Raw genomic sequence first — 60,948 nt, 5'->3', positions numbered from 1 at the left:
TGAAGGTGCTTTTCAGTATTTTAAGTTTGTCTTTGTCTGTTACGGTATGTAAGATGCAGAATAAGCATAATTATTTTAAATGTGTGGTATCTACAATCAATCAAGTGACAGTTGAGGGATTAAAAGAAGGCCGTGTGCCAAGTCAGTCTTGAGCAGCAGTTTTTATAGGATGTCAAGCATTCTTTTAATCATAGATATGAATAGAATCATAGAGATTTTGAACACAAGGAAACAACAGCCAATCGCCAGCCATCAAACACACCAATCAACCAATAGAAAGGCACTACATAAATATAATGCCTAGAATAGCGCAAAGCACACATTCTGGTAGAGAGAAGTTCCCTGAGGACGGGCTGCAGCAGAAGTCTGAAAACTTCGGTGATCGACCCAGAATGGATCTTGCATAAAGATTTGAATTGGGGATCATCTGCATGCAATGCTACTGATTTTTGGACCATCTCATAAAGATTTAATTTAATTGCTAATTAAAATATGAATTCATAATTGGACACCATAATGATGAAAAATCTTTACTGCAAGGGTGGTAGCTGCCATTGGCCCTCAACGGCTCTCAGCCCCTCTGAAGGACAAGTCCAGTTGGCCATAGATGGAAAGAGGAAGAATTTAATGATTAATTGTTTATATATATAGTTTCTTTCTCTCACAAGAAGTGCTAAATGTTAAGATCAGAGGACCATGGGCCTGAGCATAATTTTCAGATTTCCTAGAATCCGGCTTATAAAATCGAAGTCATGTGGATTTTGCCTCTTCATGGCAAATATTTGGCAAATTTATCCTGTAAAGCAGAGGTTCCAAATCCCCAATCCCCAGGCCACGGCCCATTCAGAACCAGGCTGCACACAAATGGGTTTAGATAATTCCAGCCTTTTCAGAATGTTTGAACCTCACATGACCTCCTGCCTTCTGATCCCTTGGAGGCATTATTAGGTTATTGCTACCATGCTTTGAATTTAGAGTAATCCCATGTAGCTGTTTCCATGGAGGTTTACTGTTTGGATAAAACTAACCCTGGCTGAAAATGTCTTCCAGTTTCCTGAAAGTGTTATCCCACCCACCCCGCCCCCCCCACAACAGTATTCCTGCGTTATTTTTAGGCTGGTTTATCATTTCTTTTGGTGGTGTTTTTGAGCTGGCATTAATATTGCAAAGTGGCAGAAGTTGCCATGATATCTCTTCTCCAGTCTTCTGACCTCCTGTTGGAGGAATGTCCTCCAGGTGTCTTCCCTTGGCTTTTATTGCATCAAGTGTAGGAAGTAAGACCGCTTAAGACGAAGAGTTGCAGAAGGATGGCAGGGAAGCTCACCCAACTATTTTGACCAGGATGATAAGAATCCTTGTTTCTTTTTCATCAAATTTAATGAGGAGGGAAATGCAGTAGAAATTTTCAGCATGACACTAGTTAGAAAGAAGGTCATCCAAGACCTTTGGGCATCTCCCATTATATGTGAACAAGGCTGAGATTTATGCACATTTAAGGAATTGCTAAAGTCTGAAAGAAGTTGTGTGATTGCCGAGGTTGATGGATGAAATGTTTGCTATTTTAGAATAATGAATTATTATTTTTTTGCGATATACATTAAATAAACATTAGTCATAGGATTGTGTGATGCAGGCATCATATTGCATCATAGAAAGAGAAATAAGAACCACAATAGCACTTGAAATGTAAAAGCTGTTATATAAATAATGATAAATAAATAGTTCTAGCCATCCGGTGGCCTCTGAATTTGGAAAGATGATATAAATTCTTTTTAAAAAGACATTCCAATGTACAGTTATATATATATATATATATACATCATATAGATTAAGATTCTAGATAATATTAGGAGTTATAAAGTGCTTTAGATTATTCCAAATGCTTCATATATATTATCTCGATATTTCTTGCATTAGAGATAAGAGTGATTATTCCTATTATGCCACTGAGGTGGGTAGCATTGAGCCAGAGCCAGCATCTTGTCTACTGAGCTTGGAATTCAGAGTCAAGGTTACATTTGAATCTGAGATGCCTCAGTTCTTCCATCATTACTGTCAACGCAGATTTGGATTCTATCCCTCGGATTCACATCCTTTACCAATTCCTGCTCCAGATCTCTTGGGATGCATTCCCGTGTCACAATCAGGAGGCTGTGAGTTCAATCCTAGGTAGAGGCAGATATTTCTCTCTCTGGGCAAAATGAGAATATATCTGTTGAACAAAACTCTGCATTGGCGACAGGAAGGGCATCCGGCCATTAAATATTCTGTTAGCGCCATTCCAGTTGCCCAGACTCCACCCCACAAGGGATTATGGGGTCGTTAAATGATGATAATGATCTCATGGGATGCATAATGCAAAGCTAATCCTTCCCCCAAAAAAGTGTAACCTGCCTTTTAGACAGTTTCCATGCAGGAATTCAGTTCCTAAATATGGTACAGTATGGGGTGGACTACAGTGTTTAGACCAATTGAGATCACTCTTCTAGATTCTTTTTCTTCCTAGTGTTTTCCCACAAGGGCAGGGTCTGCTTTAGTTTATGACCAAGTGTTCATCCAATTGACTGACCAGGTTGTCACTCAAATCTGACATCATAGGGTAAGAAAATCACCTGGCAGGCTTTTATGGCTAACGCGAGACTAGAACTCACAACCTCCTGAGCCTGGTGCCTTAACCACTAGATCAAACTGGCTCTCAGTCACTCTTCTGGATTGTGATTCTCTTGGTTATGAGACTACAAATAACCTACAGGTATAAGATGAAGGTAGCTGAAGCCCTATTTTTCACATTAATGTTGTGCTCCGTCAGCAGCCTACGGAGCTGGCAACTGAGTCGGACAGTGATGAGGCTGAGGTTCGGCCAGGGCCATCAGGAAGTGAGGTGCGGACTCCAGATCCTCCAGAGACTGATAGTAGTGAGGCAGAGGAACAGGGGGAGCCTGTTCCTAATGCATGCATGTGAAGAGCTGCCAGAATGCAAGAGCAGCTGAAGCAGAGAGGACAACTCGGGAGTAGGGCCAAGAGATGATTGGCCCCTCCCATAAGGCTTAAAACAGACCAGCACCAGCATTTGAGCTTTCTGGAAAACAACGTTGTAGCTGCGTCTTCTGCTTCGTATAAGTCTTTGTTTTTGTGGCTTCTGGATGTTTGCCAGAAAGGGCCTTTGGCAGTTTGCCTAATTGGACTAAGGTTTGTGAGATAACTGAGGAATTTGTGTTGGGAGGCATTTGTTTTACTTTGAGTTAAACGACGCTGGGAATGAAGTAATTCCCAGCTGTTCAAATAAAGTTTGTTTTTCCACGGACTAAGTTTATTACTACCTACTTGGGCCTGGGTCACAACAATTAAGGCCTTTTAGAAATCAGGCTGAATCAGAAATCAGAAGAGAAGTCCGTTCTGAATCAGGTCCACTCAACTAGAGATTACAGAATAATAAGAGTTGGAAGGGACCTTGGAGGTCTTCTAGTCCAACCCCCTGCTTAGGCAGGAAACCCTATACCATTTCAGACAAATGGTTATCCAACATCTTCTTAAAAACTTCCAGTGTTGGAGCATTCACAACTTCTGGAGGCAAGTTGTTCGTTTGGTTGATTTTTCTTACTGTTGGGAAATTTCTCCTTGTTCAGTTTCTATTCATTGCTTTTTGTTTTGCCTTCTGGTGCTTTGGAAAATAGGTTTTTTGTGGCAGCCCCTCAAATATTGGAACACTCGTTCTTTTCACTAGACTAGACATACCCAATTCCTGCAACTGTTCTTCGTATGTTTTAGCCTTCAGCCCCACCAAACATCTTTGTCACTGTTCTTTGCACTCTTTCCAGAATCTCAACATCTTTTTTTATATTGTGGTGACCAAAATTGGATAACTGCAAAACATTTTTTAAAAAAAACAAAAAACAGGTGGTGAGTCTGGCCATGACGTTTTCAGAGATCAGATAGCCAGACAGGGTTTTGCTGAGTGATGGCACTGAATTGTTTCTGAATTGCGAAGGGAAATGTATTTAAGGTGCTTATGGGTGTGTACATGTCAGTATTACCATTGACATCAAAGTTGTTGAAAGACATTGAAAACTTTAAAAAAAGATTGCGAAGGTTTTGAGGTTGCAGATCAGGGGTGGGATTCGGCCGGTTCGGACCGGTTCGGGTATACCAGTAGCTCCGACGATCAAGTGGGCCCGCCCACCCGCTCTTGCGCTATACCTACCTTTATTTCCTTTGTTTGAAGCTCAGCTGATCAGCACGGCAGCGCGGATTGCCGCCCCTCAGCTTTTTTGTTCACCAGAGCTGCAGTAGAAGGTGCAGTGTTGTGTCTGCTGCCGCCCCTGAGCCGGGTCTCCTGGCTGAGAGTGACTCAGAGAGTGAGGAGGAAGAGCCGACAGGGCTTCCCTCTGCGGGACCTTCCTCTCTGGCTCCGCTCCAGGTCCCAGAGGCAGGCTAGGTGGAGGAGGAGGAGCTGACACGGCCTCTTTCCCCCGACCCCTCCTCCTCCTCCCTGGCAGAGCTCCAAGAGCCAGCTGAGGAGAATCAATTGTGGCTAGATGCAAGGCAGCGACGCTGAGTGAAGCGTGCGCAGCAAAAGGAAGGAAGGGGCCGGCCCAGGGAGTGCTGAGTCACAGAGCCACACCCCACAGGGTATAAAAGTGGGTGGAGCTGCCTTTGGGCTCCGTGACGAGCAAAAACAAACTTTTAGGAGCTTTGGCTGTGATATTTTGTGATTAAGACTTTGGCTTCTGTTTAGTTCTGAACTGCAATATACGCTGGTCTGAGGAGAACTTGGCAGGCAATTGCAGGTTCGTTGCCAGTACTGTAATCTGTCGTCGGAGTAAATTGCTGGCAAAGATAGCCAGCTCGCGTGTCTTTTTGGTTGTGGTTGGGAGGGGACAGAACATGCTGTTTTCAAATGTACTGCGCACGCACAGATCGCCCATTTGGCAATCCGCAAAGCATGCACAGAACGAGAATTAGTTGTTACACCGGTTGAATCCCACCACTGTTGCAGATCATCACTTCTGCACTGTGTAGTTGTTTACCCGTATTCTTCTGGCAGGAGCTTATTAATTTAGAATCATTTAATTCTTAAATTCTTCCAAACCTTCTCCACCCTCTTCTGGTGCTTTATTTTTGTGGGGGGGAGGGGAGGGGTTAGGAAACAACATTTCGGGTCGCGCCCATTATTGCTGGAGAAGAATTTTGGAAGGGACAGGAAAGGTACTGATTGTTATCCCTTACATACTCCGTTCTCAAAAAAGGGTCTTCGTTGTGTTTCGTTGTTTTGTTTTTGTTTTGTGTTTTTGCTTTTCCCACGTCTGTATTCCCTTTACCAATTTTGTACTTTTTTAAAACACAAAAACAAAGGTTCTAGCTGATGTATGTAATGTATGTAAATATGTATAGCTCAGAGAGAAAGATACTTGTGCATGATTTTGGCATAGTCAATGTTCTCTTTTTAAAAAAAAAAAAAATCAAGGGAAGGGAAGGTGTTGACACTCTTGAACAGTACCCATTCTGTCCATAGTTATTGTATTAAAACACATTTCAGATGTAAATAAATAAATGTGGGGCTTTTTTTTTTTTGCTTTGCCCCTAAAAGAATATGAAAAAACTGTTATTTATTGATGAACTGCTTGACAACTTTAAACTCGAAGGATTAAAGAACTTCTTCCTCTGAGGTGAATCTTCCCCAACCTACGAATCTCCATGTGGGTTGAGGATTGAGGAAAGGAATTACGGATCGGGGTCTCCAACCTTGGCAACTTTAAGACTCGTGGACTTCAACTCCCAAAATTCCTCAGCCAGCTTAGCTGGCTGAGGAACTCTGGGAGTTGAAGTCCACGAGTCTTAACGTCCACAAGCTTTGCTGGCTGAGGAATTCTGGGAGTTGAAATCCACGAATCTTAACGTCCACAAGCTATGCTGGCTGAGGAATTCTGGGAGTTGAAGTCCACAAGTCTTAAAGTTGCCAAGGTTGGAGATCCCTGTTCTGGATATTTGGTAGAGAGAACTTCCAGCTTTTGACTTTAATGACTCTTGATTTCTCTGATCACCATTAAATGCTCATCGTAACTTCCCTCCATTTGTATTCACCAAGGGTTGGGCAGATCTGAAGAGCTTCTGGATTCTCAAAGCTGTAGTAAAGCTTGCAGACCCCTGTTACTCTTCTGTCAGTGATGTATAAAAGCTTATCACTGCCTTTTTTTAAGGGGGGGGGAGAAAGAACCCTGTGTACCTCTGAAAAGCCTCATGTTTGTTGATGTGCACTTTTCAACATAACAAAAGAGTTGTCGCCATGCGGTAATGATGGGGTGGGGTTTTTTTTGTACAGTGTGAATGAATAATAAAGTTACCTTTTTATTACAAGATATATATTTTTTTCTGGATCGGTTGTCATTTTCTGTGTACTTGCATGACCTTCTTGTGCTTGCAAGGTCAAATGCCAAAGCATTTGGTATCAAGCACATAGGCAATTTTAGAAAACACATCTTGCAATGTAGGGGCCTCTGGTGGCTCAGACTGGTAAGACAGTCTGTTATTAACAGCAGCTGCTTGCAATTACTGCAGGTTCAAGTCCCACCAGGCCCAAGGTTGACTCAGCCTTCCATCCTTTATAAGGTAGGTAAAATGAGGACCCAGATTGTTGGGGGCAATAAGTTGACTTTGTATATAATATACACATTTATTTATTTATTTATTTATTATTCATATTTGTATACCGCCCTATCTCCCGAAGGACTCAGGGCGGTTCACAGGCAAATAAAAACATTTATATATACATTAAAATAACCATTAAAAAACTTATTCTAATGCCAAATTTTAAAATATAAATATAAATATTAAAACCAATTTAAAACCCCTATAAATTTAAAATCTAGGCCAGTCCTGCACAGATGAATAAATGTGTCTTGAGCTCGCGACGGAAGGTTCGGAGGTCCGGAAGTTGACGGAGTCCTGGGGGGAGTTCGTTCCAGAGGGTGGGAGCCCCCACAGAGAAGGCCCTTCCCCTGGGCGTCGCCAGACGGCACTGCCTAGCTGACGGCACCCTGAGGAGTCCCTCTCTGTGAGAGCGCACGGGTCGGTGAGAGGTATTAGGTAGCAGTAGGCGGTCCCGTAGATAACCCGGCCCTATGCCATGGAGCGCTTTGAAGGTGGTTACCAAAACCTTGAAGCGCACCCGGAAGGCCACAGGTAGCCAGTGCAGTCTGCGCAGGATTGGTGTCATACGGGAGCCACGAGGGGCTCCCTCTATAACCCGCGCAGCTGCATTCTGAACTAACTGCAGCCTCCGGATGCCCTTCAAGGGGAGCCCCATGTAGAGAGCATTGCAGTAATCCAGGCGAGACGTCACGAGGGCGTGAGTGACCGTGCATAGGGCATCCCGGTCTAGAAAGGGGCGCAACTGGCGCACCAGGCAGACCTGGTAAAAAGCTCTCCTGGAGACGGCCGTCAAATGGTCTTCAAAAGACAGCCGTTCATCCAGGAGAACGCCCAAGTTGCGCACCCCTTCCATCGGGGCCAATGACTCGCCCCCAACAGTCAGCCGAGGACTCAGCTGACTGTACCGGGATGCCGGCATCCACAGCCACTCAGTCTTGGAGGGATGAAGACTATTGCTTGACATAGTGTAAGCCGCCCTGAGTCTTCAGAGAAGGGCGGGATAGAAATGCAAATAAATAAATAAATAAATAGTTGTCTCAAAATGGTCCTGAACTGGAGCTGGAATTGCAGTTTAACATTACTGTAGTCTCCTACTGGCTTTTTTTTCCACACATTAGTAAAGTTGTCTCATGCCAATTACAAATGAGAAGAAAAGATCTAGAACTGAGAATTTCTTACCCCTTTTTGGCATTGTTTTTGGAGCCATCTGAAATTATGATGCTATGCCGATAGTCCTCGACATGCGACCACAATTGAGCCCCAAAATTTTGTTGTTAAGCGAGACATTTGTCAGGTGAGTTTCGCCACATTTTACGACCTTTCTTGCCACAATTGAATCACTGCAGTTGATAAGTTAGTGACATGGTTGTTAAGTGAATCTGGCTTCCCAGATTGACTGCTTGTCAGAAGTTTGCAAAATGGGATCACATGACCCTGGGACGCTACAACTGTCATAAATGTAAACCTGTGGCCAAGCGGTTGAATTTTGATCACATGATCATGCTACAAAGGTGGTGAATATGAAAAATAGTCATAAGTAACTTTTTTCAGTGCTGTTGTAACTTTGAATGGTCACTAAATGAGCTTATAACTCGAGGACTACCTGTAATTGTTATTAGTAACGATACTTGATAATTTGTTCTTGGTCTTTGTCTAAGGCTATATTGTTAGGTTCCATAAGCATCTTTATGATGTTAGGATATCAGTCAGATATCCTAGCATCATAAGAACTTGATAGGTGGGTAAAAATGCCAGATCCAGGCTAAACATCTGGTAAAGGTAAAGGTTCCCCTCGCACATACGTGCTAGTCGTTGCCGACTCTAGGGGGCGGTGCTCATCTCCGTTTCAAAGCCGAAGAGCCAGCGCTGTCCGAAGACATCTCTGTGGTCATGTGGCCGGCATGACTAAACACCAAAGGCTCACGGAACGCTGTTACCTTCCCACCAAAGGTGGTCCCTATTTTTTCTACTTGCATTTTTACGTGCTTTCGAAACTGCTAGGTTGGCAGAAGCTGGGACAAGTAACGGGAGCTCACCCCGTTACAAGGCAGCACTAGGGATTCGAACCGCTGAGCTGCCGACCTTTCGATCGACAAGCTCAACCTCCTAGCCCCTGAGCCACCGCGTCCCCAAACATCTGGTACATGACCTTTATTTTAGAAAGTTGTCCTTTAGGTTTATTTCAAAAGCTCACTTTTAGAATAGAATAACAGAGTTGGAAGGGACCTTGAAGGTCTTCGAGTCCAACCTTCTGCTTAGGCAGAAAACCCTACACCACTTCAGACAAATGGTTATCCAACATCTTCCAACGTTGGGGCATTCACAACTTCCGGAGGCAAATTGTTCCACTAATTGTTCTAACTGTCAGGAAATTTCTCCTTAGTTGCTTCTCTCCTTGATTAGTTTCCACCCATTGCTTCTTGTTCTATCCTCGGGTGCTTTGGAGAATAGCTTGATTCCCTTTTCTTTGTGGCAGCCCCTGAGATACTGGAACACAGCTATCATGTCTCCGCTAGTCCTTTTCATTAAACTAGACATACCCAGTTCCTGCAACCGTTCTTCATATGTTTTAGCCTCCAGTCCCCTAATCATCTTTGTTGCTCTTCTCTGCACTCTTTCTAGAGTCTCAACATTGTCTTCTTTATGTCGGTCATTTAACTTTTACCATACAAATGGTACTATTTAAGTCTTTCATATTTCTGTGAAAAATATGGAAATTGAATTGTCTTTAATACCAAGCCATCACAGTTATTTTAGCTTGTAGTGTTGGGAGCACCGAAGTGCTTCCAGTTTGAAAGGATTGAATGGTGATACCACTGTTGCCTGGGGCACCTCTAGTTGGGGGCTCCTTTCACATCCCTGTTAAATTACCCACCAAAGTGGTATGTCAACCCTGAAGCTGACAGAAGCCATTTTGATGCTTCAGTGTTCCACACTGGAGCTGAGGGATAGGGAGGGGGGAATAGTGATAGCTGGGGTTTTGTAGCCAAAATAAAATACTTTCCCCTGGGAACCAAGGACATTCTAACACCTGGTCAGAGTAAGGAGAAGCGATGTTACCAAGCGACCGGATGACACCCTGATTGGACCATGTGCCTGGGGAAGGGGAAAAACTTTTAATTAGGTGAAAACGGCGGGAACCTTCAGAGTCAGTTTTCACCAGAACTGTGCCAATATCCAATAAAACTATACTTTGAGGAGTCTACCTGCCTCGGAGTTTTGTCTGCTATGGGTATATTACTAAGAACCCTGACATGGTACCCATTTATCTACTCGTGGTCACCCGCTTTCAAACTGCTGGGTCGGCAGGAACTGCAATGTGTAACGGGAGCTCACCCCATCTTGCGGCAAAAACCGGGTCTCGAATGTGAGCCTGTAGATCATTAACCGGTTTAGCTCACGCTGGTAAAAGCCTGTTATTAAGAACACAGTAGCCTGCAATTACTGCAGGTTCGAGCCCGGCCCAAGGTTGACTCAGCCTTCCATCCTTTATAAGGTAGGTAAAATGAGGACCCAGATTGTTGGGGGGGCAATAAGTTGACTTTGTAAAAATATACAAATAGAATGAGACTATTGCCTTATACACTGTAAGCCGCCCTGAGTCTTCGGAGAAGGGCGGGGTATAAATGTAAACAAAAAAAACAAAACAAAAACCCAGTGTCCTAACCTCGTGAGCCACCGCGCTCCTGCTTGTAGAGTTAACATAAGCTACCTGGGGTAGAAGTGGAGTTTTGTAACAATAAAAACCCCCAGTAAATCTACCTTAAAATTAATAATAGCTTGAAAGGGAACTTCCAGTTGATCCTGCTTTGCAGACAGTTGTGTATTTGCTTTTTACTTTGAGAGAAATATGAGACTTGCCTCACTTTGACTGATTTCTTTTCCTTCTGGTTCTCTCACACACCCATTGCAATTTCTATTTAGTACTGGAGCCACTTCCCTATATGTCTTTTCTTGGCTTTTATTATCAGCATCCATAAATTGATGTTCTCCTCCTGTAGTTGTCAACTCACAAAGCATCCCTGGCCTGCTCTCAAGTTGCCATAGGGAAGGGAGATGGGAAACCGACCAAGCAGCACAGCAGCCAAAGACAGGAGCACATTCCAGACATATCTTTCTCAAGGCTATCTCCTAGGGTTCCCCACAGCGGGCGGAGGGGAGTGATCTCTACAACCTACAAAATTGCTCCATTGGCGAATATGATTGATGACATATTCTGGGGAGAGGGCGGAAACAGAGTCATGATTGGGGCTGTAAATTACATTGGGTCAGAGTTGGCTTCATTTGGGAACATGCCAACACGAAGCTCCTAATAAATGACTGGATTTCTTTTGAAGCTTGGCTTGAGGCTCATGATTTAATTAGGGCATCCATCGGAACCCTGACAGTAATCTTGGAGACTACAAATCCCAAAATGACCAGACAAGATAGCTATGAGAATTGTGTTCCAAGATATCTGAAAGCTGGGAGAAAGTGCTTTAAACATGTTTGCTTCCTTTCCCCCCCAAGGATGCAGAAAACAAAGGTTCTTAAGATAGTCGCTTGCAAGACAAGACTGAAAGAGCTAAGAAGCTTTGATTGATGTTTCGTAGTTTCTCAAGCTCTATCTTCTTTCCTTTTCTTAGCTGACCTTGAGACTATTTCATTATGCTGGCATTCTTCTGCTTAACCGAAATGGACATCCTGCTTTGTTCATTTTGCCATTAGCCTTGAAAACTGAGGTTTTCAAAGGAACAAAACATCTACATAATATAAAGAACTGAAAAAATAAATCAAAGTACAACTATTCAAAACCTCAGTGGTGAGTTCATCTGTTTTTCTTAAAGTACTTAGGAATTTATGGACAGTTTACAACAGTGATGGCGAACCTTTTGGGCACCGAGTGCCCAAACTAGAACGTGCGTGCATGCGAGCACCAGCCAGCTGGTCTTCAGGTTTCCGTCACACACATGCGCACTGTCGTGTCCCCCTCCCCCTCCGACGGCCAGGTCTGGGAAGACTGTATCAAGCGTGGCCACGAAGCCTCTGCAGCTTTGCCAAATTCCTTTCAGAGTTCTCAAGGCAGGCAGGAATCCAAGATGTGACTTCAGCAAACCAGATGAGACTTTGCTTGACTCAAGGAATGCCAAAAAGCAGATCCTTTATATAGGCCATGGGGTGTGGCTCCATGACTCAGCACTTATCCTGGCCTGCCCCTCCCTTCCTTCTGCTGACGTCGCCTCTCCATTCTCCGGAAGTGGGGATCCGTCCACTGTGACTTTCCATCCTCCTGATCTGCTGCCGGCAATTCTAGCACGTGGCTGGCATCGTGCTCACACGCTGTAGGAGGAGAATGTTTGCTCATTCCTGACATTCTGTCCAGGAATGGTGCCAGGGCTGGGGGCTGGAGGCATGCCAGGCCGTTCCTCTTCATTATCAGACTTTGACTCAGATAGCAGGAGATGGAAGGGGCCCGGCTGCAGAGAGGAGGGCGGGCGAGGCACAACACGCACAGGCCAGCTGGTCTTCGTGCGCCGGAGCACCGAAAAGCAGCCTAAAAATGGCCTGGTTTTTTTGTCTTTTTTTCAGGACATTTTTAGGCCGTTTTCTGGTGCTCTGCCACCCACGAAGACCAGATGGCAGGCAACCAGAAGAGCAGCTGGCGATGGAGCGTGTGCCCACAGATAGGGCTCTGTGGCACACGTGCCATAGGCTCGCCATCACGGGTCTACAATTGTTGTTTTTGTTAGTTGCAAAGTAGTGTCCGACCCATCACAACCCCATGGACAATATTCCTCCAGGCCTTCCTCTCCTCTACCATCCTCTGGAGTCCATTTAAGCTCATGCCTACTGCTTCAGTGACTCCATCCAGCCACCCCATTCTCTGTCGTCCCCTTCTTCTTTTGCCCTCCATCTTTCCCAGCATTAGGCTCTTCTCCAGTGAGTCCTTCCTCCTTATTAGGTGGCCAAAATATTTCAGTATCATCTTCAGGATCTGGCCTTCTAAAGAGCAGTCAGGGTTGATCTCATCTAGGACTGACTGGTTTGGTCGCCTTGCAGTCCAAGGGACTCACAGGAGTTTTCTCCAGCACCAGAGTTCAAAGGCCTCAATTTTTTGACGCTCAGCCTTTCTGGTCCAACTTTCACAGCCATACATTGCAATTGGGTCTACAATACAATTGGGTCTACAATACAAACTCCTACCCTCAAAACGACGCTATAGAGCACTGCACACCAGAACAACTAGACACAAGAACAGTTTTTTCCCGAAGGCCATCACTCTGCTAAACAAATAATTCCCTCAACACTGTCAGACTATTTACTGAATCTGCACTACTATTAATCGTTTCATAGTTCCCATCACCAATCTCTTTCCACTTATGACTGTATGACTATAACTTGTTGCTGGCAATCCTTATGATTTATATTGATATATTGATCATCAATTGTGTTGTAAATGTTGTACCTTGATGAACGTATCTTTTCTTTTATGTACACTGAGAGCATCTGCACCAAGACAAATTCCTTGTGTGTCCAATCACACTTGGCCAATAAAATTCTATTCTATTCTATTCTATTCTATTCTATTCTATTCTATATGAAGTAATTTAAAACGATGGTCTGAAAAGCTTTAATTCTGTTGAGGCTCCAGCAAAAAGGTTCTTCCATAAATCCCAGATGATCTCTTCTGCTTCTGCATGCATTGACCGTACTTAGTCTCATTCAGTAATTTGGCCGTTAGAACATTTAAGCACAAAAGAACTCAGTTGCACACAATTATCCTAGAATAACCTGATAGAACAACATTTTCCATAAACCGACTCTCAAAGGGAACACAGGTATACAAAGCTGTGATGGAAACACCATCCAAAGGGCAAACAGAAGCGTCTTGATCTCTGGAACGAATGGCAGCAGGTGGTTCAAGAGAAAATGGGCCAAACATTCAAAGTAAGACAGTCCTGGCGCAGAAATAGGTTTTTCACGCTGGTACAATTTCCATTGTGCTGCTTGTGTATTCAAAGAACACTGAGCATTTCTAATTATCTTGTGGAGATTAGGTTGTCTTTCCATCCCCAAATCAAGTGGTTACAATACAGTCCTTAAGTACTGTTTGCCACACATCCAAAACAGCAGAAGGACCTAGAGATAAACATGAAGAGTGGACAAATGGTGACCTACCTCCTCAAACTCTTCCTGTTTTCTTTCCTGATTTCAACTTCTCCTGCAATAAATGTAACTCAAGAATGTTGGGAAGACATCGCTGAATTCCTGTCTGACTTGAATGCAGAAAAACCCAAACCATATGCAATCAAAAGTAAGTAAACGTGATCATAAGTTTACCTTGTTCAACTTAGACTTGGTTGGAAATATTTATCCACTACCTACAGAACAAAATTGTTCCAGTGTCTTGCAATTAATTTTAAGGTTAGAGTTTAGAGTCTCTCACCAGACGACTAATGAGATATTACAAACTTCCTTTCTGCAGATGAATCTAACGGCTGCAGAGAACAGAAATATTCTCCTCAGCTTTTCCAGGTTCTCGGCAGTGGAATATCTGGCAAATCTTTGGAGAAACATCCCTGCCAAAAATTTTAGCATTTTTAATGTGACAAGTTGTCTACAGATAAAAGATTGAAAAATACCAAAAAGGTTGTTTCAAATTAGGGGACTGGAGGTTAAAACATACGAAGAACGGTTGCAGGAACTGGGTATGTCTAGTTTAATGAGAAGAAGGACTAGGGGAGACATGATAGCAGTGTTCCAATATCTCAGGGGTTGCCACAAAGAAGAGAGAGTCAAGCTATTCTCCAAAGCACCTGAGGGCAGGACAAGAAGCAATGGGTGAAAACTAATCAAGGAGAGAAGCAATCTAGAACTAAGGAGAAATTTCCTGACAGTTAGAACAATTAATCAGTGGAACAACTTGCCTTCAGAAGTTGTAAATGCTCCAACACTGGAAGTTTTTAAGAAGCTGTTGGATAACCATTTCTCTGAAGAGGTGTAGGGTTTCCTGCCTAAGCAAGGGGTTGGACTAGAAGACCTCCAAAGTCCCTTCCAACTCTGTTATTCTATTCTATTCTATTCTATTCTATATAATTGAGGTTTGAGGTTGCTTCAAATAATTGAGGTTTCCCACACACCCAAATTAATTTTGAATTACCATGATGTGAGGCCATTTCTCTCAGGTCTTCTTTATGCTATGAAGATGGGTTTGCCCCTATTAGTGCTAAATTTTTATCAGTTTTGTGATTGATTTTGCGTTATTCTAATGTTGTAGTATTGTTAATAAATGAAGCGTTATTTATTTGCAATAATTAGAGCTGAACTAAATTACGTATTAGCAACTCAGTGAGTAAGGGTCTCATTAAGTCATTAGTACATTATTAAACATTCTGAGACGAGACAAATTGAACTAAAGGTTCTTTTTCATGTTTACTGGACACCTCAGAGAAGAATTCTGAAAGGTTAGCTTTGAGTGTTACTACATTGTAAGGAGACACATATGACTGCGAGTTTGTCCTACTATTGCCCTATTTTAGTTCAAAATCTGTATGCTTGTTAATACGGTGTTAGAATATGGCCTAACAATGGGGATGTACTTTTGAATTTTTATTCCAAAAGGTGGAAACACATCCCTAAATTAAGACTTATGCATTTATAAAGCACCAAGTTTCAAACCATGTATACTGTTCAATAGTGGTGGGATTCACGTAATTTAACAACCGGTTCTCTGCCCTAATGATTTCTTCCAACAACCAGTTTGCCAAACTGCTCAGATAGTTAACAACCGGTTCTCCTGAAGTGGTGCGAACTGGCTGAATCCCACCACTGCTGTTCAAAGTTGGAAAGATAGTTCAATCAAAGATTTAGTCATTTGATTGTAAATTTGTATAAGTTTGCTGAAAGTTTATGAGAGGGAACAACCAAAAGATGCACCTCTCTAACTGTTGGTTTGGTTCTGCAACCGAACAAGACAGACACAGACTTCAGAAGATAATTAGAACTGCAGAAAAAATAGTTGCTACCAATCTGCCTTCCATTGAGGACCTGTATACTGCACGAGTCAAAAAGAGGGCTGTGAAAATATTTACAGACCCCTCACATTCTGGATATAAACTGTTTCAACTCCTACCCTCAAAACGACGCTATAGAGCGCTACACACCAGAATAACTAGACACAAAAACAGTTTTTTCCCAAACGCCATCACTCTGCTAAACAAATAATTCCCTCAACACTGTCAAACTATTTCCTAAATCTTCACTGCTGTTAATCTTCTCATTGTTCCCATCACCCATCTCCTTCCACTTATGACTGTAACTTTGTTGCTTGTATCCTTGCAATTTATATTGATACTGATTGTTTCCTGATTGCTTATTTGTACCCTATGACTATCTTAAGTATTGTACCATGATTCTTGATGAATGTATCTTTTCTTTTATGTACACTGAGAGCATATGCACCAAGACAAATTCCTTGTGTGTCCAATCACACTTGGCCAATAAAAAAATCTATTCTATTCTATTTTCAAAAGGCAACTGGACTTTGTTTTTCCTTGAAGATGTTTTGCTTCTCATCCAAAAAGCTTCTTCAGTTCAGAATTGAAGAAACTTTGCTCAATAGTAGTAACTGTGAGAGGGATCTTGGAGTCCTAGTGGACAACCATTTAGATATGAGCCAGCAGTGTGCAGCAGCTGCCAAAAAGCCAACACAGTTCTGGGCTGCATAAACAGAGGGATAGAATCAAGATCACATGAAGTGTTAATACCACTTTATAATGCCTTGGTAAGGCCACACTTGGAATATTGCATTCAGTTTTGGTCACCACGATGTAAAAAAGATGTTGAGACTCTAGAAAGAGTGCAGAGAAGAGCAACAAAGATGATTAGGGGACTGGAGGCTAAAACATATGAAGAACGGTTGCAGGAACTCGGTATGTCTAGTTTAATGAAAAGAAAAACTAGGGGAGACATGATGGCAGTGTTCCAATATCTCAGGGGTTGCCACAAAGAAGAGGGAGTCAAACTATTCTCCAAAGCACCTGAGGGTAGAACAAGAAGCAATGGGTGGAAACTAATCAAGGAGAGAAGCAACTTAGAACTAAGGAGAAATTTCCTGACAGTTAGAACAATCAATAAATGGAACAACTTGCCTGCAGAAGTTGTGAATGCTCCAACACTGGAAATTTTTAAGAAAATGTTGGATAGCCATTTGTCTGAAATGGTGTAGGGTTTCCTGCCTGGACAGGGGGTTGGACTAGAAGACCTCCAAGGTCCCTTCCAACTCTGTTATTATGTTATGTTAACTTCTTGGATAAGAAGCAAAACTTTTTCAAGGGAAAACAAAGTCCAGTTGCCTTTTGAAAAAGCATCTTTTTTCCAGTTCAGAACTGAAGAAGCTTTTGGATGAAAAGTGAAACATCTTCAAGGGAAAACAAAGTCCAGTTGCCTTTTGACAAAGTACCTTTGGGATAACTCTGAACTGGATGTCTGAGAATTTCCATAGCCGAGATGGCCCAACTATTCCTGTACTGATGCTTGGTAATGGCCTTCTATTTCAGATTATTTGGAGGAACAAGCAACCACTTAGAATATAAAAGTTAACCTTGTCTGCTCAAATCAGTTTGTGTGTGGAGATGTTCTATAATTCACCCTCTTTGCTTTGATATCACAGTGTATGATTCAGTTGGGAAATACAGCAGCAACATCTTAAATGGAAATGTGGACAGGTTGGGATCTTACACTGAATGCCTTTCTGCAGAGGCTCCTTCTGGAAAATTCCGTGGACAGTATTGCAAACTTCAATTGCAACAAGTGAGTACACTGTTTGGCCTGAACATATAATAAAAAGTATAGAATATTGATAATGCTACAGCAAACTCTCCACCGAGCTAGAAACATGGAGGCCATAAGTTCTAGTCTTGCCTTAGGCACCAAGTCAGTTGGGTGATCTTGGATCATCATTTTCTCTCAGCTCTAAGAAGCAGGCAGTACAGATAGTTCTCAGTTTACAAACATTCGTTTAGTGACAGTTCAAAGTTACGACAGCACTGAAAAAAGTAACTTGCAAACAGACCTCACACTTATGACTCTTGCAGCATCCCTGGGTTATATGGTCATGATTTTGATGCTTGGCAGCCATTATGGATTCAAAATGGTTGCTATGTCCTACAGTCACATGATCATCATTTGTGACCTTCCCAGATGTCTTCTGGCAAGCTAAGTCTGTGGGGAAGCCAGTAGAGAAGGACACAAGTCATAGTCATCTAAAGTCTTGCTTAACAACTATAGGAAAAAAAATTGTAAGACTGAGTGTGGGCATGTGGTACTTCGCTTAGTGACTGCATCTCTTTAACAACAAATTTTCCAGTTGCTGTTGTGCTCATAATTTGAGGACTACCTATAGCAGTGATGGCTATCCTTTTTGCTGTCACGTTCCAAAAATGGGGGGAGCGTGGGGGAGTTGTGTGCATGCATGCCCACACCCATAATTCAATGCTTCCCGCCCCCCCACGCGTGTGCATGGGACCCCTCCGCGTTTTCCCCGCTTTTGGCATGCGATGGCACGCGATGGCACGGTGGGACTTTAGGACCATTTTTCATCTTCCCCAGGCTCCAGAGGCTTTCTAAAAACGGCCTTTCCCATCCTCCCGGAGGCCTTCTGGAGGCCAGAAACAGCCTGTTTCCCAACTTCCTATGGGCCCGGAAAGGCCGCCAGTGCACGTATGTGCCCTGGAGCTGAGTTAGGGTAACACTCGCGTGCCACCAATATGGCTCCGCATGGCATAGGTTCTCCATCACGGACCTATAGTATATGGTCTCTTGTCTGTTGCTCTAACTCAGGGTTGTCACACTTGATTTCATTGCGGGCTGCATCAGGGTTGCATTTGACCTCAGAGGGCCGGGATGGGCAGGGCCAGCTTGACATCACTCCTGTCGGTGGCGCCTGTGGGGGCCTGAGTGCTCTGCCAGTGAAAACAGTCTCCCTAGCTCCTGAGCTCGGGAGGGGCACTCAGTTTTCACTGGCAGAGGGTTGCAGGAGGCCATGGCAGCTGAAATTGGAGCTTGGGAGCCGCAAGCCGGTTCTTCGCTGTTTACAGGGCAGCCCCACAAGCCAGATATAAGTACCCCTGGGCCGGATCTGCCCCTGGGCCTTACGTTTGACACCCCTGCTCTAACTAGAGCCATTTTTTTGTCTCCAAAATTTCACTCCCTTGCATTAATCTGACGCCTCCTTTGATAGACCTACAAACATAGGATTTCTCATTGAGCCCCGTTGAAGTCAACGCATTTTGATTATCCACTTAATTTGCCTGGTTTTGCCTGATCCTTCAATAACCGGGTTAAAACCATTATTCTCCTAGGGCAGAATTGATTACTATAATGGAATCTGTGTTCCTGATTCCTGCCAAGAAGAAGAAATTACAGCATTAGCCACATTAGGTAAAAACGGATTATATTTATTTTGGTCCTTAGTATATATAAATCTTTCAGATGAGAAAATAATTCTTGAAGGACTATTGTGTGCTCATTTTCTACACCTACAGGCATGGTAACTTACTACAGGTGGTCCTCGACTTACAATAGTTCACTTAGTGTCCATTGGAAGTTACAACGGCACTGAAAAAAGTGACGTATGATCGTTTTTCACACGACCGTTGCAGCATCCCCCAGGGTCATGTGATTTACATTTGGATGCTTGGCAACTGACTCACATTTATGACCGTTGCAGTGTCCCGGGGTCATGTGATCCCTTTTTGCAAACTTCTGACAAGCAAAGTCCATGGGGAAAGCAGACTCACTTAAAAACTGTGTTACTAAACAACTGCAGTGATTCACTTAACAAATGTGACAAAAAAAAGTCCTAAAATGGGGCGAAACTCACTTAAAAAATTTCTCACTTAGCAACATAAATTTTGAGCTCAACTATGGTCATAAATTGAGGACCACCTGTAGTAACCTGCTACTACTAACTGTTCTTGCAAACCTGCAAAGCTTCAGTTCTGGGTGTATTTACTAAATAAAAAATTAAGTTAGTTTACTCGATCTCTAACTTTCTTCTTTCCTAATTTTTGAATCGTATTTTCCTAATTTTTGAATCGTATTTTTCATGGCTGAAAAAGAACAGTAAAAACAATAGTAAGTCATTGGGAAAAATAGGAATTTCTTTATTTGCTCATAGTGCAGATTTTATTCATTCTGAAAATATACCCTGTCCATTTGTTACTAACCAGTAGATTATTTACTATTAAGAGATATTTTACATTTGGCAATGTGCAATAAAGGCTGTGCCCTGTACAAACACAATACAGTACATTAAACCTTGCAGTTTATATCAATTATATGTCCCAGGAAAACTTGCTAACTTTTTGCAAAAATAATCAACTGCTTTTCATTTTGATCCTTTCATCCTCCCAACATAACATTACCTCTTTTATCCAAGCCCCTTACCTGTTCACCAACTGTTTATAGTTCATCTTGAATCACCTAATAACTTATTGAAACACAGAATGTTCATTACTGTGGGGTATCATGTTAACCATGTTTAATTCATTAATTAAATGTAAATGTAAATTCAATGTTGCTTGTGCCTTACTTCACTAATTTGTTTCTTTGGACCTTGCCAGGATAGTTGGGGCTATTTGCCACACAAAAGGCAAATGTAGTTCTTTTAAAGAGTTTAGTGTGATTTTTTCCCCCAAGCCTCTAGAGCTGGAGAGATATAAATTAGATCCTCTTCTGCCAAAGCTAACAAGAGAGCCAAAGTGATTTTGAGTATTTTTCATTTTAAAAGAGACAGATGCATACCTGCCGCCATGAAACTTTTTAAGTGCTATATGATCCAGGTAACAGCATCACGGTGACTCAGTGGCTAAGACACTGAGCTTGTTGATCAAAAGGTCAGCAGTTCAGCGGTTCACATCCCTAGTGCCTTGTAACGGGGTGAGCTCCCGTTACTTGTCCCAGCTTCTGCCAACCTAGCAGTTCGAAAGCATGTAAAAAATGCAAGTAGAAAAATAGGGACCACTTCTGGTGGGAAGGTAACAGCGTTCCGTGCGCCTTTGGCATTTAGTCATACCGGCCACGTGACCACATGACCTGTTTTTGGACAGTGCTGGCTCTTCGGCTTAGAAATGGAGATGAGCCCCTAGAGTGGGGAACGACTAGCACATATGTGCGAGGGGAACCTTTACCTTTTATGGATACAGAGGTTGTTGTTGTTCAGTCACTAAATTTTGTCCAACTCTTTGAAACCCCATAGCACTCCAGGCTCCCCTACCCTCCACTGTCTCTTGGAGTTTGTCCAAGTTCATGTTCAGTGCATTGATGACTGTCTAACTATCTCATCTTCTCAACTGGACTTTCTGGTTTTTCTTTGAAGATGTTTCGCTTCTCATCCAAGAAGCTTCTTCAGCGCTGAGTGGATGGTGGGGAATGGAAGGATATATACTCCTTACAGAAAGCTGGTCATTTGCGTTCTTTTAGAAAGTCAATGGCCAGGACGCGGTAGCTCAGTGGCTAAGACGCTGAAGGCCCTCTGGAGGGCCTTTCCCACCCTCTGAAGCCCCTCTGGAGGCCAGAAACAGCCTGTTTCCCAACTTCCTGTGGGCCTGGAAGGCCAGCATGCATGTTGGAGCTGAGCTAGGGCAACGCTTGCATGTCCACTGATATGGCTCCGTGTGCCACCTGCGGCACACATGCCATAGGTTCGCCATCACGGCTTTATACCGTATTATGTATATGTATTGCGTATTATCCAATCTTGCCCTTTCTTCAATTCTTCAAGTTTAAGTTTTGTACAGTCAGTACTGTCAAGCGCCAAGAAAATCAGGATATTCAGGCAGTTCAAATGAGTATAAAGATTTATTGCGAGCTTAAGGTCTCTACAAGATTCTGAACTACTAGCGGTCAAGAGAAATCTTAAGAAAGGAATTCAAGGAGTGCTGGACTTAGATCTCTTGTGGGAGTGCAGGGACTCATTACTGATGATGCGTTTGACCCCTCCCTTGGGCTCAGCCTCTGTCATTTCCTACAAGTATGCTATTTTTGGTGGGTTTGGTTATTACTTGGGTGTTTAAATTTGAAATTGAATTTAGTCCCTGGATTGAAAAATGGTCTTATACCAAGGAGAATAGAAAGGAGTCCAAGGGAAGTAAAAAACAACAACAATGTGGTTGCCATCCCTATTTTACGCATATCTCATATATAATATTTATTATTTTATTTTTTATTTATTAAAATTATATGCTACCTGGGGAGGCGCAATGGCTCAGTGACCCTTGAGATTGTCAGTTGGAAAACTGACAGCCCAGGTTCGAGACCCAAGCACTGCACAACGGGGTAAGCTCCCGTTACTTGCCTCAGCTCCAGCCAACCTAGCGGTTTGAAAGCGTCAAAATGTGAGTAGATAAATAGATACCACTTTGTCAAGCAAGCTTACTGCATTCTATATTTTCATGCTGGCCACATGATGACGGAAGTGTCTCTCAGACAATACAGACTCCCTCAGCTGAGAATCAGAGCTGAGCACTATTCCCTTGTGTCGGCCATGACTGGAAAGGGGAAACCTTTAAATAGGCCATCCCTCTCATGTATCCAGACACACATAAGGGATGTCTACTGTTGACCTCACCCCGTTCCTAAGAGGTCTCTAAGGGGCGTGCATAAGCTCACTACCGTCCCTGTCCAAATGTTCCCTTTTATATGTATCCATTTCATGTATTCATAATAATGTTTATACTTATATCTGTTACCTATTACATGCTTGATGAAATAAATAAATAAATCTTGATTTATTTATTTTTTTAACACACACACACACACATACACAGTGGATGTCCCTAGGTTGGGAGTTTGTGAGAACTGAAACACAACAAAACTGGAGGGCACCAGCAGTGGTGGGTTTCAAAAAATTTTACTACTGGTTCTGTGGGTGTGACTTGGTGGGTGTGGCATGACTTGGTGGGCGTGGCTTGGTGGGCATGGCAGGGGAAGGATACTGTAAAATCTCCATTCCCACCCCACTCCAGGGGAAGGTTACTGCAAAATCCCCATTCCCTCCCGATCAGCTGGGACTTGGGAGGCAGAGAATAGATGGGGGTGGGACCAGTCAGAATTTTTACTACCGGTTCTCCGAACTAGTCAAAATTTCCACTACCGGTTCTCCAGAATTGGTCAGAACCTGCTGAAACCCACCTCTGGGCACCAGGCTATCTCTCTTTTTCCTCTCCCTGAAACAGATGATTAAAAACAGGAGAAAAAGGTGAGTGATTTTTTTTTAAAAAAAGAGTCTTATGAGTTTTCCACTTTTCAAATAGAAATGCAATAAAAACTCTCTGTACGAGGCACACAAATACTCTTTGTACCCCAAGAAAGCAAATGTTTCTATGTTTCTTCTGTCCTTTCCGAAGCAATGAAAAATTTTAAGTACAACATGCTCCCTTCTCTAGATCTGACATTATTACTGTTGTTCTTTCTTGACAGATGTATTTAAATACAAGTCCATCTCCTTCCTGTTGCCTTTCCCGTCCCTCTTTGCTCTCAACGCAACCATTTCATTTAACACGGTAGCCAGATGTGCCAAAGACCTCTCTACCATAGATGCATTCACAGGGGTCTGCTTGTAAGTACTGGGTGTCCAGATGTAAATGTGTGCCAAAAAGGATATTCCAACCATTGCCTCAAAGCCAGGGCTGGGCTTCAAAAATTTTAGCAAGGGGTTCTCTACCCGGTTGCTGGGTGGGCGTGGCCATGGTGGCCATGGCCTAGTCGGCCTCCTGAACCACAGTGTGTATGGGGGGTGCTTTTTGCCTTCCCTGGGCTCCGGAGGCTTTTCTCGAGCCTTCAGGAGAGCAAAAACTGCCTCCCCAGGCTCTGGAAATGGGCCCATTTCTGGCCTTCCCGAACTTCCAGTAGGCCCGTTTTTCACGCTCCCTGAGCCTCCGTGTGCACCCTGCACTTATCTGCATCCAAAATAGGCTGCGTGGGGACTCTTGGTAGGGGAGGGGTGGGGTGGGGTGGGCGTGGCCAGCCAGGAGTGAGATTTGGGGGTTCTCCAAACAGCACAGAATCTTAGCTAGATGTTCTCCTGAACCCCTGCAAACCCCCAGCAGCCGACCCCTGTTCAATGCATCAAGACTTCTGCAGTAATGAACTTCTGTTTTCCCTAGGTTTATTAGTGTTTTATTCATCATTCTGCCAGTTGCTGGAACTATTTACAGTGCTGATCTCTGGAGGAAGAAGAACAACAAACAGCCTTCAGATACAAATTATGGCAGCACATCTTCAATGCAAAAACATACATCAAAAACAGAGAAGACACAGACCGACGAATCCATATCAGGGATATTGCCACTGGTAGATGGTTCAAAACAAAGTAGGGGTCTTAATATATATTGCTAAAAATTATGTATATTCAGGAACAATGTGCATAAGACATTATGTGTAAACTCCAAAATGGCTGTCATAGTTTAGTTCATTGTCTTAAGACACTGAGCTTATTGATCAAAAAGGTCGGCAGTTCAACAGTTTGAATCCCTAGTGCCGCGTAACAGAGTGAGCTCCTGTTACTTGTCCCAGCTTCTGCCAACCTAGCAGTTCAAAAGCACGTAAAAAATGCAAGTAGAAAAATAGGGACCACCTTTGGTGGGAAGGGAATAGCGTTCCATGCGCCTTTGGTGTTGAGTCATGCCGGCCACATGAGTCATGCCGGCCACATATCATTATGTGTTGTATCATTAAGTGTTAAATTTGTACCCTATGACCATCATTAAGTGTTGTGCCTTGATGAAGGTATCTTTTCTTTTATGTACACTGAGAGCATATGCACCAAGACAAATTCCTTGTGTGTCCAATCATACTTGGCCAATAAAAATTCTATTCTATTCTATTCTATTCTATTCTATTCTATTCTATTCTATTCTATTCTATTCTATTCTATGACCACGGAGACGTCTTTGGACAGTGCTGGCTTTTTGGCTTTGAAACGGAGATGAGCACCATCCCCTATGGTCGGGCACAACTAGCACATATGTGCGAGGGGAACCTTTACCTTTACCTTTACCTCCATATTATGAGTAGCTAGCTTTTTTATACTTTGAAATAAAAATGACAAAATGTCAAGTATGATTTAAGGACCTTAAATCTTCCAACTTTATGGACTGTGCCCTCTGAGTTGATTCTTTATTTTGTTTTCCTACTTGCCCTACTGAAGGTCATTGACCTTCAAGCCTTACTGCAAGCTTTAGGCCATAAAATATGACAATAGGACAGTAGTAGTAGTAATAATAGTAATAGTAGTCTGGCCATGTACTCCATATGTTTATAATTTCCTAGCTGGATTACTCCAGCATGTTACACATGATATTGCCCTTGGAGACAATTCCGTAGCTTCAGCTGATGCAGGATTTAGCTGTCAGAAATTTTCTGGAATAGTCCTCTTTCTTGCTCCAATTTCAGTAGAATAATGCTGGTTGCTTATTTGTTTCTAGGGTCAATTTAAGATGTATTTATTGATCTTGCTCAAGCTTACAATCAAGTTTATCTTTAAAGCTCTTAGTGGGTTGGGAGCAGGGGTGAAATCCAGCAGGTTCTGACAGGTTTTGGAGAACTGGTGGAGGAAATTCTGAGCAGTTTGGAGAACCAAAAATTTTGAGTAGTTCAGAGAACCAGCAAATACCACCTCTGGCTGGTCCCAGAGTGGGGTGGGAATAGAGATTTTGCAATATCCTTCCTCTGCCATGCTAACAAGCCATGCCCACCAAGTCATGCCCACAGAAACGGTAGTAAAAAAATATGGATTTCATCCTGTTTGGGAGCATCATATCTAAAAGACCAGCTCTACAAAATAGCTTTTTTTTTTTGTACCTAAAAGCTGCTTTCCTTAGGGGAAATCCATTACTAGGGAATTTGGGGAGTTGAAGTTCACCCATCTTAAAGTTGCCAAGGTTGAAAACATTGATCTACTTGAAACGTTGATGTACTTGAAGCACCTGAGGACATTCTCCCAAAGTATCATTTTGTTCTGAATTGTGATACTTTATTATATTTGCACTGGCATGTTTAAATTTATTCATGCTTTCGTAGGTTGCTGAGGAATGAATATAACCTGTGCTACAATTAATATTTTGTGTTTTGGTATTTTAGGTACCTTGGATTGCCTTATGAAGTGTTTTTCCCTGCAAAGAAATCTTCCAGCTATTTGGATGACCCAGTCTTCTCAAGATGCCTCCTTGGCTCTAAATGGTCTTAGATCATTAAGTCTTTTGTGGATAATTTCTGGACATACAAGCCAAATGACAGCATGGCAGAATTTAGGTATGAACTGTAGATGCCAAAGCAAATCTAGTTCTCATTTAAAGGAAATTCAATCTCCCTGCGGGAGTAAGCAAATTTTTAGTAACCAAGGGCAATTCATAAATATTCAAGGGAGATGCTGAGTGTTAGATTCGGGCAGTAACGAGGCAGGAGACCAGGATTGTGACAACAGCTCTTTACTATAGGGTGAACCCAGCAACGCGGGCTGGGAAAAACCTCTCTTTATATACAGTTTAGCCGGTGGCTTCAACCAATCAGCAACGTGCTTTTTTCCCGCCAAAACTTTTAAAGATACATTACACTCCTTCCCTCCCAGAAAACACTTTACCAATATTTACATAAGTTTTGCATCTTATTTTTCAACGTAATCACGCAAGTAGACTGGACGTCTCCTAACTCTTTCAGACCTGCGCAATTCATTTTCTGGGAGTGAGTCGAGCTGGCCGGAGGGACTGTTTGTTCCTCTCAGCTCCTCCTCTAGGCCATCCGGCCCTGGATTATTTGCAGAGTCGTCCCTGCTGTCTTCAGGAGGAACCGGTTGGCGTCGCTGGACCTCTTGGAACTCAGATAAGTCCCGCGTTAGCCCCAGGGTTGAGTTAGCTGTGAATTCTAACATTGGGTAGTCAGGGCCTGATTCTGTTTTACCGGTTATGCGTTTTCTTATTTGGTCTATGTGGCGCTTCCATACCCGGCCATCCTCTATCTCTATGAGATATGATTTTGGTCCTGTTACTTCTATGATTTTTCCTACTAACCAGCTCGGGCCCTCGCTGTAGTTGTGTGCCCACACTAGGTCGCCGGTTGCCATCCCTCTCGTTTTACCGTGTGCCCCCTTGTAACCGTCTGGTGTGTAGTTTGGGTTTAAGCGGTCTAGTGGGCACCTACGTTTCCGACCCATTAGTAGCTCTGCCGGGCTGCGGCCAGTTGCTACACAGGGGGTTCTGTGTTGGACTGCCAAGTATGTATCAATTTTTGTTTGCCAATCGCCTGGCCTGATTCTGGACAATGCTTCCTTTGCGCTCTGAACGAAACGTTCTGCAAGGCCGTTCGTCGCAGGGTGGAAAGGCGCCGAGAGGACATGCCGGATGCCCTCTTCTGCCAAGTACCCCTCAAACTGGGTTGCCGTGAATTGCGGGCCGTTATCAGAGACTAGAGTGTCGGGCAACCCGTGGGTGACAAATAGGCGCCGTAGGACTGAGATCACGGCCTCGGCTGTCATGGATTTCATGAGAATGATTTCCAGCCATTTGGAGTAGGCATCGACTACTACCAGAAAGGTTTGGCCATGGAAGGGGCCGGCAAAATCGATATGGATCCTAGACCAAGGGCCCTGCGGTCTCTCCCATTCCCGACTCGGGGCCGTTGGGGGTAGCGGTCTTGACTCCTGGCAGGCCTGGCATTTCCCTACCCTTTCAGCAATTTCTGTGTCCATTAAGGGCCACCACACATAGCTTCTCGCTATGCCCTTCATTCTCACGATCCCTGGGTGACCTTCGTGAAGGAGCCCCAGTACCTTCTCCCTCAATTTCTCCGGGATCACCACTCGATCCCCCCATAGCAGGCACCCCCCTTGGGCTGAGAGTTCCCCACGTTTTTTCACAAACTCTTTAAAACGCTCGCCCGGCGCAGCGGGCCAACCCCTTTGTACCCAACCAATTACAGTCCTTATCGTAATGTCCTTGTACGAAGCCCGAGCCACCTCTTTGGATGTGACTGGGCCAGAGTCCAAAGAGTCAATTAGCAGAACTGGTGTCCCCGGAGTGGGGTCTTCGATAGTCTCTGGTAACGGGCATCTGCTCAGGGCGTCTGCATGCCCTAATTCCTTCCCTGGCCGGTGCAGTAGTTTGTAAGAATATGCAGCCAGGAATATAGTCCACCGGGTCAGTCTGGGCGAAAGTGCCACGGGTGTTGGGCGGTCGCCGGCCAACAGTCCTAGCAAAGGTCTATGGTCCGTGATGATTTCGAAATCACGACCAAATACATATTCATGGAATTTCTTTACTCCGAAGACTATAGCCAAGGCTACCTTATCAAGCTGGCTATAATTCCTTTCAGTTGATGACATGGTTCGGGAGTAGTATGCAATAGGGGCTTCTGTGCCATTTGGCAATCTGTGACTGAGCACAGCCCCCACCCCATAGGGAGATGCATCGCAGCTTAGCACCAATGGCAGCGTGCCATTGTATTGGATAAGGAGGCTATCACTCGCTAGGAGATTCTTTACCCCCTCGAATGCCCTAGCTTCCGCCTTTCCCCAAGACCATGCAGTCGTCTTTGCTAGTAATTTATGCAGCGGCTCGGCTACTGTTGCCTTATTTTTCAAGAATACCGCGTAGAAGTTGACTAGACCTAAGAATGCCTGTAACTCCGTTTTGTTCTTTGGGACTGGAGCCTTCCTGATAGCCCTTACCTTGCTTTCAGTGGGGTGAATCCCTTCCCTGTCTATCCGGTAGCCCAGGAATTCCACAGATTCAACCCCGATCTGGCATTTGTTCAGTTTAACTGTGAGGCCGGCAGACCGGAAAATGCCCAAAACTTTTCGCAGTCTTTCCCCTAATTCCTCTAGATTCTCAGCGGATACCAGTACATCGTCAAAGTATGGTACCACCCCTGGTAGTCCCTGCAAAAGTCGCTCCATTAAGTTCTGAAATAACCCTGGAGCCACACTAACCCCAAATTGTAACCGGGTACACTTAAAAGCCCCTCTGTGAGTCACAATTGTCTGTGCTTCGGCTGTGCTGTTATCTACAGGCAGCTGTTGATAGGCTTGGGCCAAGTCTAGCTTGGCAAAAACTTGCCCTTGCCCCATTGAGTGCAGTAAGTGCTGTACCACCGGAACGGGGTAAGCACTCTTTTGCAACGCTTTGTTAAGCGTTGCCTTATAGTCAGCGCAAATCCGGACCGACCCGTCCGGTTTGACTGGGGTGACTATAGGTGTCTCCCACTTAGCATGGTCAACTGGCACTAGAATTCCCTGGTTTACTAGCTTGTCCAGTTCCCGGTCAATCCTGGGCTTTAGGGCGAACGGTACCCTCCTAGCCTTTAGACGGATAGGGGCAACTTGGGGGTCTAAGTTAAATGAGATAGGGGTCCCCTTGTACTTGCCCAGGCAGTCTTTGAAAACGTCCCCAAACTCCTTAACGAGTGCGTCTTTGAGGTCGACTTTGTTCCTGAAGATTCCGGTCACCCCCATGCCCAATGCTCTGAACCAGTCCAGACCCAGTAAGCTTGGCAGGGTCCCCTCGACGATGGTGATGGGTAGAGTTTTCTTGTATTGTCCATACTCGACGTGGACGGACGTTACCCCTCGAACAGGGATGCGATTCCCTTGGTAGTCTTGTACCTTTAATTTCTGTGGTTGCAGCTTGTGCTTTGCGATGGCGGGTAAGGCTCTCACGAGATTGTCCCAGGACATGATCGTGATCGATGAGCCGGTGTCCACCTCCAATCGGCACGGCACCCCCTCAATCTTTGCCTTCGTAAAGATTTTTTTCTCTAGGCGTGTTGATGCGTGACCCACTCTCACAACAGTCTGATTCAACTTCGCGCCTTTTTTTAACTGACCACTCGCGGGCCGCTTCGCCGTTCCCGCGCTCTGATTGGCCGGTTTGAATTTTTGGCGGGAAGGTTGGGGTGCTCGACAGGCCTGTGCTATGTGCCCCTTCCTTTCGCACCGCCGACACACCGCATCCTTAAATTTGCATTGTTGTCGTTGGTGTTGCCCTCCGCAACTTGCGCAGTCACCCCGGTCTTCTTTCTCCGGCCTCCCGGTGTGGAAGACTCCTTCCTCTTCCTCACCCTCCGACTCAGCCTGGATCTCCTCGTTGTGGACCGGGGTTGATTTCGCACCAGCCATTGGTGCGAGCGGCTTTTGTAGGGTTTCCGCCGCTTGGGTAGACATCTCGTGAGCCCTGGCTTCGTCCAAGGCGTTCGCCAGCTTTAGGTTGCTTTTGGACAGCAGCCGCCTCCGCAAACGGATGTCTCTGACCCCGCGGATGAGTTGCTCCAGTAATGCCTCATCCAAGTCTCGGTACTCGCAATGTTTTGAGGCTTTCCTCAGGGCGGCCATGTATGCGCTGATGGACTCGCCCTTTTGCTGTCTGCGCTCCCCGAATTCGAACCGTTGCACATACTTAGACGGCGTTGGTGCAAAATGGGCTCTCAATAAGGTCTGCAGAGTTTGCCACGGTACCGACTGTACCGGCGTTGGCTCAGCCAGGGATTCTGCGGTGTCGAAGACCTCTGGACCGCAGTGACTCAGGAAATATGCTCGTTTCCTGTTGTCTGAAACTCCTTGAAGTTTGTTCGCCTCGAGGAAACACTCGAAACGAGCCATGTATGACCCCCATTTTTCCTTAGCTGGGTCGAATGGCGCTGGCGGTGTGTAGCCGGACATCGCTGCTTTCCGCCCCTTGTTTGCTGGGTTCGCGTCTTCCTGGTGAGTTCAGCTCTTTTCCTGGCGCTCTTAGCCTCGAGATCCCACCTTCGTCGCCAGTGTTAGATTCGGGCAGTAACGAGGCAGGAGACCAGGATTGTGACAACAGCTCTTTACTATAGGGTGAACCCAGCAACGCGGGCTGGGAAAAACCTCTCTTTATATACAGTTTAGCCGGTGGCTTCAACCAATCAGCAACGTGCTTTTTTCCCGCCAAAACTTTTAAAGATACATTACACTGAGGGCTATGAAGTAGTTGTGCTTCATCGCATACAGGTGAAGCTGGGCTTGGGACATTGCTGCTTTAAGACCTATAGTATTGTTTTCATCCAATTCTCAGCTAAAATGGCAGAAAATGATGTCCTCAATATCTAACAATCTTGATCACAAAAAGAGAATCTCAGATTATATGGGTCTTGGACAGGGGTGTCAAACTCAAGGCCTATGGGCCAAATGTGGCCCGTGAGGTGCTTAAATCTGGCCCATGGGGCTGGCCTGGAAATGTCAAAGGACTGGCCTGCCAGGGCCTCCGCGCGGCCTGTTTTTGGCCGGCAGAGTGGTTCTGGAGGCCGGAGAGGCCAAAAATAGGCCTCACGGGGCAGGGGTGAAATGTAACATTTGTTATTACCGGTTCTGTGGGTGTGGCTTGGTGGGGGTAATGTAATTGGGTGGGCATGGCCAACTTTTTTTTTTAACTTTTAAAAGCATTTTTTTCTACAACCTCTTCGGCTGTGATGATCAGGCAACTCAGCTGGGATCGCCAGAGGAAAAAAGGCTTTTAAAGGGTTCTGATGATCCCAGCTGAGTCACCTGATTGCCAGAACTTTTTAAAAGCATTTTTTCTACAAGCTCTTCGGCCGAAGACATTCTTTTAAAAGGTTTTGGCGATCAGGCAACTCAGCTGGGATCACCAGAGGAGCCTTTTAAAAGCTTTTTTTTTTTACAACCTCTTCGGCCAAAGAGGTTGTAGAAAAAATGCATTTAAAGGGTTCTGACGATCCCAGCTGAGCCGCCCAATCATCAGAGGTGTTTTTTTTAACTTTTAAAAGCATTGTTTGTATTTCATAGTTAATATTCTGGATTGTAGTTGATAGGCTGTGACTTGTTGGTTAATGGTCTTAAGGTGCCTCCAGCAGATCTTTTCACATATGAACAAAGTTTATCAGCATAATTTTGTGGAACATCCAGATCAGGTTGCAGTCTATCCGTTAGGCAGTAACTTATGTTTTATCTTTTTTTCCTCTGTAAGAGCTCTGGATGAAAGCCATCCCTTGATCACATGACTATGGGAATGCTGCAGTGTGAAAAATGATCATAAGTCACTTTTTTCAATGATGTTGTAACTTTGAATGATAACTAAATTAGAATAGAATAGAATAGAATAGAATAGCCCCTTTCTAGACCGGGATGCCCTATGCACGGTCACTCATGCTCTCGTGACATCTCGTCTGGATTACTGCAATGCTCTCTACATGGGGCTCCCCTTGAAGAGCACCCGGAGGCTCCAGTTGGTCCAGAATGCGGCTGCACGGGTGATAGAGGGAGCCCCTCGTGGCTCCCATGTGACACCTCTCCTGCGCAGACTGCACTTGCTACCTGTGGCCTTTTGGGTGCACTTCAAGATTTTGGTAACTATCTTCAAAGCGCTCCATGGCATAGGGCTGGGTTACCTACGGAACCGTCTGCTGCCACCGATTGCCTCCCACCGACCCGTGCGCTCTCACAGGGAGGGACTCCTCAGGGTGCCGTCAGCCAGGCAGTGCCGACTGGCGACACCCAGGGGAAGGGCCTTTTCTGTGGGGGCTCCCACCCTCTGGAACGAACTTCCCCCAGGACTTTGCCAACTTCCTGACCTTCGAACCTTTCGCCGCGAGCTTAAGACACATCTATTTATTTGCATAGGACTGGACTAGAATTTTAAATTTGGTTTTAATGGGGTTTTATTATTTTATTGCAATTTTTTAATATTCGGCCTTATTTAATAAGTTTTTTAATTGGTGTTTTATTTTGTATTTATATGTATGTTTTTATTAGGCTGTAAACTGCCCTGAGTCCCCTGGGAGATAGGGTGGTATAAAAATACAATTAAATAAATAAATAAATAAATAGAATAGAATAGAATAGAATAGAATAGAATAGAATAGAATAGAACAGAGTTGGAAGGGACTTTGGAGGTCTTCTAGTCCAACCTCTTGCCCAGGCAGGAAACCCTACACCACTTCAGACAAATGGTTATCCAACATCCTCTTAAAACTTCCAGTGTTGCAGCATTCACAACTTCTGAAGGCAAGTTGTTCCACTGATTAATTGTTCTATGCCAGGAAATTTCTCCTTAGTTCTAAGTTGCTTCTCCCCTTGATTAGTTTCCACCCATTGCTTCTTGTCCTGCTTTAAGGTGCTTTGGAGAATAGGTTGACCCTCCCCTCTTCTTTGTGGCAGCCCCTGAGATACTGGAACACAGCTATCATGTCTCCCCTAGTCCTGCTTTCCATTAAACTAGACATACCCAGTTCCTGCAACTGTTCTTCATATGTTTTAGCCTCCAGTCCCCTAATCATCTTTGTTGCTCTTCTCTGCACTCTTTCTAGAGTGAACTGTTCTCTGCACTCTTTCTAGAGTGAACAGTGAAATGAATTGTTGTAAGTTGAGAACTGCCTGTAGTAGGGTTCCTTCCGTATTGCTCGAGCATAAGTTGTATTTCGCACAATGAAAATATATATATATATTTTTTAAAAAAAATTCTTTATAAGATTTATATCAGAATTTCAAAATACAGCTGAACCACACCTCTACCTTTTTAGAAAAAATATACAGGGCAATGATTTATTTGGCTATGTGGGAAGTGATTATGCCTATTCCAATGTAGCCACCATTTCCATGTGCTCTTAAAACCTGCTCCAGGCAAAAAAAGGACAAGAGGAAGAACGAAATGTTCTAAAAGTGCTACTATATGAGACAATTTCAGCTCAGGTGACATCGGATGACAGCTTGTGCTTGGGATTTTATACACATCAGTAAAGAGGCAGTTCCAGAATTTCTTGTAAGTTGCAGATTGGATTGATAACTAAATCAAGCGCTCCATGGCTTAGGACCGGGTTATTTACGGGACCGCCTGCTGCTACCGTTTGCCTCCCATCGACCTGTGCGCTCCCATAGGGAGGGCCTCCTCAGGGTGCCGTCAGCCAGACAATGTCGGCTGGCGACCCCCAGGGGGAGAGCCTTCTCTGTGGGGGCACCTACACTCTGGAATGAGCTTCCCCCAGGACTTCGACAGCTTCCTGACCTCCGGACCTTTCACCACGAGCTGAAGACGTATTTATTCTTCCGCGCAGGGCTGGCATAAAATGATTAGTAATTTTAATGGGGTTTTTATGGTTTTTAGGGGTTTAGTGTGTATTTTAATTTATGGGCCAAATTGAATAGGTTTTTAATGGTTTTTTTTTAACTGTATATTGATTGTATATTGTATGTTTTATTGTGTTTTTACCTGGCTGGAAACCGCCCTGAGTCCTTTGGGAGAAGGGCAGTATAGAAATTAAATAATAATAATAATAATAATAATAATAATTGTTATTGTTATTGTTATTGTTATTGTTATTATTAAATGTCAATCTTTTGTGAACAGACATACCTATGAAAAAGTGGAACAGCTTGCCTCCAAAAGTTGTGGGTGCTCCATCACTGGACGTTTTTAAGAAGAGATTGTACAATTTGTCTGAAATGGTGTAGGGTTTCCTGCTCGAGCAGTAGGTTGGACTAGAAGACCTCCAAGGTCCCTTCCAGATCTATTATTCTACGTTCTATGTTCCTATTTCTCAAAGGGGCCATTAAGCTCCAGAGACAGAATCCATCCAGCTTTGGCTTCTTTTCCAAGCAGACATAGCTGCTTAAAGATAGATAACATCTGAGATTTTAAAAATGCTTAAAATAAATAGTTTTTTTTAATGATTACACCTGATGTTGTGAAGATAGAATAGAAGAGAAGAAAATAGAACTTTTTATTGACCAAATGTGATTGGACACACAAGGAATTTGTCTTGGTGCATATGCTCTCAGTATATATAAAAGAAAAGAATTCTAAGGTATAACACTTAATGATAGTCATAGGGTACAAATAAGCAATCAGGAACCAATCAATATCCATATAAATCATAAGGATACAAGCAACAAAGTTACAGTCATACAGTCATAAATGGAAGGAGATGGGTGATGGGAACGATGAGAAGATTAATAGTAGTGCAGATTTAGTAAATAGTTTGACAGTGTTGAGGGAATTATTTGTTTAGCAGAGTGATGGCGTTTGGAAAGAAACTGTTCTTTTGTATAGTTGTTCTGGTGTGCAGGGCTCTATAGTGTCGTTTTGAAGGTAGGAGTTGAAACGATTTATGTCCAGAATGTGAGGGATCTGTAAATATTTTCACAGCTCTCTTTTTGACTCGTGCAGTATACAGGTCCTCAATGGAAGGCAGATTGGGAGCAATTGTCTACCAACAATTGTCTACCAATTGTTATGATTCGATCTACAAGTCCCTGTATGTTTAAAAATAAAAGGATTTGATAAAACATCTCTCCCAAAATCCCTACCTATACTTTATTTTTATGTGTGTTGCTACAGATAATGCACTGGAATTGGAGGCTAAAGTACTAAAAAACCCTATCTACATATATTCTCGAAGTGGACCATTTTATTTAGGTGTTGACACATTTTTCATCATTAGGTAAGTCAAATATTAGCAGTAATTTCCACCCTTCCACACACCTATCTATTTATGACACATTTAAGTTTCCCATGTGGATATGTGTGCGTTCAGTGTCCTAATAACTCATAACAAGATAACTTGCATTGTCTGCAAAGAAAGACATTTCAGTACCAACGGTTCCATTGATTAAATGATACAAGTTAATCATGAATTTGTACAATGGGCGGGTGGGGGGAGGAAGAATCTCTCTATCAAATTTCCAAAAGGGTTATTTTCAGTTTTCTTGTATATTAATGACTTGAATTGTCCAACTATTTAATATGCTCATGCAGTTTCATTATTTAAAATATCAATTCATTAGCTACTGGAATCAGATAAGTCTCTGCACATAATTTGACCAGGAGTATCCATAGGATAGAGGGATGCAGTGGCTCAGTGGCTAAGACACTGAGCTTGTCAATCAAAAGGTCTGCAGTTCAACGATTCGAACCTCTAGTGTCGTGTAACGGGGTGAGCTCCTGTTACTTGTCCCAGCTTTTGCCAACCTAGCATTTAGAAAGCAAGTAAAAAATGCAAGTAGAAAAATAGGGACCACCTTTGGTGGGAAAGTAACAGTGTTCCGTGCGCCTTTGGCGTTTAATCATGCTGGCCACATGACTACCGAGATGTCTTCAGACAGCACTGCTCTTCGGCTTTGAAACGGAGATGAGCACCACCCCCTAGAATTGTGAACGACTAGCACATATGTGCAAGGGGAACCTTTACCTTTTTATCCATAGGATATTTTTTTAAAAAATCAAGATGGCAGATACAATGATATGACTGAAGCTCCTCCTACTTATAATGTGTGTTGCATAACGTTCACCCAAACTGGCCAGAGTTTCAACTGCACTGTCATGGCCACCATTTTTACATTTCAACAACACCTACAGTCTAATTTCAACAAAGGTCTGTTCTAAGATTGCCGGTAATATTTATCAAAGGGATATCAAATAATGTTAAAAGAAATTCTTCTAAACCCACCCTTATTTATTGGCATTGAATTAATTTGGGAGAAATTATTTCTGCCATAACTGGCATTATGAAGTTAGACTATTTGCTTTTCAAGCAAGAAGTTCTTTCCAATAACACGTGACTAATTTTGTGTTGTTTTCATCAACTATACAGTTATATAAGAAAGCATGAGGAAGAAACAAGCTTTGAAAAACAAAAGTGTTAAATTTAATATGATTTCCTTTCCTTCTAGTGGCTTATTAAGCTCCTGGTCATTTCTGAAGATGGTAAATTGCTCAGGAAAAGATGTTAACTTTTGCATTGCCTTGAAATACTTATGGAATCGATTTCTCCGGTACAAGCTACAAAAATTTTCTTTTGCAACGGTTTGATAAAGAGGGTTTTAGTTTTGCCTGGCAAAGTGGACATGGAGTTCTTTTTCCTCCTTTGCATGTTGTGTTGACAGACAGCACACATGATTTGGGAATGTTATAAAAGGAAGCACAAGTGTATTAGCATGTTCATTTGGAAAATTCTGGGGAGAACAATTTTCATTTGCAAAATACAATTGAAAAAGTAGTAAAAAATGAGGAAGTTAAAATACTGTGGGATTTCCGAATACAGACTGATAAAGTTGTGGCTCATAACAGATATAACTGTGGTTGAAAGAAGAAAGTGTAATTAATTGATATAGCAATACTAGGGGATAGTAGAATAGAAGGCAGTCAGCTGAAGTTCACACAATATCAAGATCTGGTTCCAGTAGTTATCGGCGCACTGGATGTCCACCAAAAAAATTTGGATAGTACTTAGAAAAATGACCAGATTTCCATTTACACTGCTTGAATACACACATATATTACTCTGATACATTATGGCATACTAGGCCACCCTACTACCAACTTACACATTCTAAATCTAAAAAGTTAAATTAATAGGATTGGATAGGATAGGATAGGATAGGATAGGATAGGATAGGATAGAATTTTATTGGCTAAGTGTGACTGGACACACAAGGAATTTGTCTTGGTGCATATGCTCTCAGTGTACGTAAAAGAAAAGATACCTTCATCAAGGTACAACATTTACACTTACAAGGTACAACACTTAATGATAGTCATAGGGTACAAATTTAACACTTAATAATACAACACTTAATGATAGCTATAGGCTACAAATAAGCAATCAGGAAACAATCAATATCAATATAAAGCGTAAGGATACAAGCAACAAAGTTACCGTCATGCAGTCATAAGTGGAAGGAGATGGATGATGGGAACAATAAGAATAGCAGTGCAGATTAATAAATACACTTTGGTATATGGAGATAAGTTAAAGCCACGGTGGCACACACACACGGTGGTTAGAATGCAGTACTGCAGGCTACTTCTGCTAACTACTGGCTGACTACAATTTGGCAGATTGAATCTTACCAGGCTCAAGGTTGACTCAGCCTTCCATCTTTCCGAGGTGGGTAAAATGAGGACCCAGATTGTTGAGGGCGATAGGCTGACTCTGTAAACTCTTAGAGAGGGCTGTAAAGCACTGTAAAGCGGTATATAAGTCTAAGTGCTATTGCTATTGTTAAAGGGTTGGGAGTATTGAAAAAGTTGAAAGAGTGGTTGAAAAAAAGTCAAAATAGCCGTCACAGTGGTGCAATTTGAGCCAATTCACCTGGTTTTATGTGCTTTACAGTGCCCATACAAATACATACCAGGCTTCTTGACTTTTTTCAACTACACCTCACAGGCACCTCTGTAAAGCAGGGGTCTCCAACCTTGGCAACTTTAAGACTTGTGGACTTCAATTCACTGAGTTCCTCAGCCAGCTTTGCTGGCTGAGGAACTCTGGGAGTTGAAGTCCACAAGTCTTAAAGTTGCCAAGGTTGGAGACTCCTGCTCTAAAGGGGAATCAGCTATAAAGCTCACGATAAATTGACTCTTTTTTACTGTCATTGCATTTGTAGACTTCAGCCACTCCATATGTATTCTGTGTGTCTTTTGGTTGGGTTGTATTCTGTTACTCCGTGGGGAGCACTGTGGGAGTTCTTGAAACTTGAGGTGGAGAATTGTAGAAGAATGTGGTGGACCAACTTATTGTTGATAAACAACTTCATTGCTGGACCCGAGATGGTAAGTTTTCGACAATGGAATGCCAACAATTTGTCCTGGTTTCCATGAATTTCTCCTCCAGTCCTCTTGATTGTGGTTGCGGGCAGAAAAGAGAAGAAATCGCGAGTGACTCATCAGCCATTGGCAAAATACTCATACATATAGGATGGTCAACAGCTGAACGGATGACTAAATCTTTTATATAATGTAAAATCTAGGTCATAGAATAAGCCCTGAATGTGTCCATCATGTCTAATGCCTCAAGATGCATAATAAAATTTATTTATTTATTTTATTGGTCACACAGTATATATAAGCATAAGCATGTAATAACTATACAATATATAAGCATATATATAAGTATGAGTATGTAAAAACTATATTAATTGGATATAACAAAAGGAAACAATAGGACAGGAACGGTAGGCACGCTTGTGCTCTTATGCACGTGTGTGCTTTAGAAATGAACTGGGAGGACATTTTTAAATAAATCTTAATTGAATGTTGATTAGATGCACAAGGAAAAGTTTTTTATGAATCAAGCGGAAGAAAAATTGGGTGGATCAATCTGTACTTTGAACTATAGTATTAAGAAATATTGCTTACCCTTTGCAAGAAAAGTTTAAACAAAGAATGAAATCATCTGTTAAGGGAGGGGTGTATAACCTTGGCAACTTTAAGACCTGTAGCCTTCAGCTCCCAGAATTCCTCATGCTGGCTGGAGAATTCTGGGAATTGAAGTCTATAAATCTTAAAGTTGCCAAGGTAGGGCATCCCTATGTTAAGGGAAAGGCAGGGGTGAAATCCAGCAGGTTCTGACAGGTTCTGAAGAACCGGTAGCAGAAATTTTGAGCAGTTTGGAGAACCAGGTAGCGGAAATTTTGAGTAGTTTGGAGAACTGGCAAATACCACCTCTCACTGGCCCCAGAGTGGGGAAGGAAGGGGATTTTGCAGTATCCTTCCCCTGCCACGCCCATCAAGCCATGCCCACCAAGCCGCCACCACGCCCACCAAGCCACGCTCACAGAACTGGTAGTAAAAAAAATTTGATTTCACCACTGGGGAAAAGGCTGCCAAATAATAGGCTATCCTTTCTAGGGAGACTTCAGGCCTAGCAACCTTTCTTCTAAAAATTAAAAACGGAATAGCTATGGGGATATCCCTTGATTCTCCCCTTAATCCTGGAAAATCAACAACTGTACCATAGAGCAACTTAAAACATAGAAACAAAAATGTCCTTCGTGCATATAGTCTGTCTTTATTTATACAGCTGCCTATTTTCAAAATGTACGTTTTCTATATGCTTTTCAGTGTAATGGATGGACATGGTATCTTGCAAATGATTTCCAGTTTTATTTCATAACACCCTTGCTAGTCTTTCTTTCCAGCAGGTGAGTATTTTGCGAGAACCTGTCACTGTCCTTAATACTGAAATAAATGTAAATATAAATATCTAGTTGTCTTGTTCTTTAGAAATATCTGAGGGGAAATGGCAGCCCCTCAAAGTAACAATACCCCAATCAAGGAACTGCCAAACAAGCTAACAGTCCAACCAAACAACCTCCAAAACCATTCCCGCCAATAGGGCAATCTACTAGAATATAAAGTGAGAGAAAACCCCATTCCTTAGTAGTACTGAGGATGTTACCTAGTTTGGCAATGAAATGTCTGCAAGAAAACAACCAAGTTCAGAGAGCACTAAGGACACCTCAAGGTAACTCTGTTGGTGGATAGGAAATCCCCACCCTATTTACTGCAAATGGTTATGAGTGAAGGTCCTATGTGATTTTTCTATGCATTTTTTCTTAGAACAAAGGCACATTTTTTTTTAATTTGAATTTATATCCCGCCCTTCTCCGAAGGCTCAGGGCAGCTTACACTATGTTAAGCAATAGTCTTCATCCATTTGTACATTATATACAAAGTCAACTTATTGCCCCCCCCAACAATCTGGGTCCTCATTTTACCTACCTTATAAAGGATGGACGGCTGAGTCAACCTTGGGCCTGGTGGGACTTGAACCTGCAGTAATTGCAAGCAGCTGTGTTAATAACAGACAGACTTAGTCTGCTGAGCCACCAGAGGCCCTTTCGTCTATGGAGATTCTCAATCATCCAGGTCATGGTTGTCCCAAAGGTGGTTTTTCCAAAAGGCAACTGGACTTTCTTAGTAGAGATTTAGATTTAGATTTAGATTTATTAGATTTTTATACCACCTTTCTCCCGAAGGACTCAGAGACCAAGGAAGTCCAGTTGTCTTTTGGAAAACCACCTTTGCGACAAATGAACATTTCATTTGTCACTTTGGTGGTTTTCCAAAAGACCCCATTTTGGGTCCATTGCAAAAAAAAAAACAAGTATACATCCTCATTCTTTTTTTTCTTGCAAAAGTTTTTTTTTATTTTATAAACAAACAAACATACAGTACATAATCAGTCATTCAGTGTGTCATCTGGGTACATCTTTTGTGTCTTCGTGTTCCCCTAATGTCAATCATTTCATAATGTCATCGTTCCATTTATTGTAACATTTCTCCTACTTTTCTTGCTTTACTATTAATACATTTATCAATCTTCTCTCTCCTCTTTCTTCTTCCCATGTTTCATTACCACATTACCCTATATATATATTTCTTCTCTAACCAATGGTAAAATTGTCCCCATATCTTAAAATATTCAGATTCCTCTCTTTCTTTAATTGTCAAAGTCAATCTATTCATTTCTGCACAATCCAATATTTTCTTAATTACTTCTCCCTCTTTAGGGATTTTCTCAGCTTTCCATCTTTGCGCAAATACTATCCTCGCTGCAGTTATTACATGTATAATCAAATATATATTTTCTTTACTAAATTCCTCTGGTAGGATACCCAATAGGAACAGTTCAGGTTTTAAATCTGTATGTTGTTGCATCATTTCTTCTAAACATATTTTAATTTTAATCCAGTAGTTTTAAAGATGGCACATGCTACCTGAAAAATTGGCAAAAATGTTTAAAGATAAATCAGCTAAATGTTGGAAATCCCACCAGATACGAGAATCGTATTATCATATGTGGTGGGCATGTCCAGAAGCAAAAAATTGTAGACCCTCATTCTATTCACAGCAGAAAAATGAATAATCCTGTTTTTCTGGATTAAGAGCCACATGCAAAAAGCATGAAAGTAGGCCTCTAGGTCCACAGATGAAACATTTTCATCGGTTGCTTCTGTTTCTTTTTATTTTGGCAGAAGGAAATGCTGGCTTGTCATCTCAGGGACTTTTCTCTTCCTGGCAACGTTTACAGCTACAGCTCTGCTTTCATTCTTCTACCGGCTTCCAGTAGCAAACCCACATGATATGAGGTAAGGTGCTTTAAAATGGTTTCCTTCGTAGTTGCTCTCTTATTGACAGGAATCCAAAATTTGTTTGTGAACTTGAGTTGAATCTTTCCTGGAATAGGGAAAAGGGGAAAGTTGGTAGGAAGAAATAGGGACATAGAGAATAAAGAAAGAGTTGCTATGGCTGAGGTTAAAAGACATTCTTGAACCTGAAAAAAAGTTAACATTATAAAAAGTCAGAGGTTTGGTTAGGACTGAATATCATTAGAGCAAAATTTGAAATAATTCAAAATAGAACAAGGGACAAATACTCTTGTTTGCTCTGTCTCTCTCTCTCTAACTCTCACTCATACACTAAGGTATTCATGACCTTCAAGATTAAATGCAGACTGCGGTTAGGAATTTGGAAGACTTGAACTCCTCCACTCCTCTGCTCGCAACAAAATACCTTATGCCACCAGACTCGAAATTTTGGGCTTAGAAAACTTAGAACTTTGCCGTCTTTGGTCTGGCCTAAGCATAGTACATAAAATCATCTGCTACAATGTCCTACCAGCCAATGAATACTGCAGCTTCAACCAAAACAATACAAGAGCACACAATAGATACAAACTCATGGTAAACTGATCCAAACTAGACTGCAGAAAATACGACTTCAGTAACAGAATTATCAACGCCTGGAATGCACTACCTGACTCTGTGGGTTCTTCCCCAAATCCCCAAAACTTTAACCTTAGACTATGTACTGTAGACCTCACCCCATTCCTAAGAGTCTGTAAGGGGCGTGCATAAGCACACCAGCACACCTACAGTCCCTGTCCTAATGTTTTCTTTCATTTATTCATATCCTTTACATGTATTTATAATTATGTTTATACTTGTATCTGTCATAAAATACATGCTTGATGAAATAAATAAAATAAAATAAAAATAAAAAACTGGTTCCAACTAAGGTGCCCCCATCTCAGGGGTGAAATGCTACTGGTTCACACCAGTTCAGGTGAATAATAAAATAGTAATAAAAGCTACCAGTTCAGGCGAACCGGTATTTCCAATAATCAGCTGTGCTACGTGATTCATATTCTGCTGGAAATCCTGCTTTCTAGCGAATGTAAATCTGGCAGCACAACTGTTCCCCCCCCCTCGCTGTTCCACTTACCTTCTTAAGCATCCTTTTTCCACGCGCAGTGCGCATTTGGCACACACCATGCATGTGCACACAGCAAGCATTTGGTATGCACTGCCCGTGCATGGGTAGCGAACCAGTGGCAAAACCCGGAGGATTTCACCACTGCCCCATCTGATTTACATTCATATCTAAAGTGAGATTTGGAGACCAGAAAGTTCTATATCTCCAATTGAAGAATGTGGAACTGTTTGCAACATCATTATTTTTAACACAATTGGATGTTATTTGCATGAGTACTAGAATTTTGTGAGGAGATGAAATTGACTCACGGGTGAGGCAATTAGTGTAAATTATCCACCCTCTTCCAAAGCGTTTATTTAATCTTAGAAGAGGCAATTACCAAACATTCACCATCATTAGTAATGATTAAAGTTAAGATCTGAGAATCAAGAAGCAAGAACCATGAAATGCTTGGATAGTTCCTAAGAAAGAGAAAAGAAAAAATATTCAGGACAGCCTTACAACCTTTGATCCTTGCTAAGAAAGGAAGTTTTCCAGGAAAGTTAGTTGTTCAGTCTGAACTAATCCTTCAGATTTTTTTAAAACAAAAATTGGCATCTCTAGAAGAGAATAGAAGAGAATAGAATTCTTTATTGGCCAAGTGTGTTTGGACACACAAGGAATTTGTCTTTGGTGTATATGCTCTCAGTGTACATAAGGAGAATAAAATACATTCATCAAGGATAAAAAGATACAACACTTAGTGATAGTCAGAGTTACTAATAAGCTATCAAATCGTACTAGGAAACAAATAAAAACAATATAATTGAAAGATACAAGCAACATGGTTATAGTAATAAGCGGGAAGAGATAGATACTAGTAAGGAAGCGAAGAATAATAGTAATACAGTCTTAGTAAATTGTTTGACAGTGTTGTGGGAATTAATTGTTAAGCAGACTGGTGGCGTTCGGGGAAAAACTGTCCTTGTCTCTAGTTGTTTTGGTGTGCAGTGCCCTATAGCGTCTTTTTAGAATAGAATAGAATTTTTATTGGCCAAGTGTGATTGGACACACAAGGAATTTATCTTGGTGCATATGCTCTCAGTGTACATAAAATAAAAGATACCTTCATCAAGGTACAACACTTACAGAAGTTGAAACAATTTATGTCTTTTTTTGACTTATGCAGTATACAGATCCTCAATGGAAGGCAGATTGTTGCAGTTGTTTTTTCTGTAGTTCTAATTATCTGTTGAAGTCTGTGTTTGTCTTGTTGGGTTGCAAAGCCAAACCAGACAGTTATGGAGGTGCAGATGACAGACTCAATAAGTCCTCTGTAGAACTGGATCAGTAGATGAGAAATAGCATGCATGAAGATTTATTCCATTTAATTCACAGTTGACAGACATCCTTTTCTCTTAATTACCTTTTTAAAAGACAAAAAATGTGATTGTTCCACAGCTGATAAAAAGGTGGTTTTATTGTTTTTTATTTCAATCCAAATCTCTAAAAAGTATACCATGTCAAGTCTTTCTATTCACAACAGTATTATTGCATTTGCCAGTTTGTGAGTGAACATCAATAATATTAATTAGATTTGTTGATTGTTATTTAATTTCAAACAATTTCAACAGTCATTGACCAAACAAGCTTTAGTGCATAATATTATTTTTTGTCCATTTAAGTTTCACCAAAATAATTTTTACTCTGCTTTCAGGCAAATGTCCACTGTGATGTATTTTCTAGAGTATTACTCGAAACCTTACTGCCGATATGGTCCATTTCTAGTTGGTGTATTTCTTGGACTGTTCATGGATCACCACCAACCATCAATCCTCAGAACCAAGGTAAATGAAAGATCTGCTTAACAAAACAATTTAAAATGGGTTCATACTGATTTCGCTGGCATGGGTCTATTCCTGAAGTCAAATGCAAATCTAGAATGGACCAGATTAGGGAAGAACAATCAGGACAGTTTGAAATTGGGTTGGGAATTACATATATAAATAAATAAAATGGCTCAAATAAAATTGGGCTCCCTAGAACCTTTGTCCTGTTGTTGGCAGGTTATTATTGTTACTGAGGACAAGAATGAATTGCAAACTGTAAATTAAAACTTCAGTCTTCAGCTTCCTATTTAAGAAGGAATGCTTTGAATGAAAGCCTGTCGTAAGTTCTCTGTCTCAGAAATTTATAGTGGAGGATAGTATAGTGTAGTCTCACACCTCTGAATAAATTTTGATTCATTCTCTATCTGCTTATCTATAGTCACAACTAATTGATACTCTGGTTTACAGAGTTGACCCTTAAGGGTAGGATCTTCCCTTATCATTATCAATCATCCCTCTTTATTAACAAAATGAGAAGTTCTCAAAGGTGCTTTTTCAAAAGTAAACTGGACTGCTTTTTCCTTGAGGAAAAAGAAGATGTTTCACTTGTCATCCAAGAAGCTTCATTGGTTCTGGCAGGATGGCGGGGGCAATGAAAGAATTAGTTCTGACAGAATGGGGAGTGGGGGCTTGGAAAGATCACATTTCTTCGCATTTCATCTGGTCATCAGCACTCTCCCTGAGAGCTCTTGAGGACACTTGTGGGTTTATCTGTGCCTTCAGGATCACCTGGATCAGAGTGCAAATGGGGAGGAGTCCTTCTTGGAGTTGCTGAAGGGATTTTGTTGTAGACAAAAGATAGAAGGTATCTTATCCCTGTCCCATTGGGATAACATTGAGAGCTCAATGTTAACATAAATGGCCTCTTTTATTCTTCTTTCAGACCAATGGTCCTCTCTATCCAGAATGTGGAAATGAGATGAAATGAGATGGTCTTCCTTCTTCCTGTTCCCACATTCCCATAGTATTATCAATGCCATGTACAAATCAGGGTTGTTGTTGTTGTTATTATTATTATTATTATTATTATTATTATTATTATTATTATTATTATTATTATTATTATTATTATTTGAATTTATATCCCGCCCTTCTCCGAAGACTCAGGGCGGCTTACAATGTGTTAAGCAATAGTCTTCATCCATTTGTATATTATATACAAAGTCAACTTATTGCCCCCAACAATCTGGGTCCTCATTTTACCTACCTTATAAAGGATGGAAGGCTGAGTCAACCTTGGACCTGGTGGGGCTTGAACCTGCAGTAATTGCAGGCAGCTGCTGTTAATAACAGACTGTCTTACCAGTCTGAGCCACAGAGGCCCATAGTAAGCCCACAGGGTTTACTACTGGTTTGCATCATGCCCGCCCGCGCTCTTCTGCGCATGCGCAGATCACTTTTGATGACATTCGGGTCTGTGGGCAGAGCCTTCCGCCAGTTTTATTACCAGTTCTATAGAACTGGTCCAAACTGGGGGCAACCCACCATTGGTACAAATACTGTAGATCAGGGATATCAAACTCGAGGCCCATGGGCCAAATCCGGCCTGCAGGGTGCTTAGATCTGGCCCACGGGCCCACCCTGGAAACAGCGAAGGACTGGTGCATGGTGCCTCTGCCAGACAAAACAGAGCTCGGGAGGGTCACATGCGGGCCTCCTGGGTTCCGTTTTTAGGCCGTGACAGCCTTCTGCAACCCTCTCCCAATGAAAATGGAGCTTGGGAGGGCCGCATGCTCCATTTTCACTGGCAGAAGGCTGCAGGAGATCCTCAGAGCCAAAAACGGAGCCTCAATGAGTGATGTTGAGTTGGCCATGCCCCCTGGCCATACCCCTCACCCTCCCAAGGTCAAACACCACCCTCAATGAACTCGAGTTTGACACCCCTGTTGTAGACCACCATGGCTTCCTTCTGGTTCATCATGCAATCTGGGTCAAAGAGAAATTCTCCAACTTTCATATAGTAGTGTTGTGGTCCACCAGCAGCCTGCGGTGCTGGCAACGGAGTCAGACAGCGATGAGGCTGAGGAAGAACATGGGACAGTCCTGGAGGCTGGGGAAGGCCCGGATGAGGGCTCTGTGTCAAAGGCAGAGATGGGGCCACGGCCATCTGGGAGTGATGTGCGGACTCCGGAGCCTCCAGAGGCTGACAGTAGTGAGGTAGAGGAACAAGAGGAACCTGTTCCTAATGCATGCATGAGAAGAGCTGCCAGAAGGCAAGAGCAACTCAAGCAAGAGGATGACTCGGGAGTAGGGCCAAGAGATGGTTGACCCCTCCCATAAGACTTAAAAGACCAGCAACGGCTCTTGGGCTCTTTGTCGGAAAACAACATTGATAGATTTACTCCTTGTCTTGCTGCATTTATTTCTTGTCAGCATCTTCTGCTTTTGAACTTTTGCCAAGAAAAGCCGTTTGGCAGTTTGCCTAATTAGAACAAGGTTGGTGATAAGACTGAAGAATTGTGTTATGAAGAATTTGTTTTGATTTAGTTTGGACTTCGCTGAGAATGAGTTAATTCTCAGCTGTTCTAATAAAGTCTCTTTGTTTTTGAACTGATTGCGTTTACTACTACCTACTTGGACCTGGGTCACAACAGAAGTTCTCCAACTTTCATATGGTAGCCTCCTTCCCATATGGGAAAACTAAGAACAACAAGTGCCATCTGCAATAAAATATATGGAATATTATCCTACAAGGCATCTTCTAAGCTATTCCTTTCCGTTGTCTGGTCTCATCTTTCTGTTATTCCACCATGCAATGGTCAAACAGCATTCCTTGCCCTCTAAGCATCGATTGTTTTCATGGAATCATTTCCAATTGAAATGCTCCTTGTATTTCTACAAGCTGTTGGAATCTACCTCACTCCTGGGCAAAACAAAGGAAGGATGAGTCAGGTGTGTAGAAGTTTACTGGCATGAACTACTAATTGAAGATGCCTGGAGGATTTTATTTTGACTAGTAAGAGAGGAGCTGTGATTCCTGATATTGGAGTCATTTAAAACGTTATGTGAATCTTTACCTTGGGCAAAGTCTTCTTGATCTCATAAAGATGTGTTGAAGGCATGTTATGAATTAGGAGGAATTTGAAAAGAAAAGTAGCCTAGATCAATACGGGTAGTGGAACCATGAGGCGAAAGGATGGTAATAAAAACTAAGACCTAAAGCAGCATTTGAAGCAGGAATCTGTAGTTTTTATTACAATATTATCTTCCCATCCATCTTTTCCAGCATCAGAACTTTCTCCAGAGAACCAGGTCTCACCTAAAGCAGGGGTCTCCAACCTTGACAACTTTAAGACTTGTGGACTTCAACTCCCAGAGTTCCTCAGCCAGCTTTGCTGGCTGAGGAACTCTGGGAGTTGAAGTCCACAAGTCTTAAAGTTGCCAAGGTTGGAGACCCCTGACCTAAAGTGTCCAAATTAGCATAATTTGAGACCGGTCATTTGTACCTTGAGTGAGAACTCTAGGTTGATTTTCCCAAAGGTGTTTTTTCAAGAGGCAACTGGACTTTCTGTTTTTTTCTTTGAAGACGTTTCTCTTCTCATCCAAGAAACTTCTTCAGCTCTTCCTTTTTTTTTTTTTTTTGCATTTATATCCCGCCCTTCTCCGAAGACTCAGGGCAGCTTACACTATGTCAAGCAATTGTCTTCATCCATTTGTATATTATATACAAAGTCAACTTATTGCCCCCAACAATCTGGGTCCTCGTTTTACCTACCTTATAAAGGATGGAAGGCTGAGTCAACCTTGGGCCTGGTGGGACTAGAACCTGCAGTAATTGCAAGCAGCTGCTGTTAATAACAGACTGTCTTACCAGTCTGAGCTACAGAGGCCCTTAAAGAGGCCATTTCCCCCCATCCAGTCAGAGCTGAGGAAGCTTCTTGGATGAGAAGCGAAATGTTTTCAAAGGAAAACCAGAAAGTCCAGTTGCATCTTGAAAAAGCACCTTTGGGACAACCATGAGCTGCATGGCTGAGAATAATAATAATAATAATAATAATAATAATAATAATAATAATAATAATAATAATAATAATAATAATAATTATTATTATTATTATTATTATTATTATTATTATTATTATTATTATTATTATTCGTATTTATATACCGCCCTATCTCCCTAGGGACTCAGGGCGGTTTACAGGCAGATAAAAATACATATAAATACAAAATAAAACATCCATTAAAAAACTTATTCCAAATAGCCAAATAATTAAAAATAACAGTATACATAATAAAACCCATTAAAACCAATTTAAATTTAAAATCTAAAATCTAGTCCAGTCCTGCGCAGATGAATAAATGAGTTTTAAGCTCGCGGCGAAAGGTTCGGAGGTTCAAAGGTTCGGAAAGGTTCGAAGTCCTGGGGGAAGCTCGTTCCAAAGGGTGGGAGCCCCCACAGAGAAGGCCCTTCCCCTGGGTGTCGCCAGACGGCACTGCCTAGCTGACGGCACCCTGAGGAGTCCCTCTCTGTGAGAGCGCACGGGTCGGTGAAAGGTATTCGGTAGCAGTAGACGGTCCCGTAAATAGCCCGGCCCTATGCCATAGACGTCTAGGTTGATTGTTCAGTGATCTACAGATAGTGATCAACATACCACAGTTACTTACAACAGTTCATTTAGTGATTTTGAAGTTACAACGGCAACTGAAAAAAGTGCGTAATAACCATTTTTCACACTTACAACCATTGCAGCATCCCCGCGATCACGTGATTTAGGTTCGGATGCTCGAAAACACTGACTCACATTTATGACGGTGGCAGCGTCCCAAGGTTACGTGATCCCCTTTTGCGACCTTCTGAGAGGCGAAGTCAATGGGGAAGACACACGATTAACTTTTAACAACTGCAGTGATTCACTTAACAAATGGGGCAACAAAAGTCAGGTAAAATGGGGCAAAACTCAACAAATTTCTCACTTAGCAACATAAATTTTGGGCTCAATTGTGGTCGTAAGTCGAGGACTCCCTCCAAAGCCAAAGTTCAAAAGTGTCAACCCTCTTCTTATCTTGACCACATGGATAGCAAAATTTATTATATCGAATTTAAATTTAACAATAAACTAATATTGCGCTTGTAGGATTACTCCCCACATATCTGAGAATGTCTCCCTATTGTCACATTAAAATTTTAAATTCAATGGCAATTTTTGGGATGTTTACAGGGAATGACATCAAAAAGGAAAAGTCTATATCAGGGGTCAGCAACTTGCGGCTCTGGAGCCACATGTGGCTCTTTCACCCCTCTGCTGTGTCTCCCTGTCACTCAAATTATGCGTCAGAACCGCCAATGTGCGACACCTGCCAGCACGCGATTTATTGAGCCTTCCCCCTGTAGGCCAAAACCATGGATAAATCCAAAAAAAGAAAAGTTTCAGAAGAAAACAGAACACTTAATTCAACTACATATGCTAGTGGCTGCTCAAGAAATAGTCAGGCATGAGAAGGGTTTTGTGGCTCCTGGTGTTTTCTTTTCTGTGAGAAATGAGTCCAGTTGGCTCTGAGTGTTTAAGGTTGCAGATCCCTGGTGTATATAGAAGGTAAGCAATCTGTAGAGTTGAGGGTGGGAAGCAAAAAGTCTTTCAAAATGGAGGGCAGAAGAAACTGTCTAAAGAGGAGGAGAAGAGACTGGCTCAACCTTCATTTGAAACTAAGGTATTGCAAAGTGTTAGGGACTGGCATAATAGTTTTGATTTTAAATTGGGGTTTTATTAATATTTTTAAATATTTTAAATTTAATTTTAATCATTAGCTGTTTTGTAATTTTGCTATGTCTTAATTTGTTTTTAATTGTATATATTTTGTATTTTATCTCCGGCTGTACACCGCCCTGAGTCCTTCGGGAGAAGGGCGGTATAAAAATTCAATAAATAATAAATAATAATAATAATAAGAACCAAAGTGAGCACAAAGGTACCGTACATTCTCCTCATCTTCCTGCAGGTTCAGGCTTGTATTGGTTGGCTTTGTGCCCTGATCTCCATGTCAATGGTGATTGCTTTGGCCTACACTTTAGAAGACTCCCACAGCTTCTATTCACCTGTACTTGCCATTTATCAAGCTGTTCATCGGACGCTTTGGGCGATTGCTGTAGGATGGATCATTTTTGCCTGTGAGGAAGGCTATGGAGGTATGATATCCAAGGAGAAAGGGGCCTTTTTTTAAACATGGAAACTGCTAGCAGTTAAGACGCTGAGCTGTCAACTGGAAGATGGGCAGTTCGAGACCCAAGTACCACATGAAGGGGTGAGTTCCCATTCTTGCCTCAGTTCCTATCCACCTAGCAGTTCGAAAGCATGCAAATGCAAGTAGATAAATAAATAAAACTTCAGTGGGAAGGTAACAGGGTTTCTTGTGCTTTGGCATAGAGTGATGTTGGCGACATGACTACAGAAGCGTCTTCAGACAATGCTGGCTCCCTTGGCTAGGAAACAGAGATGAGCACCGCCCACTAGAGTCAGGCATAACTGTGGACAGCGCAAATCGTTACTTTCTCCCTAAAAGTTGTTTAAGAACAACTTTTGTTCTTTTTCTCCCCTGCCCCACTGAAACATGAGCATAAGCAAGATTTATCTTGCTTGGTGCTGAGAATGAGAGCAGGTGCATTTATATCCTTCCACCTCTATGAGTATTTGAGCCTAGCGTGGGTTTTTTGAGGTTGAACCTTAGAACCTGGCTTTCAGAACTGGAAAAATAAGGAGCAATAAAAAATAACGAGATCCTCTTGCTATAAATGCTCCAGAAATACTTTCCAAGAGTTTCTTTTTTTTTCTCTTGCATTTTTTGGTCTTCTTTTCAATTACCAAGGTTCTCAGAATGACTTTCATGCCCTCAAAAAAAATTCCCCTTATATAGTCTTGCATTGTAAAGGATACAAAGCAGAGGTGGGTTTCAGCAGGTTCTGACCAGTTCTGGAGAACCGGTAGCAGAAATTTTGAGTAGTTCGGAGAACCGGTAGTAAAAAATCTGATTGGCCCCGCCCCCATCTATTCTCTGCCTCCCAAGTCCCAGCTGATCAGGAGGAAATGGAAATTTTGCAGTAACCTTCCCCTGGAGTAGGGTGGGAATGGAGATTTTACAGTATCCTTCCCGTGCCACACGCACCAAGTCACGCCCACCAAGCCATGACATGCCCACCAAGCCACATCCACAGAACCAGTAGTAAAAAAATTTGAAACCCACCACTGATACAAAGCACCAGAGGTAAGAGGAAAACATGTAGACTCGGCCACCAGTTGTTCAAATTACATCATACTGTGATCTCTCTAAGTCCCAAATCTATTTATTTTTCCATGAGATGTTTAGCTGAGAACATTTACAAGTACACCTTGGGAACAAATTGTTATTCTTTAAGAGCTTAAGAGGCACAAAGATACCCATTCTGGATCAGGCCACAGATAGGTTTCATTCCACATTCCCTATCAGCCACTGGCCACATGGATACCATGTTTCCCCCAAAATAAGACCCTGTCTTATATTTTTTGAACCTCGAAATAAGCACTTGGCCTTAGGTCTTATTATTTTGGGGTATGTGAGCAAGACGGGGCTCCTGTTGCTGTCTTACCAGATTTCCAGCTCTGTCTCCCTAACCTTAACCAGAGGAAATGGCGGAGACCAGCTGCGCATGCGTTTAAATATTTTCAGGGGAGGGCTTATTTGGGAGGAGCTTATTTTAGCGTATGTGCTCAAAAGCCCGATTGGGCTTATTATCCAAGAAGGTCTTATTTTGGGGGGAAACATGGTACATTTAGGAAACTCACAAACCAGAAGTAAGGGGCAAGAAACACCCCCCCCCCATTACTGCTACCTGCAACAAGTATCTAAAATATCCTGCCTAGAACGGAGGATAACCACCAATGTTAGAGCAGCACTCAATTCTCTTCCCATTCCTGTTTAACATTTACTGTCACGGTTTCTCAAGCTTGACAGCTTTAAAATATGTGGACACCAATTCCCAGAATTCCCCAGCTCGCCAAAAAGTAATTATTTTACTCTTTGAGGAAAACCACTATAGCTTGTTGCTTACAGATTTGTGTTCATTTCCCCCGGCAGGATTCATCAACACAATACTTTCATGGAGTGTTTGGATTGTGGTCGCAAGAATTAGCTATGCTTGCTATTTGGTGCATCCAATGATGATCCTATTATATAATGGACTTCAAGAAACTTTGATACATTACTCAGACATCAATATGGTGAGTGTGCAAGAAACACATGTAAAGGAAAGCACCAGCTTCCAGGATCATATTGATCTGCCCAAAAGCTATGATGGTCCCCAGAGGTTTTGTTCAGAGGTGGGTTTCAACAGGTTCTGACCAGTTCTGGAGAACCATAGCGGAAATTTTGAGTAGTTTGGAGAACCAGTAGTAAAAATTCTGACTGGCCCTGCCCCCATTTATTCTCTGCCTCCCAAATCCCAGCTGAGCAGAAGGAAATGGGGATTTTGCAGGAACCTTCCACTGGATTGGAGAGGGAATGGTGATTTTGTAGTATCCTTCCCCTGCCACGCCCACCAAGCCATGCCACGCCCACCAAGCCACACCCACAGAACTGGTAGTAAAAATTCTGACTGGCCCCATCCCCATCTATTCTCTGCCTCAGGTCCCAGCTGATCGGGAGGAAATGGGGATTTTGCAGGAACCTTCCCATGGATTGGGGAGGGAATGGAGATTTTACAATATTCTTCCTCTGGAGTGGGGAGGGAATGGAGATTTTACATTATCCTTCCCCTGCCACACCCACCAAGCCATGCCACACCCACCAAGCCACGCCACACCCACCAAGCCACGCCCATAGAACCGGTAGTAAAAAAAATTGAAACCCACCACTGGTCTAGTTGGAGGGTAAAGAACATTCTTTTGAGATAGTTTGCCTTCTGATATATTGATGTTTTGGGATTGGCTGTGCCCATTATGGCAGCTGGGACTCGGGAGGCAGAGGATAGATGGGGGCGGGGCCAGTCAGAATTTTTACTGCCGGTTCTCCGAACTACTCAGAATTTCTGCTAACGGTCTCCAGAACTGGTCAGAATCTGCTGAAACCAACCTCTGTATATATTTATTTATTTATTTATTTATTTATTATTTATTTATTTATTTATTTTATTTTATTAGATTTTTATACCGCTCTTCTCCCGAAGGACTCAGGGCGGTTTACAGCCAGATAAAACAGAACAACAAAATAAATACAAGATAAAATAATATTTAAAAAACTTATTCAATTTGGCCCAGATTAAAATATATTTAAAACAATAAAACCCACTAAAAATTAAAACCATATAAAGTCTAAAATTCTATGCCAGTCCTGCGTGAATAAATAAATATGTCTTCAGCTCACGGCGAAAGGTTCGAAGGTCAGGAAGTTGGCGGAGTCCTGTGGGAAGTTCATTCCAGAGGGTAGGAGCCCCCACAGAGAAGGCCCTTCCCCTGGGGGTCGCCAACCGACATTGCTTGGTGGACGGCACCCTGAGGAGTCCCTCTCTGTGAGAGCGCACAGGTCAGTGGGAGGCAGTCGGTAGCAGTAGGCGGTCCCATAGATAACCCGGCCCTATATATTGTGTAAATATAGATACAGTAGATGATAGATGATAGAGATAGATAGATAGATAGATAATAGATAGATGATAGATAAATAGATAGATAGATAGATAGATAGATAGATAGATAGATAGATAGATAGAGTTTGTGTGTGCGCATGTATGTATATGTGTGTATTTCAAGAATGAAATATGCATATTGGAAATAGGTCTCCTTTTCCCTGTTCTTATCCTCTTGTTTTGATTCAGCACTGCCTATAGCTAAGTTTCCCTGTACTGACCATAACTATTGATTGACTGATAAAATTTATAGGCTGCCCATCTTACCTCAAGGCAACTATTTAATTAAAGCTTCCCTTCCAATGGCTGAACATTCAGAACCGCTAATACCTTACCGTACCAAACAGCTTTGATTTTGTTTGTGCTTGTCCATTTAGTTCTACTTGTTCCTTGGACACTGCCTGATGACATTCATGGTAGGAGTGGCATTAACAGTGATGGTTGAGACTCCTCTGCAAAAGTTAAAGACGTCTTTGGGTTCCATGCACCAACATGGATCAAGGCTTTAGAAAAACAAGATGGAAAGATGGGGTATCGTGCAGACCTCTTCTGGAATTTCTGAACCTAACCAAATTGGAGTTTTTTTGTGGGGGAGGGGAATTGTGCATCCAAATGTTGTATTTCAACACCGTGGGTTCCACTATCCACATGGATAAAAGCTAGAAACTTTAATATTCATATGTAAGCATGCATTATTTTGGAGTAAATAAAATTAAGTTGCATAACATTATTGCAGTATATGATCCATATACAGTAAAAGATTATATATTCCCTTTACCATATATCAGGTGTGATTAGATTACACTTACCGTGTTTCCCCGAAAATAAGACCGGGTCTTATATTAATTTTTGCTCCAAAAAATGCATTAGGGTTTATTTTCTGGTTAGGTCTTATTTTGGGGGAAATACGGTACTAAATGCACCTATCTGGCTGACAATCTTTCTTTTTTCTTTTTAATTTTTATGAAACATTTTCAACATTAAAAAACAAAACACACATTTTCACTCATTACAGCACTTCCATGTCGGTATCAATATCATCCATAACATTCAGATTTACATAAATTCTATTTCTATTTCTATGGTTCACTCTCCTATATTATACAGTCGTTTGGATTATAGTTATATTTACACGTAACTACAATACAATCTATTATCAACAATATTATATAGTTCTTACACAGCAATTTTACTCCTATTCTCTAGCCATATATACCATCTACTCCATACTTAGTAGTACTCCAATTCTTCCCTCTTTTTCAATTCCATTGTCAGCCTATCTATCTCTGCACACGCATATACTTTTCTTATTATCATTGGCTGACAATCTTAACTTATTTTGATAGGGCTTATATTATGAGCATCCTGAAAAATGTTCTTTTACTGGTTGGGTCTTATTTTCAGGGAAACAGGGGAAACAGGGTAGTGGTGGGTTGCCCCCAGTTCGGACCAGTTCTGTAGAACTGGTAGTAAAACCAGTAGGAGGCCCCACCCGCTGACCCGAAGGTCATCAAAAGTTATCTGCGCATGTGCAGAAGAGCATGTGCACGAGTGGAGTGACGGGGCAAGTGTGGGCACAATGTGAACCGGTAGTAAAGATAAGTAGAACTCACCCCTGAAACAGGGTAGATATTTCTATTTTCACATCTATTCGTTTAACTAGAAGTGGTCTTCTCCTGTTCCACTTGTTGAATATATTTACTTTGGAGATATATAACATAACAACAGAGTTGGAAGGGACCTTGGAGGCCTTCTAGTCCAACCCCCTGCTCAGGCAGGAAACCCTACACCATCTCAGTCAGATGGTTATCCAACATTTTCTTAAAAATTTTCAGTGTTGGAGCATTCACAACTTCTGCAGGCAAGTCGTTCCACTTATTAATTGTTCTAACTGTTAGATACAGAGAAGGATGGTGACTGTAGGTATGAACTGTCGAAGATCTAAAAAGTAATACTTGAAAATTGTGGAAAGCCTTTAAAAATGGGGTTACCAAGCAACCTCATCTGCCTATTGAGTCTTTTATATGATGATGACGAAGCAACAATTAGAATGGAATATGGAGCAAATAAATGGTTCAAAAATAGGAGAAGATGATGATGACTAACAAGATTTTTAAGGTCACCCAGCATTCAAACAGCATGACTCTGTGTGGCTTACACAGCATAAAAAACAACAACACACACACACAAAAATAGTCAACCAAAAACCCCAGAACAATCAAGGGACTATCTACTACAAATTATTATTATTATTATTATTATTATTTAAATTTGTATACCGCCCTTCTCCCGAAGGACTCAGGGCGGTTCACAGCCGAGTAAAAAAAAATATACAATACACTATAAATACAATTAAAATACAATTAAAAAGCTTATTAAATTGGCCTCAATTAAAATTTAGGACTAAAACCCATTAAAAAACCCATAAACTTAAAAACTAACCCAGTCCAGCGCAGATGAATAAGTGGGTTTTAAGCTCACAAAAGGTTCGGAGGTCCGGAAGTTGACGAAGTCCTGGGGAGTTCGTTCCAGAGGGCGGAGCCCCACAGAGAAGGCCCTTCCCTGGGTGCCGCCAGACGACACTGTCGCGCCGACGGCACCCTGAGGAGTCCCTCTCTGTGAGAGCGCACGGGTCGGTGAGAGGTATTCGGTAGCAGCAGGCGGTCCCGTAAGTAACCCGGCCCTATGCCATGGAGCGCTTTAAAGACGTTCACCAACACCTTGAAGCGCACCCGGAAGGCCACAGGTAGCCAGTGCAGCCTCTTGAGGATAGGTGTCACTCGGGAGCCACGAGGCTCCTCTATCACCCAAGAGCTGCATTCTGGACTAACTGCAGCCTCCGGATGCCCCTCAAGGGGAGCCCCATGTAGAGAGCATTGCAGTAGTCCAGACGAGACGTCACAAATGCATTATTAGAAAAATGTCTTGAAGTATATTCACACATTATGGGTAGTTCTTGAGTTATGATCATAATGGAGCTTGCAACTACTGCGACAACATTGTCTCTATGTCCTGATGTGCAATATTCAGCCTTTCTGAACTTCTTTCTTCTTTGCACTGAATCCATTTTGTTGCAGTTCTGTACACAATTAGCACTGCATTTGCGTATGTGTGTGCATGCACACGCGTGTATATCCCATGATCACCAAGCAGCACATAGTTTCATTGGCACAGTAATGCAAAAGTAGGCTTAACCTAGACACCCCAAATTTCTCTCAGCTGGGCTCTGTCTCGTCATCCAGAAAATCTGTAGCACCCTTTGATATTCTTTGGCACATAACTCTGTCCCTGAAAACTCCAAATTTTAATGACGTCTCCACAGGTTTGCCTCCAACTTTAATTAAGTCCCATGGATAAAAGTTTTGATCACTTCTCCACATAGCCTGGCAGAGAATAACTGTGTAGCCAAGTATGCCCTGGGGGCAAAGAAAGATAACTTGCAATCTGTTACTTTCATCTCACTATCTAGATGAATATTTCTGTGGTTACTTCGATGCACTATAATAAAAACAGGGCAGCTGTTTGCAACATATAATATACTGAACATAGTATGCAACATCCATGGCACGCAATATGTATGGAATTCTCTAATATGTAGGTCTTTGGTTATTCGGGTTTTCTCCCGCGTAAAATTGGAAGTGTCTTGGCGACGTTTCGACGAAGTCTCATTCATTCATTGTCCAAAAGTTGTAAAAAAAAAAAAAGTTGTAAAAAAATTGGCAAAAAGCTTGCCCAAAAGTTGTAAATCATGACGGTCGTAAAGCAGGTCATCATGGGACCAACCTAAATTTATGACATTTTTTTGTGGTGGTCACTAAGAAACACCATTAGCTACAGTGTTTCTATTCCTTTATTTCCTGGTTGTAATCATTCTATTTTGTAGTTCTGAACTGATCTTGAACTGGAAGAGATAAACTTCAAATCCACATTCTCAGGTTTAAAGTTCAACAGATGTTGATCTTAATGGGACAGAAGAGTTTATCTTCAGTTGCCAGGAACAATGACATAATAGTTTCTGGCTTCCTTATCATGGCATTTAGCTAGCCATGATTGTCAAACAATATACAAGCTGCTCTATGTCTTTGAAGTCTGGTAGCGACAAGCAATAGATATACTGAATAGGACAAATCAGTGGTGAAATCCAAATTTTTTTACTACTGGTTCTGTGGGCATGGCTTGGTGGGCATGATGTGGCTTGGTGGGTGTGGCAGGGGAAGAATACTTTCTTTCTTTCTTTTTTTTTGGAATTTATATCCCGCCCTTCTCCGAAGACTCAGGGCGGCTTACATTGTGTAAGGCAATAGTCTTCATCCATTTGTATATTATATACAAAGTCAACTTATTGCCCTCAACAATCTGGGTCCTCATTTTACCTACCTTATAAAGGATGGAAGGCTGAGTCAACCTTGGGCCTGGTGGGACTCGAACCTGCAGTAATTGTAATTGCAGGCAGCTGTATTAATAATAGACTGCATTAGCCTGTTGAGCCACAAGAGGCCCTGCAAAATCTGCAAAATCTCCATTCCCACCCCACTCCAGGGAAGGATATTGCAAAATCCCCATTCCCTCCCCACTCCTGGGGGAAGGATATTGCAAAATCTCCATTCCCACCCCACTCTGGGGCCAGTCAGAGGTGGTATTTGCCAGTTCTCTGAACTACTCAAAATTTCCACTACTGGTTCTCTGAAGTGCTCAAAATTTCCACTACCAGTTCTCCAGAACCTGTCAGAACCTGCTGGATTTCACCCCTGGACCAAATGACATCAAAACACATAAGGGCAGTTAAGCAGATATATGAAATTAATTGACATAGATTGGAAAAGGCAATCATACTGAAGAAAACCAAAGTATGACTGAAGAAAACCAGAGTATATTAGTATAATCTACTAATGAAGGTACCAATAGATCAGTTTATACTGGCTAGTCATGATACACCTAGCAACTGTTCAGGACCATGGACAGCTACTTAAATGAACTATAGAAAAGAGCTCCAGTAGAAGACTAATCTGCAACTTTAATAAATTCATGTGATTCTGTTCTCCACTTTCTATCCCAGAAAGTGTCTCAAAGTCTTAAGGGACCCATTGCTGATTCTGTGGCCATATGGACCTATATTGCTATAGGTCTAATTGGGAATTAGTTTAGATGCCAAGGATTGTCCTCTGAATAGGATGGCCTGGTGATCACCTGTATTAGTTAGATTGGTACCATCCAAACGGATTCCTCTTATATTCTTAGCAGATGACTCTGCTGGAATTTCTGTGATTTGATTAATTGGAGATGTAGATGCAGAGCCAGATGAGAAAGTAAATGAAGATTATTGAAAGGCAAACACCAAATGAAATTTCCACAAAGTCATGTAAAGGCTATCAGCGTTGTTTTTTTTAATCCAATTTTCCTTTGGAACATATTGAAGGTGTTTACAAAATATAGTTAATCTGGTTATTTTTTTAAAATTTGAATTTATATCCCGCCCTTCTCCGAAGACTCAGGGCGGCTTACATTGTCTAAGGCAATAGTCTCATCCTATTTGTATATTTATATACAAAGTCAACTTATTGTCCACCCAACAATCTGGGTCCTCATTTTACCTACCTTATAAAGGATGGAAGGCTGAGTCAACCTTGGGCCTGGTGGGACTCGAGCCTGCAGTAATTTTAATTGCAGGCAGCTGTGTGTTAATAACAGGCTGCATTAGCCTGGTGAGCCACTTCCCAGCCCAAGTAGTTATGAATCAATGAACATTGTGAGTTTGCATAATGCATTGAACCATAAACTAACTGGACTGCATTCACAAAGCATATTGAACCCGGACCCATTCCAAAACCTATATTCAGAGTGAACAAGTTTAGCGTGCTAGATCTTTCACTGATCTAGTTAAGCGTATTGTCTGAATCTGTTAACTTACTTTGTGGTCAACTTACTTGTGTTGTGAAAGATACAGAATCTACTTTTTACTATCTGTAATGAGTCTAGTTGAAGAGTCAAAGTGTTAATCTCTGTCCTGATCCATAGAGATATGTATACCATTAGGGTTTTTTTTAAAGGACATTTACTCACATAGAGTTCAACATCTTGAACATGTTGCCAGTTTTAAAACTACGGGCATGATGTCAGCTGGGAATCTGATTTGCAAGGGCATATTTAGTTTTGAAAAAGGTATTTCTTATAATTTTCTGACCTTTTCATTCTGTTAATATTATTTCCCTATGAGCACTCAAATACACACACTTAGATTCCAGACCAATAATGGGGGCATTTTAAAAGCTGCTTTGTTAAAAATCTTTCACAAATACTGCGATGTGCGAGGAGTGGATTTGACTCTATTTGAATTTCAGATTACTATTAAAAGGTTATCTATCTTAGCTCCCTTAAGAAAAGAGGAAGAGAAGCACCAAAATATTAAAAAGAACAAGAATCTGTTCTAGCAAACTTTCTATGCCAATCAAACTCAATACTTCTGCTCTTCAATCATATCACCAGATGCAGGTTGTGTGAGCAGACAACTGTTAAACAGTCTTCCCATAATGGTTAGCCTCTTTCTCAAACAGAAACCAAGGTTTTTGGTCACAATATAGGAGTCACACATCATGAGATATGAATTCATATTGCAATTTGTCTGGTGCTGTAGAAATCCAGCTTTTATTTGACCTGGGGCTACATGTATGAGAATTGATTCATTAGTGCAGGAATGTTTATGTCATATTTAATTACTGTTTTGCTGACACTGGCTAAATTCACACAACATATTTAACCAATTACAGGTAGTCCTCAATTTACAACCGTTTGTTAAAGAGACTATTTGAAGTTACAAGAGCACTGAAAAAAGTGACTTGTCACC

General features: G+C 42.1%; 1 protein-coding gene across 1 annotated transcript; it reads left to right on the top strand.

Annotated features, from left to right (window-relative positions):
* Positions 1–13,742: 13,742 nt before the first annotated feature.
* LOC131191851 (O-acyltransferase like protein-like) lies at positions 13,743–54,726 on the top strand. The gene is made up of 15 exons (XM_058170386.1): positions 13,743–13,942; positions 17,300–17,439; positions 18,990–19,068; positions 23,110–23,248; positions 23,796–24,001; positions 25,771–25,941; positions 34,992–35,094; positions 36,323–36,424; positions 38,036–38,201; positions 39,492–39,571; positions 41,408–41,521; positions 44,344–44,473; positions 50,456–50,642; positions 52,565–52,707; positions 54,485–54,726. The coding sequence occupies exons 1-15, from the start codon at positions 13,780–13,782 to the stop codon at positions 54,614–54,616; spliced, it is 2,055 nt and encodes a 684-aa protein (XP_058026369.1). The 5' UTR covers positions 13,743–13,779; the 3' UTR covers positions 54,617–54,726.
* The last annotated feature ends 6,222 nt before the right edge of the window (positions 54,727–60,948 follow it).

Source organism: Ahaetulla prasina, chromosome 2, assembly GCF_028640845.1.
Source record: "Ahaetulla prasina isolate Xishuangbanna chromosome 2, ASM2864084v1, whole genome shotgun sequence".
Classification (NCBI taxonomy): domain Eukaryota; kingdom Metazoa; phylum Chordata; class Lepidosauria; order Squamata; family Colubridae; genus Ahaetulla; species Ahaetulla prasina.
The sequence above is the reverse complement of the archived record's forward strand: the minus strand, read 5'-3'. Positions and strand labels throughout refer to the sequence as shown.

Excerpts from the sequence above, each read along its gene's own strand:
- LOC131191851 (XM_058170386.1), top strand. The coding sequence starts at position 13,780 with ATGAAGAGTGGACAAATGGTGACCTACCTCCTCAAACTCTTCCTGTTT. Across the intron at positions 19,069-23,109 it reads TACAGCATTAGCCACATTAG|ATGTATTTAAATACAAGTCC; the intron begins GTAAAAACGGAT and ends CTTTCTTGACAG. Across the intron at positions 23,249-23,795 it reads GCATTCACAGGGGTCTGCTT|GTTTATTAGTGTTTTATTCA; the intron begins GTAAGTACTGGG and ends TGTTTTCCCTAG.